Here is a 52,275-nt window from a genome sequence, read left to right on the forward strand (position 1 = left end):
CTGAAGGGCCTCAAGACTCGGGTTTTATTAAACAATAATAAGTGACCTTTTCCCAACCATAGCTAGCCCCCTCAAGGTCCTGGAAACCTTGCTTCCAAAATTCCTTAGAGAGTACGCTATCCCCAGACCCCTCCCAGCTCCCAGGTCTACAATCAGCCACCCTCACAGGCCTGGGGCAGCAGCTCTTCCTGCCCACGGGTCCTGTCCCTGGGCTTTACTAAAACCACCATTTTGCACCAAAGAAGTCTCAAGAACTTTTCTTGGTGGTTGGCTCCGGACCTTACCTATATCCAAAACTTCATCAGTGTGGAATGCCTTTTGCTCTGTCCTTGCTGGTCAATTTTCCCTGTTCCTGTTCCTCATCTACAGTAAGAGAGCCCCCAACCGCTCCCAACAGGCTCGACTCATCAAAATCAATTCCCAAAGACAATTGTGCTGAAGGGACAGAAACAAACTATTTACTGTTTTAAAAATGGATTTAAAAAAAAAAAGAATTTTGAGATGCCTCCGTGGCTCAGCGGTTGAGCATCTGCCTTTGGCTCAGCATGTGATCCCGGGATCCGGGATCGAGTCCCACATCCGGCTCCTTGCATGGAACCTGCTTCTCCCTATGCCTGGGTCTCTGCCTCTCTCTCTCTCTTTTTCTGTGTCTCTCATGAAAATAAATAAATAAATAAATAAATAAATAAATAAATGAATAAATAATCTTTAAAAAAAGAATTTTATTGTAAAAGTTGTAATACAGTTTCATAGCTTCTAAATAAGAAAATTAAAATTTACCTATAACTCCACCATATAAAGATACCCAGTTTTAATATCCGAATGCTTATCTCTCCTGGTATTTTCCCACAAAAGTAAACTCTTCTGAAAACACTTTTTTCCCAAGTCATATTTTTCCGTTTGCTAGTGTACCCAGACTTATTTACTGATGACATTTCATCTTTTGTAACATCGTTTCAGATGGTTACAGAGCATTACATCATATACAGAGACTATAAGTTCATCAACCAATCCTTTATTCGTTAATAATCACTTTTTTAACATAAATAACGATTCAGTGAACATCCTTATTCAATCATCTTTGTACACTTTCCCATGATTTTACGAAATGAAACTTTTAAAGATTTTGACGCATATTGAAAAATTGCCATCCAAAATATTTACAATTTCTCAATTCTTTGCTTGGAATGGGGGAGGGGGTCAAGCCTGTGCTTGCAGAAACTTCCTCCTGGAGCTCCTGAACCTGCTGCATAGCCGGCATCCTGGGGTGTCACTGCATTCCTGAGAGAGACAGAGCCTGAGACAGAGACTGTTTCCTGGGTCCCTTGTTTTTCTCTGTCTTAGCTGACTCCTTTATTTGCTCTAGCATATTGCTAATCATTTACTAACAAAGGAAGTTAGATAGGTAAACTTTTCCAGTCTTTGCATTTCTAAAAATATCATTATGAATAAGATAACAAAGTTGATCTAATGGACATATACTAAATATAATACATACTAATGAAAGAAAACATACTCTTTTAAAATACAGACTTAAAAAAATTTTCAAGAATTGACCACCATGGTAAATCATAAATCAATTTTTCAATGAATTTCAAAGAATTACTATCAAACAGATCTTATCATCTGATCACAAAAGAATCATGTTAAAATTCAGCAATGAAAATATGCCATATACCATATTTTTAGAGCCATGTATTTGGAAATTTGAAAACAGATCTCTTACATACTAGAAATGTTAAAATAGAAATAAGATGAAATAGAAAAAAATTTCAATATAAGTGATAAAAAAAACCACTAAATTTCAAAACTAAATTAACATTTGAGGGAAATTTATAAACTTCAATTGTATTAGAAGAGAAGAATGGCTGAACACTAAATAAGTAAACTGGAGTAAGTATCCAACTAGAGATATTAAAAAAGAACCACAGAAGAAAACCAAGTAAAGGTGAAGAGGGGAAAATGGAAGACAAGAACAAAACTTGATATAGAAATATTAAAAAAATAGAGACAGCAAGAGCAAAGTAACAAAGCTCTGGAAAGATGATGCAAGTAAGGAAAACAGAGGCATTCACAATACCAGGAATGAAAAAAGAGTAACAAGATTAAAGATAATAGAGGAATGTTATAAATAATTTGAAGTCAATAAACTTGTATTCTTAGGCGTAATGGACAAACTCCCAGAAAAACATAACTGGTAACAACTGCCTCTGCATGAAAAATGCAACTGGTAGCAACTGCCTCTAACAGATTCATAAATGCGAAAGAAATTGAATCCTAAGGAACATGTTGGGCCCAGGCAATTATAAAGGTGAGTTCTGACATATATTCAAGAGATAGAGGTAGATAATCCAGATGTATTCAAACTCTTTAAAAGAAGATAATGGGAGAGGCAATCGCCCCAAATTTATTTTATGAGATTAATGGAAGCTGGATCCCCACACTATACAGAAAAAGTATGAGAAAGAAAAAAAGATCAGCCATATTTATTGTATTCATATTTATGAATACAAACTTAAAAAAAAGATTTTATTTATTTATTCATGGGAGACACAGAGAGAGGCAGAGACACAGGCAGAAGGAGAAGCAGGTTCCCTGTGTGGAGCAGGATGCGGGACCCAATCCCAGGACCCTGGGATCAGGACCTGAGCCAAAGGCAGATGCTCAACTCTGAGCCACTCAGGCACCCCTGAATACAAACTTTTTAAAAGCCTAGGTTAAATATTCCAAACATAATCTAGCTTTGTCTTTTTTTTTTCAAATAATATAAGTAGATTGCAAGAAGTTATATTGGAAAATATCTTAATATAATTCATCCCATTAGAGATTTAAAGAGATACTCATCCCAATAGGTCTAGAAAAAATTTGAGATGACATTCGACATTTATCCATTAAAAAATTAAATTAAAACCAATCTCCTAGTAAACTAGAAACAGTAATTTTCTTTACCTGATTAAAGAAATCTATTTTAAAAAACCAACCAGTTACAGTATTAACATGGTAAATCATTAGTGAAACATTAAAAGTAGTGCTTTAAAATTCAGGAACAAAATTAAGATTGCAGGGAAGATCTGAGCCAGCTCGGCAAGGCAAGGGGAAAAAAAGAGAAAAAGTATAAGAATGAAAAAAGGATGAAACAAAATTCTCATTATTTGCCAGTGATATGAATACTAACATGGGAAACTCCAAATAACCTACAGATTTATTATTAGAATTACTGACAGGTTAGCAAAATAGCTAAGTTTAAAATCAATACACAAAAATTAATAAATTTGGGGGTGCAGTTAAGCGTTTGCCTTTGGCTCAGGTCAAGATCTCAGGGTCCTGGGATTAAGCCCAGCATTGGGCTCCCTGCTCAGCGGGGAGTCGGCTTCTCCCTCTCCTGCAGCCCCTCCCTCCCACTTGGGCTCTTTCTCTCTCATGCTCTTTCCTCAAATAAACAAATAAAATCTTGAATTTAAACAGAAAAATACGATCTCAAATTTTCATTTACAAAAGCAGCAAAAAAGAAAAAAAATGTAAGACTCTAAAGATGTCTTTTTTTTTTTTAAGATTTTATTTATTTATTCATGAGAGACACAGAGAGAGAGACAGAGACAGAGGGAGAAGCAGGCTCCCTGCAGGGAGGCTGATGTGGGACTTGATCCTGGGATTCCAGGATCATGCCCTGGGCCGAAGGCAGGCCCTAAACTGCTGAGCCACCCAGAGATCTCCAAGATGTGCAATTCTTTAGAAAATATAGAAAAGAATATGACTTTTTTGAAAGATACTAGAGAAGGCTTAAAGAAATAGACATATGTTTGTGGGAAAGGAAGGTCAAATTTGTAAATATGTACATTTTCCCCATCTTGATCTATATGTAGAATCAAAGAAATTCCAGTAAAAATTATAACATGGTTTTCTGTGGAATGTGACCAACTTACTCTGAAGTCTGTTTGCAAGAGCAAAGGGGCAAGAATATTCAAAACCCTCCCTGAGGAAGCATAGGATTGGTGATCAGGGTAGGACAGCATGCTGTCTCTGGTATTGTGATTTATTATAAAGCTGGAGTAATCACAAATGTCATATTCCGAGAGGATAGACAAACAGATCAGTGGAGAAGAATAAGAGATGCCAGAAACCATCCCACACATAGATAAAAACTTGATACATGAAAGGCGTGGTATTGCTGATTATTTACTTACATGGGGAAAAGCAAATCAAGTCCTTCCTTATACCATATGCAAAAATAAATTCCAGATGGATTAAAAATTTGAATATAAAAGAAAAAAACATTTAAAAGAACTATAGTGGAAGAGAATCATGATTTCAAGGGAAAGAAGGGTTTTATTTTGTAACTACATAAATCACAAACCAAAGGGAAAGTCGATACATTTAAGTACATTAACATACTATATATAGTTGAATACTTTGATACTGCTTATGGAGGTAAAGAGAGAAGAAAAGCCACCAGGTCAGAGAATACAATTGCAACACAAAGTGTAACAAAGGAAGGTGCATGCAGAATTTAGGAAAAACACCCACAAATCATAAGAAAAATAAAAATAAATCAAGAGGAGCACCAAAAAAGGACGTCTCACTTTTCACTGGAGAAGAGACCTGGAAGGGGCCCCAAACACACAAAAAAGGTGCTCAGTAAGATGAGTAATCAGGAAAACGCCAATTAAGAAACCACAATGAAAGAACATTGCATACTCAACAGGTTAGCCAAGATTTTAAAAATCTGATGTCAAGAGTTGGAGATGATGGAGAGAAACAGAAGCTCTTAAAAACTGTGGGTGAAATGCTTATTACAATGAGACTGGAAAACAATTCAGAATTATCTAATAAGATTGAAAATGTGCATACCTTATGACCCAGCAATTCCACTGCTGGGCACAGACTCCAAACTTCTTACACATGTGCACCAGATGACCTGTAGGAAAGCGTTCATGAGAGTGTTGCATATAACAGCATAAAACTGGAAATAACCCAAATGACCCTCAACCATAGAATGCATCAAGTGTAGTGTGGCCATAAACTGGATGAACTATATAGTCACAGGGGTCATGAATGCATCTCAAAACATCATCTTAACCATCAGGCATTGCTGGCGGGAATGTAAAACGGTGTAGCCACCTTGGAAAAGAGTAGGGCAGTTCCTCAAATAGTCAAGCATAACCTTAACCATATGACCCAGCACTTCCACTACTAGTGTTCTCAAAGAAAATAGAAACATAGATCCATGCAAATACAAAATCAAAAACAAAAAAAAAACAGAAAACAAAAAAACAAAAATTAAAAAAAAACCAAAACCCCAAAATACAAACAAAACAAATGAACAAAAAGCCCCCCCCCAACTGCATGAATGTTCACAGCAGCATTATTCATAATAGTTCAAAAGTGGAAACAACCAAAATCGCCCATCAGCAATGGATGGGTGAACAAAAATGTAGCATATCCACACAATGAAAGAAGGAAGCACCGAGACGTGGTGCTGTACGGATGGACGAGCCTTGAAAATGTTACGCTACGTGAAAGGAGCCAGTCACAAAAGATTACATGTTATATGATCCCATTTACATGAAACGTACAGCATTGGTGAGTCCCCAGACACAGAAAGTGGATTTGCGATTTCCAGGGACAGGGAGAGGAGAGGATGGAGAGTGACTTCTTCTTCTTCCTCTTCTTTTTTTAATTTTTCTTTTTTTTTTTTTTTAAGATTTTAGTTATTTATTTGAGAGAGAAGAGAAGGAAAGAGAGAGAGAGCACAAGTGGGGCAGAGGGACACAGGCAGGGGGAGAAGCAGGCTCCCCATCGGGAGCCCCATGTGGGACTCGATCCCAGGACCCCGGGATCACGCTCTGAGCCGAAGGCAGAGGCTCAACCTCTGAGCCGCCCGGGTGTCCCCAAAATTCCCTTCTTTAAATTATCCATTTGTTTACCATCGTTTCTCTCTCTCTGTCCCTTTCTCAGTAAAGGCTCTCCTAAGATCTGGTTATCTATCCTTGGTTGTCTACTCATATTTTAAAACATCAGGTAGGGAGTCCCGTGTACACGTATGTGCTTTGCTTCACACGGGTCGGTGTGAACCAGCAGATACCCTGACGCCTAAATGCCATTTGGGGAGTATCTTTTCCCTGGAACCATTCAGTGTCTCAAGAGAAAAAGCCCTATGCTGGGTTTTGTTTGGGAGTTTTATTTGTGGCGGTTGGTTGTTCTGTGGTCCCGGGGAGGTTGGTGCGTGGCTCCTGCGTATTTGGAGCTTTGGTAGCATTCTCTTTGTATACCGGATTTCAGCAAAGCTCCGCTTTCCAACCCAGATCTCACTCCTGGCTTCATTCCCCTTGGCATTTGCTAGGCCCACATCCACTGGGTTTTGCAGAGCACTGAAAGCCCTTCCTCTATTTTCCTGCGATACGCAACCTCCCCACTCCCCCAACCCTGTTCCTGGTCTCTGCTTCATCAACTGTCACTCCTTCATCTCTTCATTGCTTCCAAATATCTGTTGGCGTCTCCCATCTTCTGATGACCTCTCTGTTGGTCTCTGCATTACAGGGTTGCAGGGTTCTTGTCTCCAGGAGCCAAAGAATGAATCTCGAGGACACGAAAGGGTGAAGTGAAGTGAAGTCTTATTAAGGGAAGGAGGGAAGAAAGCTCTCTAGAGTGAGAGGGATCCCAAATGAGTTGCCACTGAGGGCTTTTACTGGCAGTCTTTTATCGAGAACTGTCTGGAAAGCTTGTGGCCTTGAAATTCTTGGACCGTGTTGGTTTGAGCAAGGACTATTGATAACATCCTTAATGACTTACTTCTTTGAGCTCTGGTCGTTTTCTGTGATTACAATGTAGTTGCCAAAAATAAAAAAATAAAATACTCCCTAACATTTAGGGCCAGGTGGTCTGGTTTGTTCCCCTATTTCTGGATTTGTCTGCCCTCAGCATGTCTCCACATTTGGGGTTACTATGAGCCTAGTCACTGTAGCCCCCTGGGTGAGCCTTGTCCCCAGAGTCAGGCCCTCCTCTCTCTCCCTACCTAGACCTTTTTTTTTTTTTTCCTACCTAGACCTTGACCCTTTCCTGATTCATCTTCACTGCTCCGAGTTTATACATCTGATTCCTTCTTCTTATTTGCAGGGATCTTTGAAGGGAGAGGAGAAAACATGTAGAGTAAATCTGTCACCTTTAACCAGAAATTAGGTTACTTTTAAAATAAAAATAAGAAAAATAAATAAATAAAATAAAATAAAAATAAGAAGCAAAAACACTCATGTTTATTGAGCCCTAACTACGGGCCAATCAGTGGTCTAAGAATTTCACATGTATTATTTTGTTAATCTTCACAACAACCCTAAGAGGCAAGCGCTCTAATTTTTTTCCCACTTTACAGATGAGAAAACTGGGAGATGGAGACAATAAATCACTGCCAAATATCTCAGGGCTAAGCAAATAGTGGAACCAGGATATAAACACAGACAGCCTGACTCCAGAAGCACAGTCCTGAATCATCCTGTGACATTAGATAGATGATGATAGACAGGAAGGTAGATCGATCGATCAATCGATCGATCTATAGATAGAAAGTAGACAGATGGGCAGATAGCCACCCAACCTCAAGGGCCTATACTCAGTGGTGGTAGGTGAAAGAGTAAAATCTGTGTCCTAAACTGAAAGAGTGAAAATCTGCTCAGAATGAAAAATAAAAAGCAGCTTTGCCCTTAGTCGGGTTGGCCAGACAGATACAAACAAACAAACAGAAAAACAAAAACAAACCTAGCTGCAAAAGTAACAAGAAACATTGCTTCTCCCAAAGTCCGGCAGCAGATGTGAAATGTCATGAATAGAGCCCCCCCTTCCCATGTGAGGGACCACTATTCTCGTACCCACGATGCTCCCAGACTTGCTTTGCTGGAAGACCCAGTTGCTCAACGGCCCTCGACTCCTCCAATCCCTAAATCACTTCCACGTATCCTAATCCTGCATTGAAAACAGCCATCAGTTCAGAGAAAACAGCCATCAGTTCAGAGCTGAACCTCACTTCCCTGAGACCTTCCTCAAAATGACTCAGCAGGAACCCAAACCTTACAAAAGATGCCTCTCCTCTTCCCTCTTGCTGAGCTTCACTCTACAGTTCCTCTGAAATACTCTCCCTCGCTGCATTGAGTCAATAAATGTGATTTTGTCCCTCGGCAGCTTTGTGCCTGGGTGGTCTTGGCTGATTAGGTACTGGTATGTGTGTTCTTAGAGATTCATTCCTTTGGCCGAAATGCATGAACTTTTTAACCATGACAGAGCCCCCCGAGGGGTCAGACATGGAAAACCTCTTGAAAGTCTTAGGGAAGAGGGATCCCCTTGGGTGGATGAAAGACTGGGACTTGGAAGTCACCCCTCGCTACTTTGTATTTGTCCTCTGGTTGGTTTAGGACTCTCGTCTTGCCAGGTCTCTGGCACTGACTCCTTCCAGGAATCTTCTGGGTCCTGTGTCTATTTCAGTCCTGCCTGGGGCACCTGCAGCTGCCCTTTCTGAGCTGGTGACTATCTCCACCCCTTCCCTCGGAAGTACCCACGGCAGTCAGAGGGAGCTTCCCTAAGAGGCTTAGCGGGGAGGTAGGAGGTGTCGCCCTCAAGGCCAAGGCCTGAGGAAGCTTCCCTACTGAGCCTCTGTCCCAGCCTGGACTGCGTTAGGGTTAGGGCCTGAAGGGAAACGGGGGTGAAACGTCACTGCTTCTGAAGATCTAGTGGAGGGGTCCTCGGGGCTTTGATGGCTGTCGATGAGTCCCTGGGCACAAAAGGTCATCGTTCTGATTGTCCTTACTGACGTTATTGATACTTTTTAAGCTGGTGTTGTTTTTGTTTTTTTTGTTTGTTGTTGTTGTTGTTGTTGTTGCTGCTGTTGTTTTGCTGGTGTTGTATTTTTGATCGGAATTGGATTGGATTGCTCTGAGTCCCTTACATCGGTCTTCTTTCTCAGCCCAAGTGATTGGCCCCTCATTTCACGGTTGAAGAAACCCAAGCCCAGAGAAGTCGTGGCTACTTGCCCGGGTTGGAGACAGAGAGCGGAGCTCTAAAATCGCAGTTCCCCTGACCCCGCCAAAGGTCACTCTGATTTCTCCCCGCAGAGCAGGAGAACATTGAACACGGGGCCTTGGGAGAACCACCTGGGCCTGAGGCCTGGGAGCCAGGACTAAGCCCGAAGCACAGACCGTGGGTGCTTAGTGGGCAGAACCACGGGGACCAGAACCTTGTTCCTATTTCTACCTCCCCAACCGGGAACCTCCCTGTTAACCCGCCTCCAGAGCCGCCCAGCCCCCAGGAGAGATGGGGCCCTGCCCTGGGCTCAGGTTAGGTAAGCGGAGGCTGAGTCCTTGGCAGCCATCGGGAAAGGAAGGGGGGGAGCAGGGCCCTGGCCCTGCCCTGGCCTCCGCAGGGTGAGTGTGGGCGCAGGAATGCGTCGGGCTCTGAGCCAGGCCACACGGGTCTTGGCCTTGCAGCAGCTCTGAACTGACAGGTTCAAACCAGTTTGTGGCTTAGCCCACACTTCAGAACAGAATGGGGTGGTGCTGGCAGTTCTTGGTCGGGTTTTTTTTCCCCCTACCCTAAACCAGGCTGTCCAGGAAGAGTAGGGATGAGGCAAGAGGTGATGGTTGGGACAAATGTGCTTCAGGAAGGTGAGGATGCTCGCTCAAGACCCTGAAGGCAGGTGTTTTGTTTTTTTTCTTAAGATTTTATTTATTTATTCATAGAGACAGAGAAAGAGAGAGAGAAAGAAACAGAGAGAGGCAGAGACACAGGCAGAGGGAGAAGCAGGCTCCACGCAGGGAGCCCGATGTGGGACTCGATCCTGGGTCTCCAGGATCATGCCCTGGGCTGAAGGCGACACCCTGAAGGCAGATCTTAAACCCCCAGACCCTTCGGAGGGTTTATGGGCAGTGTCTAGGCACTGGTGTCTCTTTCATTCCGTTCTGCTCTCCTGAATCCACTCTCACCCTTTTATCCGTTCTTCATACAGCTCCCAGAGTGAGCTTTCGAAGTGCAAAGCTAACCGCGTCACCTCCCCCCGCCCGGCCTGAGACTCTGGTGGCCCCCTCTCTGGCATCAAGTCCAAGTTCCTCAGCATGGCAGCCAGGCTCTGCTCTAGAAACGCCCGCCTTCACCCTCGCCTGGCCCCTCTCTCCTCACTGCTCACCAAGCTAAGCTCAAGTTCCCGGAGCCGGCTATGTGCTTTCCTGCCTCAGGATCTTTGCACCTGCTGTTTCCACCGCCTGGAAGGCCCACGGTCTCCACCTCTTAGCCCATTTCCCTTTCTTTCCTGAAGTTTATAAGTAATACTTCAGATCCGAGCTCCTCATCTTCTTCAGAGAAGTCTCCACCGATACTGTACCCCTCACAGTACAGGCCGTCCTCTTACACGCTCTAGAAATACTCCTAAAGACAATTGTCACTAGGTATTAATGTCCATCTCATCCTTTGCTGGGCTGAACTGGATGTTCCATGAGGACAGGGACCCCATCCTGCTCACTGCTGTATCTTCAGCACCATCTGTGAGTGAGTCAGTCACACTCAGTGTATTGAGGACCTAGTAGTCCGACTAGCTGAGCGTCTGCTATGCATCAAACATCATGCAAATTCATTTACGATCTTCCTTTAGGTAATCCCCATGGACTCTAGGCTAAGATTCGGGGCTCCAGAGATGAGGTTGAAATAGTATTAGATGAGCTTGTATGTATGTGGGCACCTGGGGGGCTAAGTGGTTGAGCGTCTGCCTTCGGCTCAGGTCGTGAACTTAGGTTCTGGGGATCGAGTTCTGCATCGGGCTCCCCACAGGGAGCCTGTTCCTCCCTCTGCCTGTGTCTCTGCCTCTCTCTCTCTGTGTCTCTCGTGAATAAATAAATAAAATGAACTTAAAGAAAAAAAGATGAGCTTGTATGTGTCAAAAAGCAGAGGCCTGGCACATAGTAGATGCTCAATAAATAATAGTCAATGGACAAACCCATTTGAAAGAAGCAACCTTTTGTTGAAGAAGCTAAGTTATACATTTTTCAGCTGCAAGAGACAAGATGCCCTAAATCACATAGCTCGTAAGTGCCAGACCTGGGATTTGGACCCAGGCCTGGAGGCGCGAGTCCAGAGCTCATCTCGTGTTCCCACTGGGCTCTGCTGGCCGGTGGGGAGCCCGGAGAGGAGCGTGACTTTGGTCTGCCCTAGAGGGACAGACGGTAAAGCCGATAAGGAAAAGATACAGACCCAAGAGACAACCTGAAGACGTACTTGCTCCCACGATTTGGAACCGAGAAAACTGATGTAAACAGTAAATGAAACAAGAAATCAGAGAAGGGGGCAGCCCGAGTGGCTCAGAGGTTTAGCGCCGCCTTCGGCCCAGAGCGTGATCCTGGAGACTCAGGATCGAGTCCCACGTCAGGCTCCCTGCATGGAGCCTGCTTCTCCCTCTGCCTGCGTCTCTGCCTCTGTCTCTGTGTCTCTCATGAATAAGTAAATAAAGTCTTGAAATTAAAAAAAAAAAATCAGAGAAGGGAGAGACCCACCTGGCAGCAGGTGATACCTGCAGCAGTGGAGGCGCAGGAGAGGGCATGGTGGGGGGAGAGATGGCAGGAGGAAGGGCAGCGGGACAAGCCAGGAGGCCTGGAGGGGGAGGTGGCGTCTGGAGCTGAGGGTCCTGCGTGGACGCAGCGGCAGCTGGCTGCTCTGGCCATGGCAAGCCATTTGACACTAGTGATTCCACGAGCAGCCAGAGGCCGGCAGCATTCCAGAAAGATCCTCTGGGAGGGTCATGCGAGAAGAAGTTCAGCAGAGGGGAAGGAAGAAGAGGCAGGGGGGAGGGACGGCCGGAGGGAGGAGGGCAGAGAGGGCGCCTTTGCAGGTGCCCAGGAGGCCCTGCACGCGGAGGCTCGGATGGGCCTGCTGTTCCCCGTGTTTGGCAGACACGAAGAGGCTGCCGTGGAAGAGGTGAAGTAACTCCCCAGGTCCTTCGAGAAGAACCAGAGCTAGTGCTTAGGTGTCCGCCTCCCAGGCAGGCCTCCTTTCCTCCGCGTCACAGGCCGGCGGGTGGCCTCTGACAGCCCAGTTTGGAGGCCTTCCCGGCAGGGCGGCCCCGGGCCGGCGGCTTTGGGTGTAGACAGACTTTCCCGAGCTACACTGAGGACGCATGTCTGTCCGCGGCACCCGGGTCCCCGCGTGGTGGCAGGTCGGCCGCGAGGTCAGGGGCAGCGCCAGGCCCGGCCCGGGAGAAGTGTCCAGGGCAGAGCCACGTGGCCAGATGACTCAAAGGCGAGCCCCGGGAGACGCGCTTAGAGCGGGACAGGCCACCTGGCCTGGGCGTCCGGGTGACCCACGGGGTTCTAGTCCCGGAAGCAGCGCTCGGGGACCCTGGGTCACTGGCTGACTCTTTTTCCCCAACGGATGAGCTTCCTCATCTGTAAGATGTAGTCACAAATCCCAACCCCCTCGTCTGCTTTCGGGATCCAATGATCTTGTAACTGTGGGCACGTCGTGCTCCCTGAGGTTATGCGGGGCTGGTGGACGGGATGGTTGTCGTCAGAGGTCGAGGTCGGGGCCCCTCCGGCCCTCTCTCAGCCGGTGCTCTCAACTGCTTTGTCACACACCATTTCTCCCCCTGATGTATCGCTTCCCATCCATCCGTTGCTCATTTATTCATCGCCCACCCTACTTAAGCCATCGCGCTGGGCAAGTATTGTTCCGGTCCTCTCACCGCCCTTCTTTTACTTTTCCTCTTGCTGTTTGGCAGAGGAGGTGATCAGCTCAATCCATTGTGCTGTTGGTGAATAGTGAGTTACCTGCGCCCAAATATAGAGACATGTTAAAATGCTTCTTTTGCATTTTCTTCAGCCTGTCTCCCTACTCTGCTAAATCCCCCGTCTCTGGCACATTTCTGTTCTAAATTACAGGTATAGGGCAGCCTGGGTGGCTCAGTGGTTTAGCGCCGCCTTCAGCCCAGGCCCCAAGAGGATCCTGGAGACCTGGGATCGAGTCCCACATCGGGCTCCCCGCATGGAGCCTGCTTCTCCCTCTGCCTGTGTCTCTCCTCTCTCTCTGTCTCTCTCATGAATAAATACATAAAATCTTAAAAAAAAATAAATTACAGGTATGGAGCTCACCAGCTTCAGTCGCAGAATGAAGAGAATGCTGGTTACCTTGAAAACATCAGGCATTTTACGCGTGTGGATGAGGGGGCCTGGGATCGGCCAACACAAGGCCTCGCAAATGTATTTTTCACGGAAAATATACTGCAGGGAGGATAGGTCTTTTCACGTATTTGTGCCAGAGCCTCCAAAGGAAAATAAAATACCATTGTGTTGCTCAAGTGTACATAATTCTTACAAAGCAAAACTGCCGTAAACTATCTGGATGCCCAGGATCCAAGCGGTAGCCTAAGGAAAGGGTGCGCACAGGTGTCCGGGGCGGAGGGGGGGGCGTGTCTCGACGGGTGTGCTTGCTGTCATCTGTCTGTGCACATCTGCTCAGCCCCGAACACCCTGGAGGTGCCAGGAAGCTGCGGCGGCGGGCTCCGTGGAAGATCAGGGTCAGAGAGGCCAGCCTGGGAGGATCCTGGTTTCAGACTCAGGCCTCCAATCCGGAGAGGCGCAGAGGGAGGAGGCAGAGAGGCTGAAACAGGGAGCAGGGATGGAGAGACAGGGAGCTGCAGCACCCACAAGAAAGGCCCAAGGGAGGCTCTGGAGGGTCATGCCGCGGGACCCCATGAGGAGCGTTTTTGCTTGACTGAAAAGGAAGCCTGGCGCAGGGGGGCACCCTAGGCCCTCTGGACTTTGTCTCCTCACTCTAGCTCGGTCCACATGGTCACCTTGTTCGGGATGTGCTCTGCTCCCTGAGGGCAGCGGTTGCAGAGAGGGCTGGGTGCCCCTAGATGTTTGGGCAGGTGGCCTCCCGTTACTCCTTAGGCCCGGAATGCATTCCCTTATTCACCCAACACATGCGCCCAACCGGGAGTTGGGAGAGCAGAGAAGAATGGACCCCAGTGTCCCCCCTACTCCCCCTGGCTCCCCTAGATTCTGTGATGAAGCCGGCTTCAGGAAGGGGTCTGAGCTGTGACGGCTCGTGTATTTTCTCCTTGGAGGGTTGCCTTTCTTATGCCTTCCTCATGTTTATAGTTTGCTAAAGGCAAAAGGCAACCTTATCTTGACATTATCCCATCTCCAGGGTCCCGTAAGTCTTCTTGGACATATAAAAATTCCTTGGAAACTTCCTTTATCTCTACCCCAAGATACATGTTGACAAGCATCCTCCAAGCGTATGACCCACTGATAGACATCTGAAGGGGCTCATGACTGACGCTTTACTAGATAGTATAAATGACCTTTCCCTAACATCAGCTGGCCCCTCAAGGTCCTGGAAACCTTGCTTCCAAATTCCTTCGAGACTTAGGCTCTCCCTAACCCCCTCCCAACTTGAAGGAATACCACCAGCACCCCTCACAACCCACTGCAGCGCTCTCTGCCCACGGGTCCTGTCCTCGTGTCTTATAAAACCACCTTTTTGCATCAAAGATGTCTCAAGAATGAATTCTTGGCGGTGAGCCCCGAACCCCAACATTTCTACATCAATAGCATCAGATCCCACAGGTTAAGGGCTCTGTCCCCAAGAGTCCCCCACTTCAGATGCTAATCACTAGGCCAGGTTGTCACCTTTGCAACTGACCAATCAACTGTTAAGTCAGAGGTTCTGACAATCCCCTCTTTGGGTTCGATGAATATGTTAGCACAGCCCACAGAACTCAGAGGAGCATTTTACTTCCTAAAGTACCAGTTTACTATCAAAGGATAGAACTCCAGAGCAGCCAGGTGTAGGAGATGTGTGCGGGGAAGGGCACGGAACTTCCTTGTCCTCTCTGAGCATGCCACAACCCCCTGACCTCCCACGTTCACCAACCCATTAGCTCTCCAAACCCCATCCTTTCTTGGGTTTTTTTTTGGAGGCTTCATTACATGGGCACGGTTTATTAATTCACTGGTGACCTGAAATCTCCAGCCCCTGTCTTCTCCCCGGAGCTGGGGGTGGGGAGGCACAAGGTTAGGTCCCCAGGTAAACGGCGCCCATCCTCAGGTGACCAAGGACCAGTGGGCATTCCAAAAGTCACCTCACTGACTAACAAAACCCCTTTATTATTCTCACCATTTAGGAAATTCCAAGGGTTTTAGGAGCTCTGCGTGAAGACTAGATATATATTTCTTATATATCACAATATCACAAGCCCCTAGTTCTTTCTCTCCACATCCTTGAAAAAGACCCAAATGGCTCCAAAGAGGGCTGCTAATCTGTAAGCACACCCCATTCCGGCCAGCTGTTCCTGAAACTAGCTGAACTTCCGCTCCCCCCACTCCTGCTGCAGCCTATAAAACATTCCACTCCCCTTCCCAAATTAGAAATGAATAAAGGCTCATGTCATGCTGTGCTGGAAGAGTTCATTACACACTGTACTCCTTGTGATAAAATGGCCCCATCTGGGGGGGGAGGGTCTTCTATTTACCCCAAGCAAAGTCTGGAAGGATGAGCAACATGGAGGGGGGAGGGGGCAAGGACAGGAAAGGAAGCTCATTTGGCAGTTTGAGGAGGGATTTGGAAGCACATGTCAGGAAGGGTGAATGGGAAATAGTGAGGTGGGTGCAGCCTGCACCCCTCCCAGTGGCTGGGCCCGGCAGGGCCCCTTGCAGGCTTCACCCCCCGCATTGGGTCCACTAGGCCCCCAGCTCCCTGAGCCCCACCCCATCCCACTGTGCTTGCTCAGGACCTCAAGTTCCCAGCAGAGCCGCCCATCACCCATCTGCTGAGTTTGCTTCTCCACCTTTCGCCTTGGGAGAGTGATTGGCCAGGGAACTAGCATGTTGCAGAGGAGATGACCCTCTAGAGAGGCAGGCTCAGAGACTCCAGCTCGGGGACTGGACTTGATCCCTGCATTGAGCTGTGGGCCTCCCAGGGCGGAGGCAAGTCCTGGTTCTCTCCACATGGCTGCTGGGAGTGAGTGCAGAATTCTTTGGAAGGGATGAACAGGATGACTACCAGGCCACGGTCCCACCCGCAGGGTCCACTCCTCGGCCACGGCCTCTGAAGGGACGAGGGGTTGCTCACTGACCACGGCATCCTGCTCCTGCTCCTCCGGAACACAGTCCAAGCTTCTTTGCAGAGCTGAGGAGTCTGCCAAGGCCAGGGTCTTATCAAAGGGCCTTTTGTCTCCTGAGCTAAACATTGGCTCATTGTTACCTCTCTTCCTGGCCCCTTCCGGAGGTGGGAGGCCGCCGAGCCTCCATCTGTGTGCAGCTCTGAGCGCAGTGGTGCAGGAGAAAGAGAGCAGCCCTGGTCCCAGAGAGAGAGAAAACCCCAGCACTGGGGACAGGCCGACGTGATGTCAGCGCTCAGGGCTTCCTGTGCGGGGATGACAGGGATTCAGCTGAACGACCGCATGCCATTATCTTCCTTCAGGATAAGGGATTCCTTACGTCTTTTCCTTCCTGCCTTCTAAACTCAAGCCCTGCAGAGAATTCTTTTCTGCTTGCTTCTCCTTTATCCTTTAAAGATGGAGCTCAACAGGGGCACCTTGGTGGCTCAGCCAGTTAAGCATCTATCTTTGGCTCAGGTCATGATCCCGGGGTCTTGGGATGAGCACCTCATTGGGTTCCCTGCTCAGCAGGGAGCCCGCTTCTCCCTCTCCTTCTGCAGCTTCCCCTGCTTATGCTTGTCCTCTCTCTGTCAAATAAATAAATCAAAAAAAAAAAAAAAGAAAGAAAGAAAAGAAAAGAAAAAGATGGAGCTCAACATCCTTTGCTTCCAGTTACTCCCTTTGATGTATCAACACTCTTCCACATCCCGTGAGCGGTTATGTACCTCACCTGAATTGTGCTCGTTTGCCCTCTTTCTCTGGTGCTTTTCATCTGTATGTGTAGCTCTCACATTGGAAAGCTTTCTGAGGGCTCCCCATTAGACTGGGAACTCCATTCTTTGTTACTCAAAGCCTGAAGACAAGAAATCATGTTTCTTGTTGATGTTTGTTAAGTACTGATTCTAGCCTCAGCTCTCCCTGGACAGTGTTTGGAGGGTCTGTGTGGAAAGTCTGTCTCTACCTCTGTCTCTTGCTCTCTCTAGTTTGGACACAAGCTGCATGTTATTTCATGTAGATCACCATCCACCCATCAACAAGTTTGAAAGGTCTGTGTGGAAAGCCTCTCTCTGCTCTCTCTCAGGATTGGACATAAACTGCATGTTATTTCATGTAGATCAATCATCCACCCGTCAACAAGTTATGGCGATGACTATAGGAAGTGATACAAAATGAGTTCAGTTAGATCCCTCCAAGCCTTGAAGGCAATTGCATGTTTCCAGAAGGGGTTAATCACCTCCTCTCCACCAGGGCACTCCCCGGACTCTCATTACTGAGAAGTGAAAACTTCAGAAGGAACAATTTCCTCCAGCCAGTGTTCTGGTCTTCAGACCCCAGACTCCTTGGACACTGACACACCTAGGAAGGACCTTGGCCTGCCCAAATGGACGTCATGGACGCAAGCGCTCCAGTTAACTCCTTGTTCCAGGCCCCGCATTTTCTCCTAGATGCAAAACTCTGACATAGCCTCGATATTTCACCGAGCACTCCTACTTTCTGCCTTAATTGAAACATGCCTCCCCACCTTCTATCCCTCCCTCCCTTACATCAAGGGACTGGGATGACCCTGGAAGGCTGTGTTAGTGTTCTGCTTATCCCAGACCACTTCCAGAATATGCCTTTTCTGCCCTCTGAAGTACGGTACCACTCCTCAGTGCTTGGAGAGCAGCCCTCAGGCATTGACAGCACTGTCAGGACGCCGGAGGGGTGTGCACAGGTTCTGGCAACAAGCAAGGGTGGCAGCAAGAGCTGTGGATTTAGTGTAATCGAGTGGAAAACTGGGGCAGTTGTCTTTGCAGAACAATTGTTTTCTGCTAGGGTGTTTTCTGCCTGGTAACTGGGTAATAGTGAGGGAGTGGGCCTCAGTCAGAGCACCAGGGTTGAGGACAACTGCGCACTCCCTCCACCTGGATTGACCCTCACCACCTTCCTTTCTCTGCACACCCACACTTAAGAATATGTGGGTACCTCTGACGTCATTGGGGGCTTCCGAATCACCACACATTCTTCTCTCTGTCATCGTTCCAAATGCACTTTATTTCTCATCCCTGCCTACAATGGTTATTTTATGCCTTTTCTCTTATCAAGTGCCTTCTCCTTTCCCCACTTCTCTTGCTATCAGGAGTTGACATTATTTTTTTTAAGATTTTATTTATTTATTTATTTATTCATGAGAGACACACAGAGAGAGATAGAGGCAGAGACACAGGCAGAGGGAGAAGCAAGCTCCAAGCAGGGAGCAGGACATGGGACTCGATCCCGGGTCTCCAGGATCACACCCTGGGCTGAAGGCGGCACTAAACCGTTGAGCCACCAGGGCTGCCCAGGAGTTGACATTAAAAGGGAAAATATAAAAAATAAATAAATAAATAAATAAATAAGGGAAAATATAATCCAATAAGAGGGAGCTCTGTCCATTTCTCAACCTTTGCCCATAAAATTGGATGGGTTTGTTTTTTGTGTTTTGTTGTTGTTGGTGTGTGTGGGGTTGTTTTGTTTTGTTTTGTTGTTTTACCGCTCTCCATGCTTTCCTTCTCTTGCCCTGACCTGGAAGAGAAGGTGCTGACCTTACGCCAAGAAGAACTCATTCTTGTCCATTAGATTCAATCCCTTCTTTCCTTTAAGACCTATGTTCTATAGTGATCACCTTTCCTATAGATTTTTAATTTCTTCCTCTGTTGACTCTGTCCTCCTAGCAAATGATTATGCTCAATTTATTCTATCTCAAAGCAAAAACAAACCAAACAACGCTCCTTGACCCTGATGGCCTATCAATTCCCCTAGCTTCCTTCCACCTTTATAGCTAAGCTTAAGTCTACGCTGTCTCACTTCCATATACTCAACTCTCAAGTTAGCTCTCCACACTCAACTCTCCACCAGAATGGCTTTTGCTGAGATTGTTGGTGACTGCCAAATTTCCAAATCCAATTTAAATGTTTTAGTTATTGTCATATTTGCTGTATCTGGGCATTTATTTGATACTTTTGACCATGTCTCCCTCTAGAAACTGTTGGGTGGGTTTTTTTTTCTTTTAGCTTTCAGAATCTGTTTCTCTCTCTCTCTCTCTCTCTCTCTCTCTCTCTCTCTCCCTCTCTCTCTCCCCCCTCTCTCTCCCCCCTCTCCTGTCTTTCAGAGAGAACCTTCCATATGTTTATTAAACAAACATTTGTCAAATGCTTATTATGGGCCAAGAATTCTTCTACAAGATGGGCAAAGCCCCTGCTTTCACAGAGTTTACTTTTCGTTGAGTGTGAGGGAAAGAAAGCAAATAAAATAAGCAAACACATCACTAAGAAAATAGGAGATAGGGCAGCCCAGGTGGCTCGGCGGTTTAGCACTGCCTTCAGCCCAGGGCCTGATCCTGGGGACCCAGGATTGAGTCCCACATCGGGCTCCCTGCATGGAGCCTGCTTCTCACTCTGCCTGTGTCTCTGCCTCTCTCTCTCTATGTGTGTGTGTGTGTGTGTGTCTCATAAATAAATAAATAAAATCTTAAAAAAAAAAAGAAAATAGGAGATAGCAGTGAGTGCTAGGCAGAGCACTAAAGTGTGGTTTGATGAAGGAAAAGATTGAGGGCCATCTTTAGATGGAGCATTAGCAAAGGCCTCTCTGAAGAGCTGAAATTTAAGACATGAAGGCTAAGAAGGAACCAGCCGCTTAAAGATGAGGAGAAGAGGATTCTAACAGAAGGAACAGCCAAGGCAGAGTCCAGAATTGGGTCAAACTCGATGTGTTTGAAGAACATGCAGACATGTTCTGTAGAGAGCCCTGGGCCCAAGAGGATGAGCGACAAAGACTTAGAAGAAGCAGATAGCACCCAGAAAACAAGAGAAGGAAATATTGCAGAAAGAAGGGAGTTGTCAGCTGTGTGAAATACTGCTGAGAGATAGGGTGAAATGAAGGCAAGGAGGACCATGAGATCTGCCAACACAGGCATCACTGGTGACGTTGACAAGTGCAGTCTTGGGGGCATGGAGGAGACAGACGCTTCTCTGAAGGTGGTAGAGGAGTAAGTGATGGATGAGAAAGGGGAATCCAGGACTATTTCAAGGACCATTTCCAGAGGAAAAGCAGAGAGGTTATAATCACATTTTATTGTCTTTTCCTCTCGCTAGAATATGAGCTCCTTTCTAATCTGGATTAGTTTTCCCAATATTGGGTAGAGGGCTGGAGCTCAGGAAATTGTAAAATGAATGAATGAGTGTACTGAAACCGGAGATCTTGATTCTATCCCCAGTTCTATTTCTTATAACCTCATGAACTCTCCCAAACTCATTTTCTTTCTATGTAAAACAAGAGTAATAATTCTACCTTTGCATAGATCATAGGGTTGTCTGGTGTTCAGACGAAATCATTTGTTTGTGGCAGCTCTGTAATGGCAGAGACAGTACTAGACAGTGTCAGCCTTGCTGACAGGCAGATGCAAGTTCAAATCCATGTGTACTAATTATTAACTTACGAACTTGAGCAAGGTAAAGAGGCTCTCTGAGCCTCAGTTTCCTAACAGGAGGTTGTGTATGAATGTGTGGAGCTGCGGTGAGAATTAAATTGAGATATTGGAAATGAGAATTTCTGACTCATAACGGGGGTTCAAGAAATGTTCGGTGAAGAGGAAGGGAGGGGAGGAGGTCTTCACCCTTGGTGGGATCCCACCAGGGACGCCCGGTGCCTGGAGAAGAGCTGTAGTCCAAATGCTACTGAGCAGCCAAAGCCACAGATCTCTGCTTCCCTTGAGTGTGTAGACAGCAGCCACCAGGCCAGCACCTCCATGCAGAAGTGCTCTGGTCCTTCATCCCAGCACAGAGGAGTAAGAAGAGTTACTAACATCTGCATAGCACTGAGAAGACCTCCTGGTGCTTCCCTAAATATGTATCTCCTGTAAGTCTCTAAACAACTCTGTGAATCAAGAAGGTAGTAGAGATGTGATGCTAAGTGATGGAAGAATCAGGTCTTACAGCTCCAATGCCGTCTTTCTAGAACCTTTCCCTGCTTCCCCTCTTCCAAGACTGAAGGAGAAGAAATCAAAGGTTTGAGCTCCTAAGGAATAAGGAAGCCTTGCACATGGCCAACCTATGCTATCAGGAGCATGAGAAGGGAGATGGAGGGTTGGGGAGAGAGCTCACTGGAGGCGCATGAAAAGGATCACCAGCATGGGTGAGCAGGAAGCTAAAACCAGCCCCAAGCCTCCTATAGTTGACAGTCATTTCTTTGAGATGAACCCTAGGAAAAGAACTGGACCCAGAGATGGGGTGGACTTTCTGCCTCCCATGCAACTCATGTGCCCACCCAGAAGGTTCTTTCTTAACCATGTGTCCAATCTTCCTGGGCCCAAATTCCTTCCACGGAGTCACTTACCAGTTAAGCTCAACAGAGGAGATGATGCTTCCAGATGCTGTTAAAAGTGCATAGTCCTATCTTGATGTGACAGGCGATCAGAGCAGAGAGGCCACAGGAGCGGACGCTTAAGAGACCTTCCCCACTGGAATATCTCCTGCAGTTGGACAGTTTTCACCTCCTTGAAAAAAAATGACAAAGAAAGGACAATTTTAGGAAGTTTGTATAATAGCCAGAGTTCAAGGCCTGACACCACTTGTTAGCTGTGTGACTTGGGCAAGTCTCTTAACCTGTTTATGCCTCAGTTTCCCCCTCCACTGGGGCTGTCGTAAGGACAGAACAGGATAGTGTAAATGAAGTGCCTACCTCTGTGTCTTGTTTGCATTTAACTTCAGTAAAAGTTGCTTAGCATTACAATTCTCAAGATGACCTCTAGGATCTGACTCCAGAGTCTACCCTTTTTACCCTGTTCTCTGCCACCTTTCAGGAACATGAGTGTGTTCCTGCGAAGTTAGGTGAAGTTCCTCATCTCTGGTTAGAGGTTTCTCAGTAAAGTCCCAGGCTCTGGGTGGAGACAGTGTCCACACATTTGCTTCTCAAAGCCTGGCAACCAGGAGGACCACCAGAACACCTGGTTACCTACCACCTTGCAAGGATGAATGGGGCATATCTAAAAGAATTTAAAGGGTGCACCTGAGACATGGTAAATCAGAATTGTCCCATCTTTGGTTTAACCTGTAGGAATTATGTGCCTTTGTGGCACCCTGCACCCAATACCACCGTGCATTCCTTTATTCATTCAACAAATATTCATTGAGTGCATACTATGTGCTGGGTATACAATCATGACCAAAAAGAGAGGTAGTCTTTGGTCCTATGGGACTTAGTTTAATGAAGGAGCAGACATTAATGAAACAGTTATGAGAAAATGATTGTTGGGGATGAGAATGACTATTTCAATGAACTACAAGAGTGACTAAAGCTCAGAGAGAGGTAGGGGAGGCTGAAGGGACGGCCTGGGGCTGGAGTCCATGTTTAAAATTTTGGACTGTATTTTTTTTTTTTTTTTTTTTTGGACTGTATCCTAAGAGCAGTGGAGAAGCCAGGTCATGACTGCTTCAGGTCTTTATTTTAAAGACTTTTTTTCTTAAAAACTTTTTAATTTTAAATAATTCCAAACTTTAAAAAAGTTCCAAAAATAGTTCAAAGAGTTCCCACATACTCTTCACCCAGCTTCTCCAAATGTTAGCATCTTATATAAGTACACTTATTAAAACCAAATCAGGGTGTCCTTTTCTAATGCAAGATCCAACCCAGAATCTTAGATGGCATGTATTTGTCACTTCTCTGTCTTCTCCAATGTGTGATGGTTCCTCGGTCTGTCTTTCAATATCGTGGTGCTTTTCAAGAATCCCGGCTGTTTTTGTAGAATGTCTCTCAGGTATTTGATGCTTTCTCATGTTTAAGTTCAGGCTGTGCATTGCTGGGGCAAGAACCTTGTGACATTGTGTCCTTCTCCGTGCAGTGTAATGGGAGGCACTTGATATCAATACGCATCACAATTGGTGGTGATGTTCACTTGGATCACTGATTCACCTTGTGTCTGCCAAGTGTTTTCATTGCAAAGTTACTGTTTTTCCCTTTTCAATGCACATGTAGGTTGCAGGCTACGCAAAAATCCCATTAACCATCATAGTTTTTTCCACTAATTTTAGCATATAGTAATGGTTTTTGCCTGCAACAATTATGACCATGGTGTCTGCCGAATTGTAAGTAATTTTTCTATTTCCATCGTTCTTCAACATTTATTGATTGGAAATATACTGTAACAAAGAGTTGTTTCTTAACTCCCATTTAATTACTTAGTCAATAACTTATTTATATTTATGTCAGTATGGAATCACGTATATTTACTTTATTCTGTGAGTAATAGCCTATAGTTATCATTTCTTTTGTTGCTTAACTTACTCCATATTTGGCTACAGAGAGACCCTTTATATATTTAGGCTCTTCTGTCCTTCTGACATGCTCCCACCTTACCCTTGGCATCATGAAATGGTTGGGGCCCCTCTTGCCCTTTCTTTGTTCTCACCCTGGAGTTTTTTAAGGACCTCTGGACCCTTTTTTGGAATTATATTAAGAAGCCAAGATCAGGGTGCTAGACATGTTCATTGTGCCTGGGGTGTCATTGCTTCTAGACCCGTTCAATGAACAGAACTAGGAAATATATGTGGGAATATACACACACATCTATAGCTTTGTCTATACTTACCTGTCTATATACACATTTATATATATTTTAAAGATTTATTTATTTATTTGAGAGACAGAGAGAGAGATGGGGGGGCAGTGGGAGAAGGGAGTGGGGAGCCTGTTGTGGAGATCTATCCATGACCCCAAGAGCACGACTGGAGCCAAAACCAAGAGTTGGACACTCAACCAAGTGTACCAACCAGTGTCCCTGTCTACATACATATTAAAAATCATGAGTTCATACTGATACCTCCAATTCTAATCCTAAATCACAGGTCTTTCTTGTTTTCTTATTTATCGTCTCTTCTCCAACAGTGAGAAATCTACTGCTTTCATCCATGATAAAGTTACTTATTTGCCCAATTTTGTAATTCACGTAAATTCAGAATGCTAACCTGCAGGGGCACCTGGGTGGCTCAGTGGTAGGGCGTCTGCCTTTGGCTCAGGGAGTGATCCTGGGGTCCTAGGATTGATCTTGCATGGGGCTCTCTGCAGGGAGCCTGCTTCTCCCTCTGCCTATGTCTCTGCCTCTCTCTCTGTGTCTCTCATGAATAAATAAATAAAATCTTTAAAAAAAGAATGCTAACCCTTAAATGTGAAACACACCTTCATCAACTAGAATCTGTCTTTAGCCTTTGACAATACTGTGTGAACCGGACTAACACCATCTTGGACCCATGTGCCATGATGACTGCTTTGTGACCTGCAGCCTTCTCCACTACAGCCTCTGCTTCCACATTCTTCCCTTTTTGTCTAATCCCACCCTTAAGTACATCTTTGGGGCATAATATCTTTTATCTACCCCGAAGATACATTTCCTACCTGGTGGTCTACCAGCATGTACTCCCCAGGCTCTAGAGCTATAAAAACATGTCTTAAAGAACTGAGGTTGCAGAGACCTACGTGCCTTGGGTCTTGCAGCCGCTCAAGACATGCTTCTGTCCCTACGGCTCCTTAATAAATCATTTCTCATCAAGGTGGATGTGTCAGCCGGTCTTCTAGCTCCTTGGGCCCTTGGAAGTGGTTTTGCATGTACCTCCCTTTTATGGAGCAATCCCATAGTCAAAGTACATTTTTTTCAAAGTTAGCCTAGTTCTTTCCTTCCTCACTCCCTTCAGTGTGGTGTGACATGCATTTTTAATATAACTACATTTCTTTGCCATTGTTTGCATGTCATTTGGGATCCCTCCACCCCTTCCTCCCAGCCCCCGCCCCCCCACATCCTGCTTACTTACTTATCATTTATATTTTTATTTCCTGGAGATGTGAAACATTGCCACAGTTCTAAAATCTGAGCTCTATAGGAAAGGTATCCTCCGAGAAGGACCGTCCTCGCCCTCCCTCCTACCTCGTTCCCCTTCCCTCTTTTCCCAACTTTTCCACCCACCCTCTGTATGTAATCAGTCCCATTAGTTTTTGGTTTATCATTGCCTTATCTCTTCTTGCACAGATGTGAGGACACAAGTGTATTTTCCTAGAACCTTTTTCTCCTCCCATGAGAAGTAGTGGACTACAGATGCAAAGATAATTCTGGCTGCTGGGTGGAGAGGGGCCTGGAGGCGGGCTTGAGAGGAAGTAAAGGAAACAGCTAGAAAGTTGCCACCCAAGTCCAAGAGAGAGATGCGGGGGTGGGGGTGGGGGTAAGGGTGGGAGCCCGGTGCAGCTGTGGTGGCAGCGGAAAAGAAAGGAGGACAGGTTTGAATGTTTGGAGGTGACACGGCCCTGATTCGGTGACGGATTACTGAGGGCCAGGGAAAGGGCAGATGAGGTTTCTGCTTCTGGCTTAACTGATTGGATGGATGCTAGTGTCACTCACTAAGATTCAGAGCATTGTAAAAGCATCAGATTTGGGTGGAAGCGTCCCCCACTTGGGTCTGTTTGGACAGTGTTGAATTTTTTTTTTTAAAGATTTTATTTATTTATTCACGAGAGACACAGAGAGAGAGGCAGAGACACAGGCAGAGAGAGAAGCAGGCTCCATGCAGGGAGCCCGACGTGGGACTCGATTCTGGGACCCCAGGGGGCTGAAGGCAGGTGTCCAACCGCTAAGCCACCCAGGCGTCCCTGACATGTTGGATCTGAAGTGGAAACAGTAGGCACTTGAGGCATAAAGCCCAGAGATGGGGTCTGAAGAGAAATGCCTTCAGGCTGTACAAATTCTGCCCTAGTTTTCTGGATACTTAAGTCAGAAAATAAGACCACAGCCGCTTAGGGGGTATGATCTGCACCCAATTCCAGTAAAGGGGGGGGCAGGTCCTTACACCGCCAAACAAGTGTGTGACACCAGCGACACTGCTACCTGGAGACACCATCAGATTCCACAGGCGGAGGGCGCAGTCCCCTAAGACTGCTCCCCACTTCAGATGCCAGTGTCAAGTCCAGCTGGGCATCTGTGCCTCTGACCAGCTGGCTATACAGGAGAAGCTTCCACGCCCCTGTCCTGGGTCTGATTAATTTGCTAGAACGGCTTGCAGAACTCAGGAAGCCCTTTTACTCACGAGATTACCAGTCTATTACAAAAGATATTAAAGGGTAGGAAGCACCATCCAGGTGAAGAGATACACAGGGCAAGGTCCCAAACACAGAGGCTTTACCCTTGTGATGGATGTGCGTTGGTTCACCAGCCTTGGACGCCTTCCAAACCCTGTCCTTTGGGGTTTTAAGGTGGTTTCGTTACAAAGGCACGGCTGATTAAATCACTGACCGATGGCAATTGAACTTCTCCTTCAGTCCCTTCCCCTCCCCAGAGGTGGGGATAGGGTGGGGGTGGAACTGGAAATTCCAACCTCTCATCTCTGGGTTGGTTCTTCTGGAACCAGCCCCCATGGTAGGTGATCTAGGGGCTTTCCAAAAGTCACCTCATTAATATAACAAAAGATACCTTTATCTCCCTCATCAGAGAAATCCCAAGGGTTTTAAGAGCTCAGTGCCAGAAACAGGGACAGAAACGGAGACCAATGTGTGTTTCTTACTACAGATCAAAATATTGCAGGCAGATATTGCAGTCCCATGCAGAAGAGGAAAACCTAAACCAAAGCCTTGGTAGTCACCCCAACCTCTCCTTGCAGGAGGCTGGCCGCTCAGGTCAGCGCACCTCCCAGAAGACTGTGCCTTCCCAGTGGGTGAGGTGAGAGGCACAGGGGAACCCCTCATCCTCCAGGTGGACGTGGATGACAGAAGGTTGGGGCTGCCTTTGTGCCTGATTTCAAGTCACCCTAAAACGAGAATGATGTATTTGAACCTACTTCAGCTAGATCAGATCCCCACAGCTCAAGACCTACCAGGGGCCTTGGCTATTACAGGGCAGGGCCCCTGCCCTAGGGATTGAGGTTGGGGGAGTCTAAACCTCTCCTCATATCCAAGCAGATGGACACAGCAGGGAGCAATCGAAAGGAAGCCCTTTGAATTCCTTAGGAAGTATTTAGTGGGGGTCAGTATTGGTGTCGGATGAAGTAAGTCATCTTATGTTTTTTCCTCCTCTCTGTTTTCAGGCCTGAAGGTAAGAAGGTAGAGAACATTCCAGAGTTCATTTCGAGGAGATAGCCCTATCTGTGGATAAGAAATTTTTTGAGAAGCCTCTTGGAGCAGATGCTCAGATCATGAGGGGCTTTGAGTGAGGGTTGGTGGTGGGGGGAACTTCCTGGTTGACCTACAGGACACCAGGAAGGAACAAGAAGACGGAAAGGGTGGTATGGGAGGTGGAGGCAAGTGTGTGCCTTCTGTTAGTTCCCTTAACATCTCTTACCTCAATCTTTAGTTAAAAACTCAGAAAACAGCAAAAACCCTTGAAGTCAGAGCATTGCATTGATTTCCCATGCAAATCAATTAAAGGCTTGGGCTTTGAGTCTGGCCTGGCATGGGTCTGATTAACTTGCTGGAAGTGGGGACTGTGAGGGTCAAATGGGGCAGCAGCACATGGAGTGGGAGGGCAGGCTGTGTGGGGAGGCCTTGATACCGCACCCCCAGATGGAGAGAACACAGGGCCATGGGGAGGTTGGTTGTAGGTTCTGGAAATTGGAGAAGGGCTTTTGACTGTTCCAGGCTGAAGAATTCAAGTGTAGGCTAATATTAACCCCATCCTCAAGGGCACCTACTGGCGTCTGAATTACATATGTATATGACACTAATATTAATAGATTCCATATTTTGAATAATGTGCTAAATGTTTTTCATATATATTATCTCCCTTGGATTCTGTTTTCATAACAACTGCAACAAGTATTATTACTGCTTCTACAGGGTTCATTCCTATTAAAAGTTTGTTTTTTTAAATACTTCGTATTCGAACTGAGTAACTATAGGATAGCATATAGTTTCCTAAACTTCCCAAGGAAGTTGAAGGAATCAAAAATAAACTGAAGAGGAAATCAAGGTGCAGAGTGCCTGGCAGCCTGACTCCTAAACTTCCACTCTTAGTCAGTAAATGTTCTCAATCCTTTCTCCTCCTCTCTCACATCTATCCACCCACCCATCCACCCAATCACCCATCCACCCATCCTTCCACTCATCCATCCTTCCACCCATCCACCCACTCAACTATCCACCCATCCACCCAGCTAGTCCACCCACCCTCCCATCCACCTACGCACCCATCCATCCAATCACTCATCCACCCATCCACTCACCTATCCACCCACCCACCCATCTACCCACTCATCCATCCACACATACATCTTTCCGACTATATCTATATCCACTTATAGATGTAATTCCTTTTTGATTGGGAAGTTGGATTAGATAATTGAAAACTTTTTTTCCAGGTCTTAGGTTCTATGAGGTATATTTTACCCTAGACTCTACTGTGATGTTTGGGAGAGTGTTTACCTTCCTAATTAAGTTGCTTGGATTCATTTTAACATATGTTTCAGAGCTGGCATGGATCTAGGAGATAGTCCAGTCCAAGCTCCCCATTTTACGAGTGAGACTAAGTGACTCACTAAAGTCCATCTTGCCCAGAGCTTTGCCAGGGTTCCACTCTGCTTCAGATTATTTTGAACCCTGGATACATGGCAAGTGCTGAATAAGGACAAAGATCCATATAGGCAATGAGCAAGAGGGAATGGCAGCCTGGAATTAGAATGTCACGTGTTTTTACCTCACTTATATGTCAAGGGTCATTGATGACAATGATGATGGTGATGGTGGCAATGGTGATGATGGCAAGGTCTCCTGCAACTCACCAGGCCCTCATGACAGAAGGGATGTGGGGAGTCACCCAATACACCTTCTTGCTTCCTGCCAACTAATACCTGATTCATTCCTGAAAGATGCCTACCTTATTTAGAAAATGCCCCAGAAAGCTTGAAACCTTTCCTAGTTTCTATCTCTTCCTGATTTGAACCATCATTCATTCCTGCTATGTGTATTTTTTCTTCATTTTAAAAATGAATAACTATAGAACAGCATTATAGTTCACTGAACCACACAGCAAAAGGAAGTTGAAGAAAGGGGGGAAAAAAAGTAATCTACAATGGTCACGGGCCACAAGACCTTGATGATAAATCAAAAGCTGGGTTTGGAAATAGAGAAGTTGGCTTCACTGAGACATAAACACTACATTCACACTGATCCCTTTCTTTTGCAATTCCAGGAATCCTGGCGTGGGTGAAGTTGAGTCACCTGGAGGGTGTGCCAAAGCCTCGTTGGTACTTTGTACTTTTTCTTGCAATAAGATCTCTCCCATTTCCTCTCAGAACTGAAATTGGGTGAGCTCTTGGCTTCCAACCCTGTCTCCGTTTGGTCCCTTTGAGAAGGAAGAAATAAGGTGCAGAGGACAATACTGTCATTTATTGAATATCTACACCATGTCAAGCACTGAGCTTTACACATGTCACTTGTTTACCTCAATGATATTGAAAGGATGGTATGATCATCCCCACTTCACAGATAAAAACTCCAAAGTCCAGAAAGTTAGAGTCTCAACCCCAGGGTTCCCATATTGGTAAGTGATGGAGGTCAAATTTAGTCCAGATCTTCTTTTTTTTTTCATTTTTAAATTTTATTTTATTTTTTAAAATATTTTTAAATTTTTTTTAATTGGAGTTCAATTTGCCAACATATAGCATAACACCCAGTGCTCATCCCATCAAGTGCCCCCCTCAGTGCCCGTCACCCAGTCATCCCCACCCCCGCCCACCTCCCCTTCCACTGTTCTTTGTTTGTTTCCCAGAGTTAGGGGTCTCTCATGTTTTGTCTCCCTTTCTGATATTTCCCACTCATTTTTTCTCCTTTCCCCTTTATTCCCTTTCACTATTTTCTATATTCCCCAAAAGAATGAGACCATATAATATTTGTCCTTCTCCGACTGACTTATTTCACTCAGCATAATCCCCTCCAGTCCCATCCACGTCGAAGCAAATGGTGGGTATTTGTCATTTCTAATGATTAAGCCCAGATCTACATGCTCTCTAGTCACTCACATGAGGAAAAGAGCATGGGAACATTAGAGCCCCATTCCTCCTTAGATTCTGAAATGACCATGGTTTTTCCTGCCCATCCCACTGGTCTCCAACTCCTCTAGTCTATGACCTTCTTGTTCTGACAGTATGGCCTTCCTCTTCCTGTACATCCATGTATATCATGGATCAGGGATGGAGAGGGTCACTTGCACACTTACACAAATTGTAAAGTCTTAACTCTTCACCTCCAGCTTTCACTCATAACATCAAGTAGGGCCTGCTCTCCACTCCTTCACCTGCCCTTTCTTCCACGGAATTAACACCTATTTTTCCACACCTGTGCAAAGCCAGGTTGCAGGGCCGCCTCTGCCAGACTATGCCTCTCACTCTGGAGGGAGGCACCTGGAGGTGTCTGGGCCCATCTCCTGACTTCTGTGTAGGAGAGCGCTTGTCCTGGTCACACCAAGTTGGAGTACAGGACTCCCAGGGTAGCACATGAGTAGTGATTCAGAGAAGCAGCTGTCAACACACGTAAGGGAGCAGAGCCCACTGTGCCAGGCTGAGGAGAAGCCAGCTTCAGTGTTTGGCAGATACTTTGTTCCCAGCAGCAGCAAGACTGTAGCTGAGTTACAAGGCCAAGTGGAAGTAGAGTCGTCACGTGGATTTTTAACATCAAATGACCTTTACAAACTTCCATCCAAAATCTTTCAAAAGGGATAAAACAACAGTGACTCCACTCTCACCTCCACCCAGACAGTTCAGGCTGAGTGAAGAGCAATCCTATATGGATAAAAGAGGAGAGAGAAAACTCTGCGGGTGGGTGTAGCCTCACCTTGGGGATGGCAGGTGTCCCTAGGTGGATGCCCTTGCTCTTCTTCAAAATGAGGACAGCTGGGTTCAGGTTTATTATCCTATTCTTGAATCCCAAAGACCTTCTGAAGAGCAAGACGTGCCCTCTGAAGGACGAGGACATGGGGAAGCCAGAAGGGAGTCGCCAGGGTAATGGGCATGTCACCAGATGAGGATTCAGAGCGGGAAGGCAAACTGTATGTAACTCTGTTTTCTTGGGGAGATATTACCTTTACCTGGGAGTGAGGGTTTAAGAGGCTAATTGCGAAAAAAAAAAAAAAAAGAGGCTAATTGTGCTGATTAGCCTTGTACTGATGCTCCCAACCCTGACAGTCTAGGGAGCACCGAGTTTCCCTGTTAATCAGGGCAATTGAAGAAAATAAAGTGATCAATCCTAGGTTCTCTTGAAATGCACACATGAAGCAGTTCAAACAAACACAGCATGTGTCAAACCAGTCCTCCAGGAGGGCGCCTTCTCTCTTTGGGGGAGTCTGTAATAAGGAATGGCTTGGCCAGTTGTGGGAGTCCCTATCAGCTCTGACAGACCAGGCCCTTACCCAGGGCCAGGAAGGCACCAGGATTTTGGGTGTGTGTGTTTGAGACTGCGTACAGAAACTGTCACACCCACACCCCACATACCATGACTGGGTGGGGCCATTTGTTGTCTGTACCTTAATCTTTTCATCATTTTCAGAATCACTATGCTTTGACAGTGCTGGGTCCCGAAGGACACAGCCCAGAATTGCTCAGCAGACCTAAGGGCCCCTTTCCAACCACAGTCCCCTTTTGTCCGCCCCTCACATCTGGGGCTTCTGGGCTCCAACCACAGCCAAGAAGGATATTTCTTTCCTTAGGGGAAGCAGGGGTCATGTCTAGCTGTGTCTGATTTCCGAACTTGTGCCCACAAGCCTGTACCACCTACTCGTGTTACCCTCCTTTGGCATTTTGTCAAGTTGCACAATGTGGTCGGGGAATTGGAGTTCCTGGTGAGTTATTATATCGCTGCTTTCCAAAGACGTGGTAGGAAAAAAACAACACTCGACATGGTCTTGAACGACATTTAATCTCTGACGTTCCAGGAGACACTCGAGGATCGTGAAGGGCCTGAGAGTCGAGCCATTGACGGTGACTGCTGAGCCTGAGGGTGCGTGTGGATGCACAGAGGCACCGCAGGAGGAGGCATCGTGCGGCGTGGCCTGAGAAGCCAGAGTCCCTGTTCTGCTCCTGAATGGCAGAGTGACCACAGGGGAGTCCCTTCCCCTCCCTAGCAGTATGGGACAGGGTTGTCTCGTCTCTAGGACTCCCCCCACCCAGCTCTGATATTCGGGGAATAACTAGCAGAGAATGTACCGTGTTGCCTTCCCATAGAAATGGGCACGTCTACATGCAGAAGCCACGGGTTCCCTTTCCCCGCGGCCTAGGCAGAGGCGCCCCGAGTTCTTCAGTATTTATAGAGCCTCAGGGCTTAGACTCCCATCTCAGCGTGCCGGGGCCTGGGATCCCTCACGTCACGTGCAGGCTGAGATAGGGAGCAGGAGAGTCAGGGACCGCGGCACAGTTCACTCTTCGAGATCTGTCAGGCCCACGGACAAGGATCCTCCCCACTGGACGGGTGCTGGGTGGTCACCTCTCCTGCCTTCGCAGGCCAACCGGACCTTGCCTGCTTCCAATCAGCTGACAGTTTTCATCACAGGGATGTGTCCCACCCTTGGGCCTGGTGGGGAGAAGGCAGTGGGGCAGCAGATGAGAGACCCACCCCTGCTGGCACCCCCGCCAGAAGACCAGAGCGGAGAGAGGGATCCCCCAAGGTATGAGCCGACCTCCTGCCGTGCGGGCGTTCGGGGAGACCCGCATTTCACATGACCCTGACACACCCATCGTGTCGTCGGGCTTTTTATTCCTCGGGCTTAGCCGCCCATGTCTTCTCAGCTCTGGCTGGGCTGAACTCCATCCCGCGTGAGCAAGTCTCCAAGACGAGCACAACTGTGAGCGACGACTCGCCGTGTCCTATAAATAGCTTCAGTGATACACGCAGCCCGGAATATACACACGCGCACACGCACACGCATACACACGCATGCACACGCATGCACACGCAGGCTGTCTCGTGGAAATCATCTTCGGGATGATTCGGGCAGGCACTCGACGACACGGCCGCGCTGAGTATGAACGTCTGCGTATGCTCGGAGTCCCGTCTCCCCCCTTCGCCTCAGCGAGGGGAGCCCCCAGGAGAGAAGCCTGCTCGCCCGAGCTCTGAGCTGGAGGCCGGGGAGGCCCGAGCCTCCTCTTCCTCGTGTGGCCGGCGACTACTCCTTCAACAGGCCCAGCTTCTTCAGGGCTTCCCTTCTGTGCTCGTCAGGGACGCCTTTGGGGGAGATCTTGACGCTGACGCAGGGGGGGCGAGGCAGCCTGTCGCGGCCCTGCCCTTGGAAGGACAGGCGCTTGGAGGCGCTGGGCTGCTGCAGCTCGGCCAGCTCGGCCACCCGGACCCCTGCGAAGTCCTTCCCGGTGCCCAAGGACGCCGGGCGGGGCCGTGTGTTTCGCAGGACGTTGGGAGACACCTTGCCCAAGAAGGAGTCTCTGCCCAGGGACGAGCTGGTTTGGGGGCTGGGGTCCTTCTCCGCCGGGAGGCAGCTGCCCAGGCCCACGCCCGAGCGCTCCAGGGTGTTGGACTTGAAGCTCATCTGTCTCAGGCCGGGGATGCTGCTCTCCTGGAGCGTCAGCGCCGGGTCGGGCCTCCGCTGGGTCAGGGGGCCGCCGGCCGCCGGGGCCTTAGGGATGGGGATGGGCCCGGATTTGGTGGCCGGCAGCGGCGGGGAGGCCTGGGCCTGGGCCGGGGTCGGGGTCGGGGCCGGGGTTGGGGCTGAGGTCAGAGCCGAGGTCGGGGCCGGGGTCGGGGCTGGGGTCGGGGCCAAGGTCGGACCCGGGGTCGGGGCCGAGGTAGGGGCCGAAGTCCAGGCCAGGGTCGGGGCTGAGGTCAGGGTCGGGGCCCGCGTGGGGGCAGGGCCCGGAGCCGCACCAGCAGGTGCAGCGGCCTGGGGGCCGGGCCTGGGCCGGGGGCCGGGGCAGCCGGCGCGGCCACTGAAGTGGGGTCCGGGCTGGTCCTGGTCCTGGGGTAACCCCAGCTTCTCCAGCGCCTCCCGGCGCGCCCTCCTCTGCTCCTGCAGCGAGGTGGCGGCGGGGCCCGAGTCTCCGGGGCCGCCGTCGGGGTGGCGGGACAGCCAGTTCTGGGGCTCACCATGGAGCCCGCTCCGACTGCTCTTCAGGACAATATTGGGGGGCAGCTTCCGGGGCTTGGGGGCCAGGAGTGGGGCCAGCCGGGCACCGGGGTCCGCGCCCGCGGGGCTGGCAGCATCATGGGCTCTCGCAGCCTGGGACCCCGGGTGGGGGGAGGCGCGGGGCCGCCCTCCTGGGGCTCCTGCCACATGGCCTTTGTCGCCGGGGGGCTGAGGGCCCGTGGCCCCGGGTGGCCGTCACGGGAGGCCCCGCCTGCCTGAGTCTCAGCGCCTGGGCCCGCCGGCCGGTGCTCAGGCTCCCCGGGGCCGCTGGTGGGCCGGCTGCTCCTCCCGAGGTCCTGGCCACTGCCGATGCGGATATTTCTGGGGAGGCTATAGGAGCCAGACCTGGGGCCCAGGCCCTGGGGCTCAGGCAGGCGGGGCGGCCCGGCCGGGGGCCCTCTCCTGGGCTCTGGGCCGCGGGGCGCGCTCCTCTCCGCTGGGTGTCCTGCGAGGGTCGGGAGAACAAGCACAGAAGAGTGGGTGCAGTGAGAACCCCCTGCCCAGGGCAGGCACATCCTTCCTGAGCTCCCACCTCGCCTTAGCCGCGGGGTGTGCGCTTTGCGGAGCCTCTGCTCTCTAAGGGGCCCCCTGTTGCCTGGATATCACTTACACGGGCAGATGGACACTAGCCGACTCCCTACAACCAAGGATTAATTTTTCATGGCGGTTGGGGCGGTTGGGGAAGGAGCAGCTGCACAGAACTCCGTCCTGGCCTCGGGCTCCTCCCAGCCCTCTACAGAAACACGGGGGGGGGGGGGGGGGGGGGACTCAGCACAGCCCGCTAGCTATCCTGGGGCGCCCCAGGTCACTGAGTCCTGGGGAAACTGAACGCGAATAGCACCAACAGCTGACATGCTCTTGCTGTGACCAGACTTGCCTTCCTCCGCCTTCACTTTCTTTTCTTTTTTTTTTTTTTAAGATTTTATTTATTTATTTTTCATGAGAAATGCACAGAGAGAGAGAGAGGCAGAGACACAGGCACAGGGAGAAGCAAGCTCCGTGCAGGGAGCCCGATACGGGACTCGATCCCGGATCCCAGGATGACAGCCTGAGCCAAAGGCAGATGCTCAACCACTGAGCCACCCGGGTGTCCCCCCACCTTCACTTTCTATGAGCACCTGAATGGCTCTGTGATGGCCACAGCTGTCCCCACACTGGAGAGTGACATGGGCTCTTTTTTTCCAGCAAGCGAGGCAGGTGCCTCGGGCCCCCTGGGCCAGGGAATCAGTCTCAGGAAGCAGTGGCGTCCTCGTCCCCACTTACTGGCCTATGTCCACGGAGGGCCTAACACACTGTCGGGACGCCTGGACTGTCTCCTTCTGCCTGTGTCCCTGCCTCTCTCTCTCTCAGTCTGTGTCTCTCATGAATAAATAAATAAATCTTAAAAAAAAAAAAAAGACACACACATTGTCAATCAATGTTTGCTAAATGAATGAATAAATGGTCGTAGTCGCTGTACCAGCGGGCTGTCCTCAGGAGTCAAGTGCCCGCCTCACTCTGGGACATATGATCCCACAGTCACAGCCACACGTGTGTACCATCCTGTCCCCTTCTCCTGAGCCTCAGTACCACGGGCTCTGCACACTCCCTCACAAGAGCCGCGAGGTACCACCCACTGAGGCTAAGGGAGCCCTTCCCTCCTATCTCTTGCAACCTCCTTCTTCTGGATCATCCAGATTAGCTCTCCAGAATCACTCAGTGTCCCCAGAGCAACACCCACCCCTCCCTGCCTCCCTCCCCCACCTCTGTGGTCAAGTCTCTTCAGAATGTCTCTGGGAGAGAGTGGGAGCTGGTCAAACCCTCCCAGGCCTCTGACAATTCACAGGAAGCCAGAGAAGCTGGCCTGTGAGCAGTCCCTCGTCCTCCTCCCCAGGACAAGGCCTCATCCCAGCCGGGAGGGAGCGGGAGAGGAGGCCCGTTGCTCCCTCTCAGCCCACGGCCCTGAGAGCAGAGGCTGCCCGGGCCTCCGGGTTTGCTAGAGGCCTCTCTTACCCTGGGGGGCAGGCTGGGCTGCGGGCGGCGCTCGGGGGGCTCGGGGAGCTGCGTCTTGCTCAGACTCGTCCGTGGACAGCCCGCTGTCAGCCTCAGCGTCCAGTGAGCCGATGGTCTCCTCCAGGAAGAGCAGACACTCTTTCTCTTCAGCGGACAGGAAGTCGTAGCTGCTGTCGCTCTGGAATGAGGCGTGGAGGACCGAGAGGATGAGGGACTGTGAGAGGGAGCTCCCCTGAAACTGGTGGGGCCCAGAACCACCCTGCGTCCTGAAGGAATGCTGAAGAGCTGGAAACCTTTCCAGGAGGCTTCTCCGCAGACTGTGCAAACTGTGCGGGAGTTGCCTCCTGAAACCGCAGGCCCGGACGGGCGCAGGGATGCGGGGCCGAGGGCCCACGGGCACCCATCGTGGGGCAGCCAGGTGGCAGTTGACCTTTCTTGGCTCAGTCCTGGGTGGAAGGCTTGGGGGAACAGATCAGAAGCGGTCCCAGGTTCTAATTCCAATTCCTCTGTGTGAGGAATTGCCAAGCATTTCACGTTGTGTGTCTCCGATTTAGCTCTAAATTACACGGACAACAGAATGATTTGACCTTAAACTTGAACGGTATTGTTTTTAACTTTCAAAGTACTTTTGCATACGCGACTGGTATGTCAAGGACGGTATGAGGGACAAACAAGAAACTGTGGCCAACCACCGGCCGGCAGGCCAATGGGAACTGTGGTATGAGTAGCCACAGATAAATTTACTAAATAATGTACACTTGACTTTGCAATGCATTCCATGCAGGATTTTTTCCTTTGTGTATTTGCTCTCTTGATGGCATTCGGTGCTGGCTAACATTCAAATAAGTGTGCATTTCTTAAGCAAATATTAACTTGAGGAGGGGAGGGTAGAGAAACTGGACGGGTGTGGGAGGAGGAGAGGGCAACATGGTGTGAAATATCAAGTAGATTTTAAAGTAGATAATTGTCATGATGAAAAAACACAGAGGGATGTTTGGGAAAGAGTGTTATGGCCACTTCCAATGGTTACTGCTTGTGTCCTATGAGGCCAGCAAGATCCACAGAAGAGTCCCTCTCTAAAGTTGAAAGTTGAAGGGAAAACCAAAAAGGCAAATGGAAATGTAAGAGATTTGGCCTGAGTCCCTTCTTGGCATGTATCTCCACCCTCTTCCTAATATTTGAGATACTTCAGAGTTACATATTCTCCAGACCCACTCAGATGGCCTGGGAAGATTTTGAGATGGCCCTAAATATATCCTAGGAGATGGTTGTTGGAATAACCCTACCAGCTCCCCTGGCTCCTTAAGGAGCCACCTGTCTGTTGACAAGAGTGAAAATTCCATGTTTAAGGAAGCCTCAGACATACCCTTGGGAACCCTGAAGTCGATTCCAAGGGTTCCCTGAACAAAATCTTCTTTACTGCCCTTTTCTTCCTCAAGTAGCCAAGGATAAGCCAACCCTGACTTTCTCCTTTCTGGATGATGTACTTGGGAAACCTTTAATCCCCGTCACATTCTGTGTCCAGTAGTATGTAACTGCTCATATTGTTCTCAGCCTAATAGAAACAGAAAATTGCGTCTGTGGTCCCACCGTCTCAGGTCAAAAAGAAATTATACCCAGGTTGCGTGCACTTTGGATTGTGTATGTGTGTGTGTGTGTGTGTGTGGCTGGCCTGCTTTCTCTGCTCGATTTTTACATATCGTTGGCATTTGGTAGAGATTCTTATAATTCTTAAATTTCCAAGCACCTCCATAAGATATAAAGCAATAAAGTATAAATTGTCAAGGCTTATTATGTATGTGACCAACACCAAGAACAAAGCAACACTTACATCCAGATATAGGGCAGACCTACTCTTTCACACCAGCCTCACAGCAACTGAGACTTAAATTCGTTCCCAGAAAAATTACAATTGACTTCACGCCACTCACAAACAGTTACACACGGTGACTTTGGAAGATTCTGAATCTCTGCTCGTAGACACAGGCTATTTCTTTTCTCTACAGAGGCATGTGCTAAGTGTTTGTCATTCATTCCCCCCAGAACCCCATGAATTCAGTGTTTGCATTATCCCCACCTTAAAATTGAGGAGACGGAAGCTTACAGAAATTAAGTAATTTGCCCAAGGCCATCGGGCTTGTAGGTAGAGAAATTCAGACCTGCTTGGCTCCAGAACCCAGGCTCCTAATTACTCTGTCCCTTTGACAGAGTTTCCTTTGATCTCTGCGAAAGGAATGTGGCCTGCTGCAGGAGACTTCAGGACTACAGGGCTCCAGGGATCTGCGATCCATGATCCATCCGGTGCCACCAGGCCCCCAGATCGCTGGCCCTCACCCCCACCTCAGTGTTGTCCCCAGTGAATGAAAACTGGGAGCAAGTCTCATCAGTCCTACTGCTCTCGGGGGCCATCCCACCCTCTTCTCTAGAAAACCAGGGTGACTCAGAGGCAGAAATACCAAGGGGTGTGATTCACTCTCTGATGAGGAAGATGAAAGCGGAGGAGCAGTGAGGCCGGGAGGGCAGGGCAGGGCAGGGCAGGGCAGGAGCAGCGAGCAGGCCAGGCTGCGGACAGAGGGTACGTACTGATCCTGAGCCGGTGGCCGTGGCGCTCATGATGCTGTCGCAGCTGCCGACGCGGGTCCCGGGTTCCGAGCCAGGCCCCGCTGGCCACAGCTGGCTCTGGGGCATCGCCCGAAGCAAGTGCAGGGGCGGTGAAAGGGGCTCCCAGGGGGGAAGCGAAGGCAGTGGACAAGGTCCCAAGCCGGCCTGAAAAGAGAAGAATCAAAGCCTGTGTGAGCCGGGCTGAGGCTCTCCGGCAAGGCGGCAGGGACACCAAGCAAGCAGGGGGCTGGCGGCAAGGGGCCGGGAGCTCCAGCACCCTAGGCCTGGCCCGGGGAAGGGCACAGAAGCGGGCTCACCCACATGCGGGGCGGGGGGGGGGGGGGCGAAGTTTAGGCAGGAAGGAAGGAGATTCCATCACTTCCCTAGTGGCTGTCGCTCTCGGAACCGGGGGCCTCCCCTACATGTCCTCAACTGCAAGCCATCAGGAGAGAGGGGCTAGGAGCTTGGGTCCCGGAGGTAGTCAGATCTGGATTCAAATCCCACTTCTGCCATCTACAGTTATGTGACCTGAGGCAAATTACGCCTGGACTCCCTTTTTTCTCATTAAAACAGGTTAACGTAGGATTGAAGGAGAACAGTTAGCACAGCTTAGTTGGTAGTAAACACTCACTTGATGAATAAGAGAAGAGCTGCTACTGTTCTCGTAATAAGAAAAAGGCAAGATCTATCTAGGATCCACGTAAATCGAGGTAAGGCAACGAGAGTTTAGAAAAGGAGGGTTGGGGTTAAATGGGAGAGAAGGAACTCAGGGCCGTCAATAATAGCAGCTGCATAGGGTCGTCATGAGCATTGACTGAAATAGTGCACACAAAACACGTCGTGTGGTAACTGCTGGCTGCCGTCAGAGCCACACCGTCCCCCTCCTACCCCCACCACAACTGCCACCAATCGGCTCCCTGAGCTGGGGGGCAGGCACAGGACCCCAGAGGCTGCCACAAACAGCAGTCTCCCTCCTGTGCACCGCCCCCTATGACGCTGAGCTTATTTCCAGTGAGGTTCCCTAACCCTCGCCAAATGAACAAGAGAAATGTGCTGTGTAACTTCCTCCCGGACTCCAACTCGTAGGGGAAAACGGTTTCAACTTCGCTGTATCAATAGTGATAACAAAGGAAGGCAGTGCCATCTTCCTTCTGAAGATCTCAAGCTCTGGAAAGGCCAGAGGTGACTCTCCCACGTTAAAATTAAATCCCGGAACAGTTACGTTCAAAAGACGGTTGCAAGGTCCAGTTGAGAGTTTGGGGAGAGCTAGGATCAGAATCCAGTTTGTCTGATTCTGAATCCTACTCTTTCCTGTGACACCATGCTGGATTTTTGACTACCTTTTGACTACCCGATACTAGGTAAAATGTCCTAGGAAAAATGTGTTCTACTGGAGATCTTGGGACCTGGGGTTTGGATCCCAGGGAGGTTGTCCTTTTGGCCTCTGCCAATAACTGCTTCCAGGGCCAAGTCAGGTTTGGGCTGGGTGAGTCAGCCTGCCAACCCTGTAGAGCTGATAAGCACAGGCCTCATGGGGCTCCTCTCCTGCTTTCAGGGAGGCCTGCAAGTGGGGCAGGTAGGGAGGAGCAGGACAATGGGGGGAAAAAGAGGAAAAAAATCCCAGTGAGCCAGACACATGGAGTTCATAAGGGTCCATAGAGACAGGACCAGAGGGGACAGAGATGCCAAAGAAGCCCAGCGAGAAATCAACTTCAGGCAAGACGGCTCATAAGGTTTCTTCCTAAGGCTACTTTCCCAATCTCCAGAACCCCAAAGAAACAGGAACATGAGAAGTCATGTGGATGGGGTTCAGTCACCTTAGCTATCCACCCCATTCATGACCATCTAGATTCAGAAGGTACTAACTCATCCTTGACATTCTGCAGGGCTGAGGCCATTACAACCAGAGACCCATTTCTCACAAGCCTAGGCACGCAGAAGGCACTCGAAAAATGCTAGACAAATAGCCCTGTCATCTGTTCTAGTAACTATTGAGTTAAGCTGTTGGAAGATCTCTATTTTTTTTTTTTTTTTGGCTTCTACTCTATTACTATAAACTCTTAAGTATTTTACTGCCCTGAGAACAGGTGGCTCAGTGGCATTGGGGCCACGCTTCAATTAAACTAACATTTCTGAGCCCCTGAGAGGCATGGGGCAAGCAACACTTGTGAGGCAAAGGCACTGTTTCCAAGCAGTCAGTGTAAATCCAAGGGTCTACTTTTTTATCTGTAAAATTATAGATAACTAATGGCAATAATTATGAATACCGTATTAATCATTGGAGCTAATATAATATTCTCTGTGAATGGGTGACCAGATGTTGCCTCTTTCTTTTCAAAGACAATTACTACCCTTGATCTTCCAAGGATGCTTCAGACTGTCTGGTGGCTTGCTAGCCTCTCCTTCCTCCCAGGGCCACCTATCACATGCACATTTTGGAACTAAGGACAGCCTAAAGTAGCCAGGAGAGAGACGCAGCGTGAATAGCACTGCTTCAAAAACACACAGCAAGGTGAAGCCCCCAAAATGCCTTCAGATATGCTAATGAGATCTTCAGAATAGCCTGATAACAGGCAAGATGGGATACTTTCTTCTTTGACAGATGAGAAATCAGGGGCTCTTTCCCCTTCTCCTTCCCAAAGGGAAACGGGATGACATATAACAGCATAGACAGGGCTGCCTGTGGATCCCGGCCCCTCCGGAGATGCAAGAGGGTCATGAACCTAAGGAAAGATCATTGGTCCCCTTGACTAAACACTAAGAGCTCTAAGGTCACCCTTCTACTTCACGCCTTAAACCCTCTAAATTACCTGATTCCACGTAATGCTTCCAGGTCAGCTTTTTGCCCCCACAAAAGGTATTTGCAGAGTAAACAAATGACACCAAATGCCACTGAAGACCCTGTCACCCACCAGACACTACATAATCAACGCAGAAGTGAACCTGAACCTGAAACCAAGGCCGAATGAGCCCTGGGGCACTTACTTGTCTCCATGCCACAGTTTCTGATCCAAAGAGTCAGAACCCCAAGAGTCTCTTCTCTTCATCCCACCCTTGCACCCTTGCACCCTCCCTCCCCGCTCCAGCCTGACCTGGATGTTACATTTCCTTCCACCAACTTTACAACCTTGAAACTTGGGGGCTATTTCAGGGCAGCCATTGAGACCTGAGGTATTCCTACCTGATAAGAAGCCAGAGAAACAAGCAAAACACTCAAGGTGAGAGTTTGCTATCTTTTCACCCTTGACCTCTTGGAGGGGTTGGAGGGGAGGAGGAAGTGGGTTGTAGAATACATGCAGCCTATGGTCTGGGCCACCCGTGCAAAAGCACGTTAAATATTAACTACTCCACCGAAACCAGCCAAGTCTTGGAGGAGAGTAAATAAAGAGCATGTGGAGTTCTGGCATGGGGGTGGGGGGCGGGGGCTGCGCAGGCCTCCAGCCCCATTCCTGTTTGGCTTCTGTGTACCTTCCAACCCGGCCCAAGGCCCCCTTGTCGCCGTCCCCCCGTGAACCCACCCCCGTATCTCCAACAGCTCAGCCCCTTTCCCCACCAGTCGAGGAGATTTCCTATTTCCCTCAGACCAAGTGTCTCTCCTCGCTGACTGTCCAGGCCTCGGGCTGGGGAGCATCCCAAGGAAGATGGCAGGGGGACTAACAGTTGCATGGTGACTATATGCTTCTCCACGAGCACAGGGTCAGGTTTCTGAGTGTGTTTAGTCAACGTTATCATCTCCTATTTCACAGGTGGGTTGGAGGCAAGGGCAGGTGGAAACGTCTTCTGCACTGAAGAGCTTTGTTCCATACACAGTTCTCTCATCACCACGAGCTCGCCATCTACGGCGGACTCTGTCCGTGAGTCTGCCGGGCCGGTTCTGTGGTGTGGGCTTAGCTGAAACCAAGAGTTGGCCAGGACTGGCAACCCAACACATTTGCTCAGGGCTTGCGGGTGCCAGGCCCTTGGAGCCGGGCACCGCGCTGTCCCCACTTTGCTCCTTCCTGCAGCAGGAGGACAAGAGGTGAAGTGAGGGGCCAGAATGTGACCCCCTGGACGCCACCCCCAGCCCAAGGTGGCTAATGGAGAACTGACCAGCTACTCTGAACTGACTTGGACATCTAGCTTCCCCGTGCAGGGAAACCTGCCACGCATACTGTCCGCTGGGACACCTGGAGGAAAACAAAGCAAGGCCACCACAGTGGTCTGCTCCTGCTCTCCAGGGACGGCCACACGGCTTTGCCCCGAGCCCGCCGAGAACTCCAACCACTCAGGTATTACTGGGAAAGATGAAGGTGGGTGAGGTCCCACCACAGCGTAGCGAGCGGCTGCTTGCCAGTCTCTGTGACTAGTAGTTGGAACCTTAACTGGGTCGAATCCAAATAAACTCAACTTTGCAACTGGATTATCCATGGGTTTTCCAAAGATGAACTGGTAGTCTGAGTTGGGAGTCTTCCCAGCTTCACATGCCCTTACAAACAACCTAGCACAGCTCATCCTTTACACGCTTGTCCACACACAGCTCCATTATCACGGTACCATTATTGAACACACACACAACACTGCACACTTTATTTAAATAAAGATACACATTGAGTTGATAAACCATGAGACAATTTCCTGTGAGAAATGCAATGGAGAAACTAAGGCCCTCTCCTCCCCTGATCTCCCATTTTGAATCCCTGTACCCCCAACTCTTCCTTTCCAAAATCACAACTTCAATTGCTCAGAGAAGGAAATTTCCAAAACAAAGCCAATTTTATTTTTCTGGTTGTCTGCAAAATAACGCTGATCCAACCGAAAGAGGCAGATGGGGGAAAAAAATGCATCCCAGCCCTGGTCTCCACAAAAACATTCCAATCTCAAGAAGCTACCAGGCTACTCTGATCCCAGACTGGACTCAGAGAGTTGAGGAGCAGAGAGGAAAGCCCCCTGGCTGGGGTTGAGGTGTACAGGGCTCCCCACAGCCCTGTGGCTGACTTCCCACGAAGCACCCCCTTCTTGCTGCAGAATAAGCAGTAGTTGGTTAGTGATTAACTCACCTTCACTGGATGAGGGGCTGAAGAGAGGAAAGAAATATCCTTTTATTTCAATGGGCAGATACGGAGACAGAGACTGCTTCCCCTCCCTTCCACTGTTTTCTTCTTTTGACCTCCTCCAGACTTACCTGGACAGGTAAATGCTTCATCTGCGCTGCCCCACCCTACCCTGCCACTGACTCACAGCCAATCCCAGCCTTCCCTCCCTACTTCTCATTCCAGCTGTTTCTGGCACGGAGGGTGTGGGAAGGGAAATGGGCAGGGCCGGGCTGCTCTCACGTAGCCAATCATCTCTTGCCGCCGCTCCCCCCTTTTTAGAGTGAATAAAGAGCCCTTAAAGGAAAAAAAGAAAGAAAGAAAGAAATAGGAAGGCTGGAAGGAGAAGAGATACTTTTGGGCTCAGACTGGAAGAGGAGAGTTGGCAGGAAGGGAATAGGTAAAAGATATTATTTTAAAATTTTAATATAAAGAAACACAGTATGCTTTCCTTCGTGTCTGCTTGAAACTTGGTTTTCTATCTGGAATTGCCTTCCTTTCCTCAGAGATAAGTATTGCCCTGAATTCTTCAAGTTAAAATCCGCTGTGACCAGTTTTGTCAACAGCTTTTCTAGCTGTTCAGAAGCACTTTCGCCCTCAAGCCTGGTCCTAGCATCTCTTACTACCAGCACCTGCGCTCAGGACAGTTGGAGAAGGGGTCTGAGCCTGCTGGAGCTGAGCCACCCTTGGCCAATGCTCGGCAATGACCTTCTTAGCCTCATTTATTTGTGGGGGGTGTGGAACCATTTTCTCCCCCAAGAGGTCCCTGTCCTGATGAAAAAGTGACTGGGACAGTCTTGAAGGAGGGAACATGCCTGCTGTCATCTGGGTCTCCGGTCTCTTTTAGCTGCTCCAGGAAGGTAGCGATGAATACGAAGACATAAAAACAAAATAAGCTTCCAACCAGTGTAGCAACCTGTCTCCTTCCATAGGCAGACTCTTTGCATCTGTTGTTAAAACAACCTGAAGAGAATTAGGGAGAAAGGTGTAGGTGGAAGAAATCACTGCTTTCAGCAGGGAAGGAAAAAACCTCCCTCCAGGTATGGAGGCTACTTTTATCAGGACTTCTGCCTGGAAGCCGGTTTTTCCTGAATATAGGTTATCCCTGATACCAAAAGGTCAGGAAGTAAAATGAAAATCAAAGTACGTTAATAATCGCCAACATTTATTGAGCCCTTGCTATGTATTGAGTATTATGCGGTGTTAAGCATTTTGATGCATCATTTAAGTTTTATTTCAACTTCAAAGGGCAAGTACTATTAATATCCAAATTTTACAAGGACATGAAGTAACTTGGACAAGATCATGTAGCTAGGAGGTAGCGGAGCATGGTTTCAATTCAGGCAGTATGACATCAGGCTTGCCGTGACTGGTAGGATACCAGTCTCCCTCCATTTTGGAGAAATTCCCAAGCACACAATGTGAAACAGAGAGTTGGTAGGTCTAATTCTAACAGTTAGATTAATCCTTTCCCATCTCATTTCTGTCTTGTAGCTCTTCATATCTCTATTAACAAGATGACACATGGCTTTCATCTCTCCTCTTCCTGTGATCACAGTGGGTAGGAAATGAGAAGTGCAGTGACCCTGGGGTCAAGAAAGAGAAGAAATGGGGCAGGACCAGTGAGGAGGAAGCAGGAAGGAAGATGCCTGGGACAACCACGTATCCTATCAGCAGCATATGGGTAACCAATGCACTGAGCATTTAAGGCTGATGACCTCTCTTTGTGGTGTGTCACTCAAACATGTATGATGTCATAGTAGTAACGAAACAGGAAAGGCACCTCCGTATCAGCAGGTGTTCAGTGCTTACTAGTTACACCCATGGATGGAGTCACTGAAGCTGATCCAGCTTTGTAGGTGTGCGATTTGAACATTTGCTAGAAAATTGAATTTGACTTATGAGCATTAACTTCAAAGATGGTAGTGGGCACAGCCTTGTTTCCGAACAAACACAGTTTCTCAGTTTATAATAACATATAGTTTAGAGGGGCGCCTGGGTGGCTCCGTTGGTTAAGCGTCTGCCTTCTGCTCAGGTCATGATCTCAGAGGTCCTGGGATGGAGCCCTGTGTCAGGCTCCCTGCTCAGCTTGTGCCCTCCGGGTCTATGCTCTCCCCTCCCCCCTGCTTGTGCTCTCTCCTGCTATCTCTCTCTCTCTCTCTCTCTCTCTCTCTCAAATAAATGAGTAAAGTCTTTAAAAAAATAAAATTAGTGTAATAAGAAAGGACTCTTGTCTTTTCACAAGTAGAAGGGACATAAACAAAATGGTTGTTTTGTTCCTCTCTTTCCTTTCAGACATCTCTTATTGAAAGTTATGAAGTATTTCAGATACCCTGGCATAACAAACACCACGGCACCAACATCCAGCTCAAGAAATAGAACATCACAGTTGAAGTTACTTACAAGCTTTGCCTCTCCCTTCTCTCCTACCTACTCAAAACACACATATGCCCCTGCTGAAATGAGCCACCATCTTGAGTTTGGGGTTCTTCATTCTCCATATCTTTACCTGTTTTACCTGGAATCTTTTTTACTTTGCTTTTTGTTTTATTTTTGCTTGGAAGAATGTCAAGTGTCTAAAGGTTCCAAGAACATTGGAAAGGAGGCCTGGACTAGGGGAAAGGGAGGCCTTCCAAAATCAGAAATACTTGAAAGACTAAGTAGTTCTACAGTTGATGTAGGTCATCATTTGAGGAGGAAAATGTCACTGCTTTTTGCATATGAATTCTTGTTTGTTGACCTGACTCTGAAAACTAATTACAGTCCAGTTCACCTGACTCATCTATGTCCTCCCCTCTTCATCCTGTATGCTGTTGTGGTACAGTTATTTGCTCAACCGACAGGCTCGTGTGTGGTTTCCTTCCTCAGTGGAGTCTCCTGTTGACTATGCCCAAGTCATTTCTCCTACACACGGGCGGGCGCACACACACACACACAAAGTTCAAAACCAAAATGTACCACAATCATTGGTTAATCTTTCCTCTTTGGGTCCCTTATTAAGTTGAACTCTGCACAATAGCTGTAGACCTCCCTTCTAAGCATTCATGATACTTATTCATTCACATTATAGTCACATCCTGTCAGTGTCTTTCTTTTCCTTTTCCTCTCCGAAGGAAAAATGAAGTGACTTAGGAACATGCATTATCACCACCCTTAAGAAAATACAGGGTGAAAAAAAATAAAAATAATAAAAATAAAAAATAAAAAAAAAAGAAAATACAGGGTGCCCTCTATGTTTGTAGTATTGAGCGTGTGCTATGTCTGTTTTTCCAACATATTAGGGGAAATAATACTACTTATTATCAAGTAGTAGCAAGAGAAAACAGCGAGGGAAGGGTTCAGATGAGGGTGACTATAGCCTGGCTATGCGCCATAGAATTGACAGGCCATATTAAGACATCAAATAGATCACCATGTTCTCACCAAAATGGTATGAGTGTTAAGCCTACAATAATTAGAGGAGAAGTACAGGGTGTAATTAAGTGGGTTTGGATGAAGAAATTCTGAAATTAATCATTAAGTCTTTCTTGGGAGTAGATTTTTTTTCTTTCTTTTTTGAGATTAGTGTCTCTTTGGCCCACCTACTATGGAAATTTGGAGGATTCAGCAGTTCTTTGCCTTCCAGTGCTAATGAAAGTTTGAGGTCTGAGATCATCTATTAGGATCAGAGAGTTTTGTAAGTAATGCCAAATCTTAACATGTTCAAAATTGAGCTCATGTTGTCCCCCCCCACCCCACCCCAAACATGTCCTCTCTCCCTTTTCCCCATGCCAGCTTATTGCATCACCGTATTCTCACCCAGACTCTGTGCTCCATAGCAATCCTCTCCTATCTCCTGTGAGATCGTTCCAGCTCTTCCTCCTCTCTATTCTGCTTCAGGACTGCACTAGTTACAGGGTCATGCATCACTGAAGATGTGAAGAGACTACAGGAAGGTCCTGTTTCACATCTTCCGTTTTATAGATGGATTTGTAGATAATCTTGTCCATCCTCTCAATATTTTAACGCATTTTCATAGCATTCAGGATTAAATTCAAAGTGCCTGTGTAACATAGAAAGACCTTCGTGAGCAGGCCCTACATGCTTCTCCTCTCACATATTCATCCGTATTGTTTATTACAGTCACATCTAGTATTTCTGAAACTGCCATGCTTTCATGCTTCTCACCTTTGCACAAGCTGTACCCTCTGCTTGGACCCATTCCTATGATGCCCGCCTGGCTATCTTATCCTTCCTTCAAGTTTCAACTCAAGTACCATCTTCTTTTTGGAACATGATGTTAGGTGCTGCTTCACTATGATCTTCTGACACACCGTATACATCTCTGAATTTAACCCACTAGGATGTAACTGTCCTCTTTTTCCCTATAAAATTTGAATTCCTGAAGAACATCAGATATTTCTGAGTAATAACTCTTATATTATAGTAGTTCTATATTAATGCCAGAACTGATGATGAGCTCTGAATCTCCCCTTTCCCTGCATCCTCGCCAACATCTGTCATTTCCTGTCACTTTTAGCCATTCTGACCAGTATGAGGTGGTTTTTCATTATGGTTTTGATTTTCCTGATGCCAAGGGATGTGGAGCATTTTTTCATGTGTCTGTTGGCCACTTGTGTGTTTTCTTTGGAGACATGTCTGTTCATGTCTCCTGCCCATTTTTTGATTATATTATTCATGCTTTGGGTGTTGCGTTTGAGAAGTTCTTTATAGCTCTTGGATACTAGCCCTGTATCTGATAAGATATTTGCAGATATCTTCTCCCATTCTGTCAGTTGGCTTTTGGTTTTGTTGACTCTTTCCTTTGCAAAAGCTTTTTATCTTGATGAAGCCCCAATAGTTCATTTTTGCCTTTGTTTGCCTTGCCTTTGGAAATGTGTCTTGCAAGAAGTTGCTGTGGCCAAGGTTACAGAGGTTGCTGCCTGTGTTCTCCTCTAGGATTTTTTTTTTCCTCTAGGATTTTGATGGATTCCTGTCTCACATTTAGGTCTTTCATTCACTTTGAGTCTATTTTTGTGTATGGTATAAGAAAATGGTCCAGTTTCATTCCTCTGCATGTTGCTGTCCAGTTTTCTCAACACCATTTGTTGAAGAGACTGTCCTTTTTCCATTGGATATTCTTTCCTGCTTTGTCAAAAATTAGTTGACCATAGAGTTGAGGGTCCATTTCTGAGTTCTCTATCCTATTCCATTGATCTATGTGTCTGTTTCGGTGCCAGTGCCATATTGTCTTGCTGATCACAGCTTTGTAATATAGCTTGAAGTCTGGAATTATGATGCCACCAGCTTTAGTTTTCTTTTTCTACATTCCTTTGGCTATTTGGAGTATTTTCTGATATCATACACATTTTAGGATTCTTTGTTCCAGCTCTGTGCAAAATATTGGTGGTATTTTGATAAGGCTGGCACTGAATGTATAGGTTGTTCTAAGTAGCAGAGACTTTTATTTTAAAAAAATATTTTATTTATTTATTCATGAGAGACACACAGAGAGAGGCAGAGACATAGGCTGAGGGAGAAGCAGGGCAGAGGGAGAAGCAGGCTCCCTGTGGGGAGCCCAATGTGGGACTCAATCCTAGGACCCAGTGATCATGACCTGAGCCAAAGGCAGACACTTAATCACTGAGCCACCCAGGTGTGCCATAGCAGAGACATTTTAACAGTATTTTTTTTTCCACTCCATGAGCATGTGACATTTTTTCCATTTCTTTGTGTCTTCTTCAATTTCTTTCATGAGTGTTCTATAGTTTTCAGAGTACAGATCCTTTGTTTCTTTGGCTACGTTTATTCCTCTGTATCTATGGTTTTGGGTGCAAATGGGATTGACTCTTTAATTTCTCTTTCTTCTGTCTCATTGTTAGTGTATGGAAATCCAACTGATTTCTGTGCATTGATTTTATATCCTGCCACTTTATTGAATTCCTGTATGAGTTCCAGCTCAATTTTGGGGTGGAGACTTTTGGGTTTTCCACGTAGAGTATCATGGCATCTGCAAAGAGTGAGAGTTTGACTTCTTTGCTGATTCAGATGCCTTTTGTTTCTTCTTGTTGCTGATTGCTGAGGCTAGGAATTCTTGTACTATGTTTAACAGTGGTGAGAGTGGACATCCATGTTGTGTTCCTGATCTTAGGGGAAAAGCTCTGTTTCGCCCTGTTGAGAATGATATTTGCTGTGGGCTTTTCATATCTGGCTTTTATGATATTGAGGTATGTTCCCTCTATCCCTACACTGTGAAGAATTTTAATCAAGAAAGTATGCTATACTTGTGAAATACTTTTTCTGCACATAGTGAGAGGATCATATGGTTCCCTTCCTTTTATTAATATAGTGTATCACATTGATTGATTTGCAGATATTGAACTGCCCTTGCAGCCCAGGAATATTTCCCACTTGTCATGGTGAATAATCCTTTAATGTACTGTTGGATCCTATTGGCTAGTGTTTTGGTGAGAATTCTTTCATCTATGTTCATCAGGGATTTTGGTCCATTATTCTTTTTGGTGGGGGGATCTTTGTCTGGTTTTGGGATCAAGGTGTAATGCTGGCCTCACAGAAAGAGTTTGGAAGTTTTCCTTCCATTTCTATTTTTTGAAACAGCTTCAGAAGAATAGGTATTAATTCTTTAAATGTTTGGTAGAATTGTCCTGGGAATCCAACCGGCTCTGGACTGTTGTTTGTTGGGAGATTTTTGATGACTGCTTCAACTTCCTTCCTGATTATGGGTCTGTTCAGGTTTTCTGTTTCAGTTTTGGTAGTTTATAGGTTTCTGAAAATGTATTCATTTCTTCCACATTGCCTGATTTGTTGGCATATGGTTATTCATAATATGTTCTTAAAATTGTATTTCTTTGGTGTTGGTTGTGATCTCTCCTCTTTCATTCAAGATTTTATTAATTTAATAAAAGTATTAATTTGATACTTTCTCTTTTCTTTTTGATAATTCTGACAAGGGGTTTATCAATCTTATTCTTTCAAAGAACCAGCTCCTAATTTCGTTGATCTGCCCTAATGTTCTTTTGTTTTCTATTTCATTGATCTTTGCTTTAATCTTTATTAATTCTCTTCTGCTGGATTTAGGCTTTATTTGCTTTTCTTTCTCCAGCTCCTTTAGGTGTAAGGTTAGGTTGTGTTGTTTGAGACCTTTCTTGTTTCTTGAGAAAGGTTTGTATTGCTGTATCCTTCCCTCTTAGGACCACCTTTGCTGCATTCCAAAGGTTTTGAACAGTTGTGTTTTCATTTTCATTTGTTTCTATAAATTTTTAAAATTCTTCTTTAATTTCTTGGTTGACCCATTTTCAAATGTATGAGACTTAAGTGCAGTATCTCTGGAGCTAAAATGTCTAATTTGGTTCTCTACTTTTTCACATAAGTAAATGCTATTGACAGGTGGGTTGTGAAATATACTATGTTTCCTTTTCCTTTTCTTTTATCTTTTTTTGTCCTTCCAGTCTTGCCCACTGTGCAGATCTCCTCTCAATACTTTCAAATATAGTAGTATACCATTAGGTTCATCCTGAACATTTTCCAGAGCATTGTGATTTACTTCTATCTGGATAGGTTGTTCTCTAGCCTGTTGTATGGCTATCATTTTCATATCTGTCTCCATCATCCTCCTGGGAAAAATTCTTCTACCTCTTTCTTTTGCTGGATTACCTGAATCTCGTATCTTCCTCTTTCCTGAGTTATTTCTCTCAGTTTGGTAAAACACATTTTTCAGTAGTTTCCAGGGAAAGCGTGTAAATTCATACATGTTTGAAGTATTGATATTCTAGCCACAGATTTGACAGCCTCCTAGATCTCAATATCTTTGTTTTGCTACTAAGAGATTTCTTAAAATTATCTACAACTCTCTATTGTGTTTTCTTTCCGCTATTGCATTTTTAATTTCCAATAATTATTGTTTGTTCTCTGAATTTTTATTACATTTTCTCCAGTTCCATGGATGTTAAAATCTTCTTTTATTACTTTAGGAACATAGATGTAAACAGAATGTTGGTGTTTTTCTGCCTCTATATCTCTGTTTTTTCCAAGTTACTTTTTTCCCCCATTTATTTTGGCTTTTGTGTTTCTTGTTAAAAAACATCTATTCAGATGTCTGGTAATTCTTGACTATCCACTCAAATTTAAGAATTTGTCAGCAAAAAAAGTTTTCAGCATGGCTGGGGGTGGTTAACTTGGGGACTTTGCTACAGAGTGAACTCCTAGGGCTATTTGGGCTATTTGGTTGGGAAGTCTTTGATGCCAGTATCTTTAATCTTTTTTATGGCCTGTTTGGAGTCCTCAGAGAAGAGTTTTCCACAATCCTTCCTGAAGGGCCTAATTCTGACAGCTGGCATTCTTGGAGCCTAGTAGCAGAGGCAGGTTATTATTCGCAGCATCTA

At 47.3% G+C, this 52,275-nt stretch overlaps 1 protein-coding gene and 1 long non-coding RNA gene across 2 annotated transcripts; both read right to left on the reverse strand.

Moving 5' to 3' along the window:
* Nucleotides 1–999: 999 nt before the first annotated feature.
* LOC118355225 (uncharacterized) lies at nucleotides 1,000–5,366 on the reverse strand. The gene is made up of 2 exons (XR_004817267.2): nucleotides 4,849–5,366; nucleotides 1,000–1,281 (listed from the first exon to the last, which is right to left on the reverse strand). It is a non-coding gene; the product is annotated as an uncharacterized LOC118355225 (long non-coding RNA).
* A 26,632-nt stretch (nucleotides 5,367–31,998) lies between these two features.
* On the reverse strand, nucleotides 31,999–44,048 carry C7H1orf116 (chromosome 7 C1orf116 homolog). The gene is given in 5 exon segments (XM_025429746.3): nucleotides 31,999–34,358; nucleotides 34,361–34,677; nucleotides 36,225–36,402; nucleotides 38,808–38,990; nucleotides 43,862–44,048. Coding segments are annotated over 4 exon segments (1,698 nt in total). The 5' UTR covers nucleotides 38,913–38,990; nucleotides 43,862–44,048; the 3' UTR covers nucleotides 31,999–33,260.
* Nucleotides 44,049–52,275: the final 8,227 nt, after the last annotated feature.

The sequence above is a fragment of the Canis lupus genome, chromosome 7 (genome assembly GCF_003254725.2).
Source record: "Canis lupus dingo isolate Sandy chromosome 7, ASM325472v2, whole genome shotgun sequence".
Lineage (NCBI taxonomy): Eukaryota > Metazoa > Chordata > Mammalia > Carnivora > Canidae > Canis > Canis lupus.